The sequence below is a fragment of the Hyalella azteca genome, unplaced genomic scaffold, assembly GCF_000764305.2.
Source record: "Hyalella azteca isolate HAZT.00-mixed unplaced genomic scaffold, Hazt_2.0.2 contig6037, whole genome shotgun sequence".
Classification (NCBI taxonomy): Eukaryota; Metazoa; Arthropoda; class Malacostraca; order Amphipoda; family Hyalellidae; genus Hyalella; species Hyalella azteca.
The window spans coordinates 1-52,316 of NW_025936209.1; the positions used below are offsets into that span (position 1 = coordinate 1).

Sequence of the window (52,316 nt, forward strand, 5' to 3'; positions counted from 1 at the left end):
AGGCTGAGAGCCTATACACGAGTATAGCGTTTTCGGTACACTGCGCCCACGTCAGTGCGACGTTGGGAGTTGTCGAGTAAGGGTGTGCACGGTGGAGGCATGCGAGAGCAAGACAGAAGTGCGCGCTATAGTGGGTGAGAGAGAGAGCGACGCACCTATGCTCTGTATGACGGCCGGGCGGCTACTGAGCGCAATAGACTGCTTCAAAACAACTCTAGTTGCCTTGCCTGCAATGAACCAGCTAGCTGCCTCTGAAGTCTGAACACGTCAAGCATCACAAATTTTTGTAGCCTGGCCTGGTAGACGTAACCAATATACGCAACTAATAGCCACATGTATAAGCACCTATAGCGATGGTAAATCTCGCTGCGTGCAGTCTATTTACGTTCCATCTTCTAGTATAGGCCTCTGGCTTCTCAAATGTATTAAATAAATTAAGTGTTTTTAGGATTTATACTACGGAAATATTTCTGAAATCCATTTAATATATAATAATTGAAAAAATTAAGAAATGCGAAAAATACCATATTTCCAAAGAATGTATCAGTAAAACTTCATATTCGTTAGGAAAATGTAAATAAATAATACATTTTTGAAGATGGGAGCTCTACATGGCAATTTTATTGGTTTTTACATCATAATTGAACAAATACCATTTTTTGAGTAAGAAAATTAATATTGATCCATCTCGGTATTTAAAGCTTGATTATTTCGGGGTTGTATGCTGGGTCGCACGGTGGATGATGCCTTCAGTTGCTGCAGGAATTAGTCATTTTATCATCGCACTCTAGGAAGAAGATATCAGTCGACGCTCGTTCCTGCCACAAAGCTCCGTCTACAAGTCAAGATACCATCGCGGGGATGATAGTTAACTCCCCCACCCCCGATGCAAGACGGTTTATCCCCCCGAGGCATGACAGTTGTGCCCACATCCTACAAGGCTTGTCTATTAGAGGAATCTTTCGAGCCTGAAACAGCTGAATTAACCGCTGCGATATCGCCTATTTTAAATATAATACTTGCGCAGAATTGGATTTTTCTTGGCCTGTCATTGGGTTTATGGCAACATGAACTGAGTATAACTTCAACTACCAGCGACAACTCACAATGACGACCTATTTCAGTTACAAGCCACCCACCTAGCGTTTTTTCTCTTTACATAGAAGCAATAATTGCCTATAAGGCTACAAAATTCACTTTCTACTGCTTGCAACTTTCATTAGATACCAAGATCATTTATGTGACCAGCTCAAAATACTCACTTCTTTGCCGTTCTTTTAGGTTTAAAATTAAAATATCAACATTGAAAGTAGTTCACTTGTCATTTGTTAGATTATTCTGAATTAAAATTTATTATTACACGTTGAATGATAATTAGATGTACGATAAAAAGTCATCTTGTAGAGTTTTGTCTATTTAGCTAGCAGTTGTAATTGTATGGGTAACAAAAGTATAGCTCAGGTGCGGATTTTTCATTCATGTAACCAAACCTCAAATTCAACCTTGATTTATAACAATCATCTCGTGTATTATTAAACGTCTCGAGCATGACGACAACATGATCCTTCAGAGAAATGATGAACGCGAGTTAATTTTCTTACTAATTCTTCGATCGTAATTATCATATTTATCTCCTTAATTATTAATTATCAGTCTGCGTCTGTCACCATTTATTTTACATGAACACACTCTTCAGAAATTTCCATTGTTTCATTCAGATTCAAACAATTATTGATTTCTTCAAGTTCATGATTAGTTATCATGCGCTATCAAGCATCAATATTCAATTCTAGTTTTGAAATTCCTCAATTTTAAGTGGTAAAGGATGTTTACCTTAAAACTATTTTCTACAAATCGTCAGTTTTCCCTCACAGAAAATATGCCCAGGGAGCACTACACAAATTTTGCCCTCACCACTGACATAAGTTCAGAACACCTCTGTCGTTACCCTGTCGTGTAATACAACGATTCATTTCTTATAAGTGATAGTAATGATGACAACTTTTGTTTTAATATTAAACTAAGAACATGAATACAAGTTTAACCACCTGCCCTCGAAGTTGTCTGGCCCCCTCCACGCTCGCGTTAACTTCCTCGGGGGCCCAGCCAGTCACCAACACTTCAGCACCCGCTCTCGACGGCCGACATGATGTCAACATTAGAGTTGCCAGATTTGGCCTTTTCATACATGAAAGTCCATGTATTGCGGCGCAAATATACGGGAATATCATAATCGTTTTAATTTTATTTACTGAAATACCGGAAAATTACATTTTTGCGCAGTAAATCAAATTTATATTTAAATAGGGCTTTTTTCTTTATTAGCTGATAAGGCTGTTTTCTCTTTCTATTAATCGCCTCCCGTGACTTGAAAAATTATTTATTTTGCCTCAGCGACTAAAAAAAATACCCTAGAAGCGCGGCAGTCAACACTACCCACGGCTCCTTGGGTGAACCTTCTTTAAGATTAGGTACATAAATATGAAATGAGAACGTGTAAATTTCGTCCAAAATTCAAACGCATTTCATATACATTTATATATATAAATGTGCAACAAAACGTCAAAAAGGGAAAGTTTGAAATTATAAAACTCACTCAAAACATTCATGTCCTGACAAAATACGAGGCTTTTCAGTAAAATAAGTAACATTTCTCATCAAAAAACTAGTATAATTGCAAAGAAATCTACATTTTTTAAAAGCACAGCCTTTTTTGTATTTTTTTTACATAATTACCGTTGCGTTCTACGCACTTCTGCATTCGAGGCACCCATTTCTTCAAACCAGAGTCAGAGAACTCTGCTGCCTGTCTGTGTAGAAAAATAACAACCGCGTTTTGTACCTCTTCTTTTTTTACCATCTTGCGCAGACCATTGAATAGCCTAAATGTTCAGTCAAAATTTTGTCAATTGTGGTTTNGAGAAATTGTAAATAAATAGCTGAATGAGCATGAAAAAATTTAGATTGATATTTCATTTACGAGCGGAGTTACAATGACTATACGTAGTGATAGATTCCCATAGGGATTCAGCCAAGCCTGCCTGAGAGCTCGCGGCTTTCAAGCACCACCTTAACCGCTGCGATATCGCCTATTTCATATATAATACTTGAGCAGAATTGGAAGTTCTTGGCCTGTCATTGGGTTTATGGCAACATGAACTGAGTGTTACTTCAACTACCAGCGACAACTGACAATGACGACTTATTTCCGTTACAAGCCACCCACCTAGCTAGGTTTTCTCTTTACATAGAAGCAATAATTGCCTATAAGGCTACAAAATTTACTTTCTACTGCTTGTAATTTTCATTAAACACTAAGATCATTTGTGCGACCAGCTCAAAATACTCACTTCTTTGCCGTTCTTTTAGGTTTAAAATGAAAATGTCAATATTGAAAGTAGTTCAATTGTCATTTGTTACATTATTATTAATTAAAATTTATTATAACACGTTGATTAATAATTAGATGTACGATAAGAAGTCATCCTGTAGAGTTTTGTCTATTTAGCTACCAGTTGTGATTGTATGGGTAACAAAAGTATAGCTCAAGTGCGGATTAATCAATCATGTAATCAAACCTCAATTCAACCTTGATTAAAAACAATCTTCTCGTGTATTATTAAACGTCTCGTGCATAACTACAACATGATCCTTCAGAGAAATGATGAACGCGAGTTAATTTTCTTACTAATTATTTGATCGTAATTATCATATTAATCTCTTTAATTATTAATTATCAGTCTGCGTCTGTCACCATTTATTTTATATGAACACACTCTTCAGAAATATCCATTATTTCATTCAGATTCAAAAAATTATTGATTTCTTCAAGTTCATGATTAGTAATAATGCGCTGTCAAGCATTAATATTCAATTCTAGTTTTGAAATTCCTCAATTTTAAGTGGTAAATAATTTTTACCTTAAAACGCTATTTTCTACAAATCGTCAGATTTCCCCTCACAGAAAATATGCTCAGGGAGCACTATACAAATTTTGCCCTCGCCACCGACATAAGTTCAGAACACCTCTGTCGTATAATACAGATTCATTTGTTATAAGTGATAGTAATTATGACAACTTTTGTTTCAATATTGAACTAAGAACATGAATACAAGTTTAGCCTCCTGCCCTCGAAGTTGTCTGGCCCCAGCCACGCTCGCGTTAACTTCCTCGGGGGCCCAGCCAGTCACCAACTCTTAAGACACCCGCTCTCGACGGCCGACATGATGTCAACATTAGAGTGGCCAGATTAGGCCTTTTCATACATGAAAGTCCATGTATTGCGGCACAAATACACGGGAATATCAAAATCGTTTAAATTTTATTTACAGAAATACCGGAAAATTAAAGTTTTGCGCAGTGAATTAAATTTATATTTAAATAGGGCTTTTTTTCTTTATCAGCTGATAAGGCTGTTTTCTCTTTCTATTAATCGCCTTCCGTGACTTAAAAAATTATTTATTTTGCCTCAGCGACTAAAAAAAATACCCTAGAAGCGCGGCAGGCAACACTACCCACGGCTCCTTGGGTGAACCTTCTTTAAGATTAGGTACATAAATATGAAATGAGAATGTGTAAATTTCGTCCAAAATTCAAACGCATTTCATATACATTTATATATATAAATGTGCAACAAAACGTCAAAAAGGGAAAGTTTGAAATTATAAAACTCACTCAAAACATTCATGTCCTGACAAAATACGAGGCTTTTCAGTAAAATAAGTAACATTTCTCATCAAAAAACTAGTATAATTGCAAAGAAATCTACATTTTTTAAAAGCACAGCCTTTTTTGTATTTTTTTTACATAATTACCGTTGCGTTCTACGCACTTCTGCATTCGAGGCACCCATTTCTTCAAACCAGAGTCAGAGAACTCTGCTGCCTGTCTGTGTAGAAAAATAACAACCGCGTTTTGTACCTCTTCTTTTTTTACCATCTTGCGCAGACCATTGAATAGCCTAAATGTTCAGTCAAAATTTTGTCAATTGTGGTTTCGCTGACGTCAGGAATTTTTTCACCCAACGTCGATCTTCAAGCATTACCGCTTCGACTGGCAATTGTTTGCCAGAAAATGGTGGTCGCCCAGCACGGGCGTCGTCATGGATGTCATTTCGGCCATTTTCAAAGTCCCTGACCCATCTGCGCACCATCCCGGAGCTCATACACTCTTCTCCATACACTTGACAAAGTTCTTCGTGTATTTCCTTCGCCGATTTCTTCCTAGCGGCCAGGAAACGAATAACAGACCGCAACTCGCAGCTGGCGGCAGACGCATGAGGAAGCTCCTTCACTGACGCCTGCTGAGGCAAGTTTATATAATAAAAATTATCAAGGAGAAAACATTAAAGAGTGAATCAGTATTGCATCGAAGAAGCGTTCGATTTGTGCAGGAATGAGTGGCAGAATACAATTCACATGCAAGGTGATCTATTTATTTAGAATTGTTCAATTTAATAAAAGCAATAACTACCAATAATAGTAATAAATTTAATAAAAGCAATAACTACCATGTGTTTAAATTGTTTGTTCCGAGTGAAATAAGACGTATTTATGACAGGAAAAAGTGCAAATTGGCGTTTGATGGTAAGGTTAAAAGAGGATGGAAAAGTGAACACACGTCCAGTCCTGACGCACAGTGACTTGAAGTTACATTGGGGTTTCGAAAAGATTGCAAAAAGGAATCCTCAGCATCTGTCTCTTATACACATCTAGATGTGTATAAGAGACAGTGGCTGTGCTGCGTTACTGGGTGTTGGGGGAGGTGTTGTGTTGGCTGTGCTGCGTTACTGGGCGTTGGGGGAGGTGTTGTGTTGGTCGTGTCTGTTGTGGTTGTGCTGCGTTACTGGGTGTTGAGGGAGGTGTTGTGTTGGCTGTGTTGAAAAGCGGAAGCGTTGCCATAAAAGTGTAATAGTTCCAATGTGCAATCACGTGCAGTAGTTTCACAGAACGACAATCAATTTAACACTATGACGAAAAGCAAAAAACGCATTGGTTCAAAATTATCAGAATAAGCTTAAAAACCTGTGTGTTTTTTTCCAAAACTACAAGTGGTGTATCAAAGTTCCTAACATTTTTATTAAACTTTAAAGCTAGTCGCAAACTATCAAGCTATGCAACAATCCGTGGGGCATTGTTTCATTCACTCAATGAAGGTTATTTATCCCTTATTCTGCTGTTTTTATACACTACTATATGGAGCATATTATAGAAAAATATTTCTATCCGCGTTCAAAATCATTTTTCTGGAAGCACGGGGCTATAGAAACGTAAACACTAACGTTTGTATAGCAATGAATCCTAATTCAAGGCTTGTATGGCGTTACAATGTTCTTGAATGTTTTTTTTTATACGCAGCGGAGACGTTTGTCGCATTGCACTCGCTATTTGTTTCTGCAGGGATCGGGTAAAGTAACTTAAATATTTGGTGTGTTTTCCGTGGACTTTAGCAACATGAAGACGTTACACACGTTGACATAAAAAAATTAGTATTTAAATAAATTTTTTTAGTGATACAACATATTCATTAGATTTTCCACAGATAAGAATGCTTATTCCACAAGCGGAAAATATATGTATCTAAGCGATTCCACACAATTGANGAAGTTGAAGTCCTCTAATTCGTCTAACAAGATAGTTAAATAAAGAACTAAAATGACCACAAGATGAGGCTGTTTGACGGGACTGTGTAATTATATTAAGCTCATACGAGCCCAGGTGGCAATTGGGACCACCATTTCATAAACGTCTAAACTCACACCTGTTGAATTTATACAACCAAGGCGCACAAGTGAAATGAATAAATTTCATGGCTTCAGTATAATTTTGTTACGTCCTGAGAATTAATAGCTCAAAATACAAAAAAGGACAGAATTGCCAGCCGTTAAATGTCAGACATTATTTGAAAATAGCGCTGCAGAACAAAAGTTCAGGGCCTATACTTTCAAGAAAAGTTAAGAGATCGTAAGTTCATCAGCCAATCAGTGACGGCATTTCAAGCCAAAGCCACCAATCATAGACAAGAACATATAGCGTAAGTACTTACGTTCACTTAGCCAGTTTTGAAAGTATGACCCCTGGATGTTCAACCTGCAGTCAGAACTGGGTCGTCAGAACTGCCAGTTCCTTGCACTCCTGCGACGGTACAAGTCAACTTATACTGAAGCATAGCGATGGTAAATCTCGCTGCGTGCAGTCTATTTGCGTTCCGTCTTCTAGTATAGACCTCTGGCTTCTCAAATGTATTGAATAAATTAAGTATTTTTAAGATTTATACTACGGAGATATTTTTGAAACCCATTTAATATATGATAATTGAAAAAAAAGTAAAAATTGCGATAAATACCGTATTTCCGAAGAATGTATCAGTAAAACTTTATATTCGTTAGGAAAATGGAAATAAATAATACATTTTTGAAGATGGAAGCTCCACATGACAATTTTTTTTGTTTTTTACATCATAATTGAACAAATACCAATTTTTTTAGTAAGAAATTTAATATTGATCCATCTCGGTATTGACAGCTTGATTATGTCGGGGTTGTATGCTGGGTCGCACGGTGGATGATGCCTTCAGTTGCTGCAGGACAAATTGGCGTTTGATGGTAAGGTTAAAAGAGGATGGAAAAGTGAACACACGTCCAGTCCTGACGCACAGTGACTTGAAGTTACATTGGGGTTTCAAAGATTGCAAAAATCAAAAAGGAAGCCTCAGCATCAGACCATCCTCAGGCTCAGCAAAGATTAAGGGATGAAACATTGCATACTTGAAAGTCAACGTACTGATATGCCAATAGCAAACACTGAGTAACCGGCCACATACACATTTGTGTAGAGGCTGAAAGAAAATGTATCCATTATACCATGTGTTGAAGTTGTCTCTTAATGCCCCATGAGAGGCCCCAAACAAACAATCTTTGAATAATGCAGGCATAGCCTGTTTTCCAGTGATAAAAGATTTACAAGACATATAATGCTGTTTTATATATAAATGATCTAACTTCAAGAGTACTTCACTCCTTATGAAACCTGAAATACCGCGCAGATACGTGACTTATAATAGATAAGTAATAACCAATGCATTTGTTCTTTGAAATCAAATTTTCAGGCGATTCCCACGAAAGCTTCACTGGTCTCTTCTGAAGATAGAACTGAAGGTCTCTTACAGAACTCTCGCCACTAAAGATATGGGGTCATGACCTGTTGCCAATTCTTGTACGTTTCGTGACTTGATTCACAAGGGATCCGGCCTTTTGAACCCGATCTTTCCATAACTGACGATCGTTTGAAATACATAGCTGCTGGAATTAGGTCCGTAGGTGCTAGATATTTTAAGACTGAATTAGCATATGCTCCTGCATTGCTTTGTCTAGTCTATTCTTGAAGGCGTTCATACTCGGGAGTCAACGATGCTATCAGGGAGGCTGTTCGCCTGTTCCACATGTTAAAAAAAACGTTGTTGAATGGATGTGTTACAAGACAGACCATCCTCAAACAGACCATCTGTCCCTTGATTCTGCATAAGCTCACAATTTTCTGTGCATTATTGATTATTGAAAAATTGTAAGTATATATTTTATTACTTCACAAGAGCACTATAACAGAAGTCATATGTCATGAGCTGATAATCATTAGGCCATGTTTAGCAATCATATCATCATACAATACGTTGCTCAGACTCAGTGCATGGAATGCCACAACATCAACAATCAACTTCCTCATCTACTGCAATAAATAATGAGCTGGTGTCTTACTTGACGCTGACACGCGAGAGGCAAACCCGTGACTTAGGCGACTAACAAATGAATCTAAACTGCCCAACTAAAGGCAGTGGAAAGCAAGACGCTGCCCTTGCCTCCTTCACCAGTCAAGGCTGACAGGATGCTCAGTATTAGAAATGTTTATGTAAATATACTCAGTTTGTGAGGAAAGAAATGTAAAATATTTAGAGAACAACATATTTTACTAACCATCATTTATCTGCTCATCCTGCCATACATAGCAAATCCTCTACTGGACCGAAAAATTGATATATGAATTAAAATATGTTTAACCAAATCTTAGTTGTTTTAGCGCTTGTAAATGCAGAAGAAATAATATATCTTCAGTTAATATTAGTAACTTTATCAAATGAGATTTTAATGAAGTTTAATATGTTATCTTCAGAATTAATTAGAAAATTTTACACAATTATAAATATTTTGGACATCATGGCTGTATTATAAAGATTCTTCATCTGCAATTTGGTACTTCAAAATTCAAAATTTAAAAAAGCTACAAAATTAGTATATCTTAAAATTTGACCCATTTGTGTATACTAGCCTTAAAAAACAAAAAAAAAGGAAAACAAACTTATATTACATTGAAATATGATACATAAAAAAATTATTTCAACCATCTTAACATACAATCAGAGATGAAAATTTAATCACCAGTCTGTTGTTAATTTTCAACTTGAGTTAATCTCATCACAAGTTCTTTGTTTGGGACCACAATTGGACTAGACATGAATGAGCTACACACAGCAAACAACTCCATGGCATTCATGAGAATCCATACCTATACCAGGCAATGCTTGGCATGTGTATATCAGGACTAAGGCCCCTATCACACAGAGCGGCAACTACAGCATACATCAAATTCAACGCTGCGTTAAAATCTGTTGTGTGTGTTTAGCGGTGTATATTTTGTATGTCCACCAAGGTTAGCCGGTAAATACAATTGCACTTTTTGAAGCATGAGGTATTTACTGCCCCATGTGAAAAGGTCTAACTTCACTGGCTGGCACAGAACTCATATTGCAATGCACTGCTGATCATCAAATAATAAATAGCTTTTCTATGACAAGATCTTTACTTGCTTGCTGGCAAACAGAATCAGTAATGAACAGAATTACCGTTGACTAATTTAAAACATGCACAATTAATACGTACATAGAAAAAGCAAAAAAATATATTTGCACATGGTATATAATGCAATGCATTAATTCATTGAAGAATATGAACATTTTTATAATTATATTCAATTCTAAAGCTTGAATGTACCAATTCCAGACACTAATTACCAGTTTCAAACTTTATTTGCAGGATAATCTCACACAAATTTGAGGGAAAAAATTCCTCAAGCTTTAGGAGCTAATTTGCCTAAGCAGAGAACCAATTCCCAGGGTACAAAAATTGGTATGTGAATTTGCGCTTGACATTTTATTAACCCTTCATAACTGCCATGTGTTTTACAACTTTTTAATGAAATTTTTATACAGAACCCCAGTAAATTCGGACTGAACATTTTTTTATGGCAAATTATGACTGATTTTTTTTTCACATATTTGTACAAAAAAATTAAATAGGTATATGTTTATGGTGAAAATTCAATGAAAATTCTATGGCACTAGAGAGTCCTGGTAGTGAATGGTTGCAGCTAAAGTGACAAGATTTTGCAACATTGAGCTGCAGTAGCTACACTTCTGTTGCCGTTATTTGCTGAAATGTATCTTTTACATTCAATGCTTGGCCCTACAGGCAAATTTGGAGCTAGAAATCATAGAAATGCATCATTATCACCAGTATATTTATTGTGAAAAATACTAATTTTGTGAGAAAAAATATTAAGCTAATATATATATGTTATAGTTGAATGGTACGTTGGTACCACAAAGTTCCTTTGGCAAACGTGTGCAGTAGCATATAATGCCATATCTATCACAATAAACAGAAGAAAATAATTAGCTTATCACAATAACCAGGTAAAATATATTCTTTCTGAGTTAACAATAGCTACATAAGTAGCAATTTCTTTACTATAATTTATGGTCTTTACGTGATGTACTACAAGCATGCATTACATCCTGTACCGTACACTTCAAATGCTACAAGCATTAGTCCTTATTATCAATACAGAAAGTCTATCACTGATGAAACTCTTTGAAGCAGTTTCTTGCGGAGTTGCAGCAGAGATGCACTTTGCAGTGTTCACATTCTACGGCAGGTCTTGCTTCTTCTCCCTTCTTCGAGCACACTTGGCACCTGCCCCTGGACACATTGAACTGAGGCCAATGTACTCCTACATTGGACAATCTCACTGAAGCTGGAGTCGAGAAGTCACTCTTTCTACGTCTCTTGCAGCTTGTTTTTGGCTTTGTTGAAAATGTCAGGAGTCCAGTGCCTAGTTCTCTTCGGTAATCCAGGAGATCAATCGTTGGGTGTCCAGCATCTCTATACAGTATGAATGAATTGACTATGGCCATGTCAAGCAATCCAAAGAAGATGCAATGCCACCATTTGATGTTTTTCCTCTTGATGCCATACAGTTGACGTAGTTGGTCATGCCTCTCGACCCCTCCCATGTGTTCATTGTAGTCTTTGATGGCAAGAGGACATTTCACAATTATTTTTTGACCATTTTTTAGCTTATGGGAAACTGTCGAGTTTTCAGTTCCATGAAAGTTTGAAATCAGATGAACTGCTTTTGAGTCCATCCACTTGAAAACAGTTATTCCATCAGTCGTAGATCGATAGTCATACTTACCTCTGGTCAATTTTTTATCTGATTCAAGATGTGGAAAATCTTTTCTGTTAGTCCTTATTGTTCCACATGCTTGAATCTTGTTCGCCTTCATTGTCTCCAATAATGGTATTGATGAGAAAAAATTGCCTAAGAATACTTTATGATTCTTGCCATGCAATTTCTCAGTCAACTTTAGGACAACATCAGCTTCAAGTCCCAGTGAAGCTCCTCTGCAGGGAATTTGTGAAGTACTTTTTCCAGCATAAATATCAAAGTCATACACATAGCCCTCATCATCAGCTAAACACCAGACTTTGTAGCCTCTTTTGATTGGCTTTAGTGGATTGTACTGCTTCAGGCTGCTTCTTCCCTTGAACTTTATAATCAATTTGCCAACTGATAGATGTTCTTGTGGGCCTCTCATGACTTCAAACTTCTGCTTCAAGATTTTCAATAATGGCCTTACTTTGTAAAGTTTGTCTGCCTTGCTTCTGTTCATCTTGCTGTTGTCATTGAGATGAAGGTGGTGCAGTATTTTGTAGAACCTGTCTCTTGACATGGCTTCTTTTATGCACTGTACTCCAATGTCATCTCCAGTCATCCAGTAAGAATTAATTGTTGGACATCTGTTGTATCCCATTACTATATTGATGCCAAGGAATGTTTTTATTTCATCAACAGATATATCTGCAGCCTTTCCTGCCTGAGAGCATTTCAGATTGGTTTCATAATTAATTTTATTGAGCAAATCATCATCAAAAAACAATAAAAAAGAATCAAGAGGTGATAAAATGTCCTTGTAATTTTCCTTGTAGTCAATAAACTCAATGTTGCTAGCTTTCTCAGCTTTTTTTCTCCATTTTCTTCTGACATTTCTGCTCAGATTAGGTTCATCTTGTGATGTTGAGATGCAGCTATCAGTGGCATTTTCTTCAGAAGTGATCTGTATCACAAATTGTTCATCATCGTCAGATGAGGCTGCTTGATCATGAGAAAACACTGCACTGTTCTTTGTAGGCTCATGGTCACTCTCAATATCAGTATTAGAGCTGAAATCACTTTCAATTTCTTCCAAGAGTGATGCAATCTCCTCCTTAGTTAGGTACCTCCTTGTCCTATTTACCTGAAAAGAAAACACTCTCAAACCATGAAAAGTTATAAAACTAAACCAAACAAAAATCATCATATAAGATTTATAACTGAAGTGCATATACTGTGTGTTATCATAAAATTTAATTCAAGAAAATTAAATTTTTCTGTGCGAGTACGGTATGTCACTGAAATACATAAACTAACATATCTAGGTCAAGAAATATAAAATGCAAATAAATGAGAAAATTCAGAATATATGTCACTAAAACACATATGCTGACTGTTGTCAATCAAAAAGCAATATAAAATACAACAAAATGAGATGATCGAGTTCATAGCATTGCCTAACGTTGCAACCTCATACCACTGGGACATCTCAGTCCTGCCTCAACCAGAGAGATGTATTAGTCCCACTCACATTAATGTATAATAAATCATTGTAGGTACCTACATTACATTTGATAAAATACACATCTGTCCACTTACTAATACCTCAGCCACAAACATACCAAAAATAGTAACAGTTCATCGTGCAGTTACCTGATAAATACAATGAGCAAAAAAACAAAAAGCAGTGTACCGGTATCCATCAGTCAAGAGTGCAAAATTGTTTCTTATTTTGGTGCATGAGTGTTTCTTATTTTGGTGAAAGTGTTTCTTATTTCAATTCAAGACTGTTTCTTATTTTGGTGCACAAGTGTTTCTTATTTTGATGCATGAGTGTTTCTTATTTTTGTGCAAGTGTTTCTTATTTTGGTGCAAGAACTTTTCTAGTTTTGGTGCTTATCTTATTGCAAGAGTGTTTCTTATTTTGGTGCAAGAACTTTTCTTGTTTTGGTGTTTATCTTATTGCAAAAGTGTTTCTTATTTTGGTGTGCAAGAGTGTTGCTTACTTTGGTGCAAAAGTGTTTCTTATTTTGGTGCAAGAGTGTTTCTTATTTTGGTGCAAGAGTGTTGTTTACTTTGGTGCAAGAGTGTTGCTTTCTTTGGTGCAAGAGTGTTTCTTATTTTGGTACACAAGTATTTCTTATTTTGGTGCTAGAGTGTTTCATATCTTGGTGCACGATTGTTTCTTATTTTGGTGTATAGTATGAGTGTTTCTTATTTTGTTGCAAGAGTGTTTCTTATTTTGGTGCAAGAGTATCTCTTATATGTCTTCGTAGTTAGCAGTGCCTCAAATGTTGTGCTGTATGCAAGTTATATGGTAAAACATTGAGCAGGATGTCAGTCACTAAAGAGTTAATGTAAATGATAAATTACTATCAATTACATTACTATCTATTGGTTCCTCCTTCACAGCTATGTCCTCTTTCCCATCTTCAGGCTCATCCTTGATGTAAACTGCCACCATTTCCAGAGGAGATGAGCCACTGGCCTCTGTTGCTGAATAAATTTACATAGATCAAGATCATGAATAAACTTGAATATGAGACATAAACACAGTTACAGATGACAAACAATGTGTCACTGCTTCCACAAAATTTAAAGCAATATCTTCAAGTTAATAAACTAGGTAACTTTAATTCAATCATCACAAGAATATGATTTTCAATTTTACACAATTGTCAGCAATAGGTGAATCCCTTAAGACTGCAGCTCACCATCAGACTCAACTTTGCAAGATTGAGAAGACATTTGGGAGTTCAGCTCAGCGTGCCAGCTGCTGTTGACTGCATCATCAGAGACATTGTGCACCACAGCACTACATGCCTTCATTTTATTCATTATGATACTCATTAAATTTTTCAGGTGCCAATTTAAACTGAAGCTTATTAGTGATCAAAAATTGTTTAATAGGAAGAAAGTCCAAGTTGTAATTGAAAGCAACTCAAGTGTTGGTGACCAATCTGTGAAGACATTTTTGGATGTTAGAGAAAGAACCAGTTTGTATGCAATACACTGGCATTTTTTAGAGTTAAGGAGTCAGTGTAGCAAACTTTGAGTGCAGCATTGAGTCCTGGGGACAGCATGCACCACTCTAGATTATTCAAGTGTTTGATAGTTTGAGATTATTCTAGATTATACTCTGGATCACCACTCTAGATTATTTAGATATATGATGGTTTGAGATTATTCTATATTATATTCTATATCACCACTCTAGATTATATAGATGTTTGATAGTGATGGTGCATACCTGTATTTAGAAAAATAATTCCATGACTTTTCCATGACTCTCCATGACATCAATATAATTTGCCAAGATTCATAGATGACAGGTTTAGCATGACTAAAAGATTAACCATGCAAATGCCATCATCTCCTACAGTTAAATAGCAAACGCAAAAATGCATAGAGCAGGCTGACACTGAGGAACAAAAATGACACATAGGTACCGGTATCTGAAAATCAAGCCCACACTGGTAATATTATGAATTCAATAGTGTCAAATCACAACAAATACTGCATTGAGAAATTCACACAAGATTGTACATGATAATATCAATACAGTTCAGAACACTCTTCAATGCCACTACCCTAACATTATCACTCGTTTGCTTGAATTGCAAATTCACTAAAAACTTAATAGCAAAGAAAACTCCACAAAAATTCATAGTATTTTTAAAGAAAACGTTTCAGAGTCCAGCTCCATCGTCAGTTCAAAAATTCTAGAGCACAGATAAATCAGTGATTAGTACAGTCAAGAATACAATGAAAATCCTAAGCTGCAAAACCTACCTACAGCAATCCCTTGATTAACGCGGTTAATAAATCCCCGAGTTTTACCGTGTTAAGCAAAACCGCGCTAATCAAACTTAAGAATATATGGGAATAATTATAATGAATCCTAAGTAACTAGCCCTTTACGCACTGAATTATGTTTCAAAAGTGAAAAAAACAATCTGAATTACTTTTCAGATCACGTGCAGTCTTTGTGTTGTACTGGCAGTAGCGGCGCGCCTACTCCATCGAACGTCGTTCGAACGAGTTCACAACATGTGACGCTACCGTCACACTCGCGGTTAGACTCCAAACATGTAATTACTCTCGGTAGAAGCTTTTATTTTCTGTGTGACGAATTCGTCACACCAGGGCTTAAAGGGCTAGAGCACCGGCATGGCGCACTTACCGGCGAATGTGCCGAACTCGATCATTCGAGTTATGAACGAGACAAGGCGCGGTTAAACCGACTTGTCAGCACGAGTGCCTATGGAACGGGACCTTATTTAAAGAATTATTGACTGAAATTCATAAAGTAACAACAGTTGGCGAATTTTTCCAAAAGTTGTAACAAAAGTAACAACATAAGATCTAATAAGCAAAAAGTAACACTTTTGTTACGAACGTAACACCTCTGGCCATAGTGGCAAACCACAGCTTTCTTAGAATCAGTTCATTTTTAATTTCCTCATTTACCCAAGATTTAAATAAATTCCTTATGTATGATACTGCTGGTATCCAGGATACTTTACTGGTCTACTTATAGGACTCACAAATGAACTTAAGGGAGAGTCTAAAAAAATCTCTGCTTTGCCACTATGCCTCTGGCTAGAGGCGGGAAAATGATGCGTTGTGAAAAAAAAGTTGCGCTAATCAAAACTGGCACCGCGTAGATTAAGGGTAGGTCGCAAATTTTTTTTCCGCGGTATTCAAAACCGTGCTAATCAAGGGATTGCTGTATTTACAATTTCAAGCGGGTAAGAGCTAAAAGCTAAATTCAAACTAGGCCTCTGTTTAAAAATGTACAATGATTCTAAAATGTGCAAATCAGAAACACCGGAACTGGAAGCTAAAACTTTGAAGTCACTGTCAGAAACTGGAACATCGCACTGCTCGGCGTGAACCCGCACAGCCAAATGAGGTGGGCGCGACAGTAAGTTACCAGTTCTACAACTCCTGCCCCTATGTTCTGCGACCCTAGAATAAAGATTGCGAGACGTCATCCCGACGTACGCAAATGCACATTGTGCACAACTATATTTATAGACAAGGGACGCTCGCATATCAATATGCACAGGGAGAGTATCTTTGTACCTAAAAAAAGAACCGATTTTAAAATGGTTGACCAATATGACACGAAGATTAACAGTTGCGAAATACTTAGAAAATAAAAGTTTTAGCTCTCTTGACATAGTTTCGGATCATCGGATGCAGGGCCGAAATATGGAAGAGAGCAATAAACAACATCCCTATTGTCGCGCTCGGGAGCAACCTCACGGTACCGCTTGGACATGAATTTCTTTATTTGGGTAAACACCAGATTAGTCGGAAATCCATTAAGCAAAAATATATTGCGTAAAAATTCGAATTCGGCGTGCAGAATATTGTAAGTAGAACAAATACGAAAACCTCGATGTAAAGGTGTTTGAATCCCATTAATCTTAAATCGAAACGAGCAAAAGCTAAAAAAGCTGGTACTGAGGCCTGTGAAAGTTGATTTTCGGAATACAGAAGTTTGAAAACAGCCATTAGATTTAGTAATATTGCAATCGAGGAAGGACAGGCTATTGTTAGATTCCAGTTCCATAGTAAATTTGATGGATTTATGTTGCGAATTTAAGTAATCGAAAAATAGTTTAACGTGAGAAGGATGCTTAAAAAGTAAAAAAGTGTCATCAACGCATCTGTTGTAGAATATTGGCTGAAATTCAAGAGGGCAATTGGACAGCCAGGAAACCTCGTGAAAACACATAAAAATATTCGCAAAGGTTGGGCCGAGCGGAAGACCCATGCCCAAACCGTCAGTCTGTTGGTACAACTTGTTAGTTGTTAGCGAATATGAAAGAAGAGTTTAACCCTAGAACGACCAGCGGGCCTCGTAGGCCCGTTTCAAAGAAATATTAATCTATATTTTAGAAACTTGTAAACTTATTACGCCGAAACTACATGACTTTATTTGCGTAGTACATATGTAAGTTATGTAACCTCTATACAAAAATTGTTGAAAATAATGCAGTATTTTTTTATATTTTTAGCGTTACATCATATTTTACCAAGCGCCGGCAAGCGGACCTCCGAGGCCCCTAAGTGATACAAGCGCTGCGGTCTGCGGAGTCCCGTTGTTGTTGTGAATCCTGACCAGTTGACCACATTTACGAATATTGAAGGAGACTTGATACTCAAAGATAGGTGAAAGCAACTAGATATTGAAGAACTCAAGAAATTTATTGCAACTCTTCTGCTCATTGGAGTTTACAAATCTAAAGGAGAACCAGTTCATCAATTATGGAGTAAGGATGATGGACGTCATTTGACGACCAATCTTCAATGCAATTTTTGCACAAAACAGGTTTCAAGAGATTTTGCGCATGATGAGATTCGATAACGCTTGTGAGAGGAGGCAAAACAGGTCACCAGATAAATTGCAACCAATACGAAAGATATTTGACTTGTGCTTGTGGAACAGCACATTGCAAGATGCCTTTATCCCGGGTGTAAACTTGACTGTTGATGAACAACTACTACCGTTTCGAGGTAGATGTCCTTTCCGTCAATACATCCCATAAAAGCCTGGAAAGTACGGAATCAAATTATGGGTAATTTGCAACAGTGAAACAAGTTATGCATTGAAATTGGACATTTACAAAGGCAAAGAGCCCAGCGAACAAAGAGCTTCAAATTTGGGAACTACTGTTGTACTAAATCTATCTGATTCCGACAAAAACAGTGGTAGAAATATCACCTGTGACAACTTTTTCACTAGTCTACAATTAAGACGAGAATTGCTGGGAAGAAAGCTGACACTAGTTGGAACAATAAGAAAAAATCGAACGGAATTGCCGACTGCTTTTACGGTCACTAAAGGTAGAAAGCTTTTCAGTAGCATGTATGGCTTTCAAAGAGATTCAACAATTGTTTCCTATTGCCTAAAGAAAAATAAAGTTGTCACCTTGCTAAGTACAATGCACAATTACAAAGGTATCGAGTCACCCGGTGAAACCAAACCAGAAATAATTCAGTACTATAATTCTACAAAAGAAGGAGTAGATACCATGGATCAGATGGTTCGATACTATAGTACCAAACGAATGACTCGTAGATGGCCAATGGTTGTCTTCTTCAACATGATAGATATAAGCGCAATGAATGCCATAATTATATGGATCAAACTTCCCGCAATGCAAGAAAGGTGTCCCCCGTGCTCTGCTTATTGCGTTAGCGAAATCACTTGCAGGAGTAACAGCTAATAACAACCCCCCTCTTCAGAAACCTGTTTCATCCAACGAGTGTTGCCTCAGAAAATACGAACAAGAGAAAGAGATGTTACTTGTGCCCTTCGAAAAAGGACAGGAAATCTAAGATATACTGCGAAGACTGTCAACAGAGCATTTGTGGTGAACACAGCGTCAATATATGTCTTCAGTGCAAAAAATAAGATAATAATATAATGCTTTCTTATTCTTTTCATATAGAATGGGTTAATATTTTCATCTATCTCTATTTTGCGTGCATTTCATTAGAATATTGCCAGCAATAGAGAATGCTTTATTGTATGTATTAGTATGTAACACAAAGAAAACGGATACACCATGCTCTAAGTCTTAGAACAAAGGAATATTTTCAATAAAAGGAAGATTTTTTTATTTAGTAATTATCCTAAATGCTTCAAAACATATATTCTCAGTATTTAACACTTAAAAGACCTTTTATATAGAAAACATTAGAGATAAAACAGAGCCCTTGCAAAAAATAGGGATCGGGCCTACACGACCCGGTTGGTCTACAACGCTATATATTTTTGTTGATCTTTCTAGGGTTAAAACAGATAATTCCAAAAGAGATTTAAAAAAAATTACGTTTCAAACCCATAACGAGGTCATTTACATCCTTAAACAAAGAATTCAGGCATATATCTATGGTTTCATGAAGAGGCACATTAGTAAATAAATTTTCCACATCAAAAGAGGCCATAGTTAGGTCCTGAACGTTGGTAAAATCCTTTAAGCGGTCCACAAACGTATAAGAATTGTCTACAGTATACTTATTAGTCGTGAGACAGTTTAAAACAGGTACCAAAAACTTAGCAAGTTTAAAACTAGGCGTATTGTAAGCGGCAAAAATTGGCAGGAATTGAAACTTAGTGGCAAAATCGGATTTATGAATTTTGGGCAAACCATATAAAATACCAGGACATGAACCAGATGTGTAAAGTTTAGAATACGCTTCCGGTGAAAAGGCAGAAGAATCTTTAAGTTTTCGCAAGAAGTTCTTAATTTTGTCTTCAATTTCAAAATTGTTTTAGAAATTGGGTCTGTAATTTCAACGAATTTAGAAGTATCGGTTATAAGTTCAGTGAGGCTACTGTTGTACCGGCTACGATCGACCAATACAACCCCCCTGCCTTTATCAGGTCTACAAATGATCAGGTCTCTATTTTTGGCCAAATCTTTTAATAAAAGAGTGTCACGGGGTTTGAATACAGAAGAAAAAATTTATATGACTTGAATCCATAAAAATGACGGTAGGCTAAGCTTTGCAGCTCCCCAAGAAATTCAGGTCGGTTGGGGATTGAAACATTCTTTATGCTCAAAGCAAGTCTTTCAAAGGCTAAAAAAAATTTATAATAGTCTAACTTAAAAATGGGCAGACAAAAAACAAGGCCAAAAGCTAACAAAAATTTGGCGCGGGGTCCCAGGCTGAAGGAACTATAGTTAAAAACGACCTTATCTGGGTTGACAGGATGAATTTCGTTGTGGATTCCGAGGTTGTGAAGTTTCTGTTCACAACCTTTTATGTTTATATTTATGTTTCTGTTCGCAACATAAATCCATCAAATTTACTATGGAACTGGAATCTAACAATAGCCTGTCCTTCCTCGATTGCAATATTACTAAATCTAATGGCCGTTTTCAAACACTGTGTTCTAGAATTTTCGAACTGACGATGGAGCTGGACTCCGAAACGTTTTCTTTAAAAATACTATGAATTTTTGTGGAGTTTTCTTTGCTATTAAGTTTTTACCCTAACATTCAACTGGCAGCTATTTCATCAACTTCTTCTTTAATGTTCAGTTCAAGAGTGTCTAGCTTTGTTTTTAAAGATTGCTTCACGATGTTGAACGTGGCGATAATTTTCAAATCCCCATTTCTCTCCATTGATTCTGCATAATCATCTGTTGCTGGCTCTAGCACCTTAATGTCCTCCTCCATACCCCTTTTCTTCTTCTTTAGTTCATCTAGCTCATCCAACAGAGCCTTCCTCTTCAGGGTTTTCTGGGACTTTGCATTCTGCTCTTTCTCTTCTGCCAAATAATTATTTTAGGCTGTTTTGGTACTGGGAGCTGCAAGCAGCATCTTCTTGGTGATGGTCATCTTGTACAGGCCACCCACATGCTGCAACATGATCAATCACAGCACACAGGGCAACCACCATATAGTCTTAGAATGGGCATAATTTTATCTAGATATTGAGCTAAAAGATGTGCGTTTTGGCAAAATTTTTGTGTCATAAGTATTAAAATCAAAAATACATAGTCAATTTAATTTAAAATGGCTTTATGTTTTGTAAATTTTGAGCTAAAAACCTGTGCGTTTTACCTAAATTTGCGTGTTAAAAATATTAAAATCAAGATTAAAAATGAATACTCAATTTACTTAAAAAGGGCATTATTTTCTCTAAATTTTGTGCTAAAATAAAGTGCGTTTTGGCTAAATTTACGAATTAAATATATTAAAGATCAAAATTAAATATACATAGTTGATTTATTTGAGAAGAGCATTATTCTCTGCAAATTTCGAGCTAAAATAATGTGCGTTTTGGCGAATTTGCGAGTCAAAAGAAATATTAGAATTAAATATACATAGTCAATGCACTAAAAAGGGTCATTTTTTTCTCTAACTTTTGAGCTAGAATAATTATCGCTTCGGCTAAATTCTCGTGTTAAAAAATTAAAATCAAAATTTGACATATATTGACCATTTACTTAAAAAGGGCATTATTTTCTCGAAATTTTGAGCAGAGCTTCAGTGCGCAGCGGCGTGCCCCACGGAAGCGTTCACGGACCTGTTTTATTCGTTGCGTTTATAAACGATCTGCCGGAGTTTGTCTAGCGTGTACTCGATATCTACTGACGACACAAAAATCGATAATACAGTGAAGAATACGTCGCAAAAAGTACAGTTGCAAGGTGATCTTGACAGGTTAGTTGACTGGGCTGATACGTGGCAGCTGCGTTATAACTTTGACACCTATAAAGTAATCCACCTTGCAAGAACAATGAACAGCAAGATTACAGTATGAGAAGACACGGTTGCAACGACAGAGTGATGGTGTCGAAGTCGACAATGGAAAAAGATTTGGGAGTTTATGTCGACAATGAGTCGAAATTTCTAATAATATGGAAGCTCAAGTTAATAGTGCCAATAAACGACTTGGACTGATCAGACGCTCCTACGAGTACATAGATGCAAAAGGTCACCGAAACTAGGAAAGGACAACAATTTAGTCGAGAATGTTTAAAGACTTGCAACGAGGATAATTCCGAGATCAAAAGGCAAGTCTTATGAAAAAAGGTAAAAGATTATGGAGCTTACAAGCCTCAGTTATCGACGTCCGTGTGGTGACCTCATTGAAGTATACAAGTATACTCATAGTTTATACAAGGTCCCAGAAGGCGATTACTAGAATTTGAAACACTAACCAACACCAGGGACCACGGCTATAAACTAAGAAAAATGCGTTAAAATATATCCACGCGACAACATTTCTTCTCACTTGGGGTCACCGACATGTGGAACAGCCTCACTGATAGCATCGTTGACGCTCCGAGTAAGAACGCCTACATGAACAGACTATACGAAGCTATGCAGGAGCATATGTTCAGTCTTAAAATGCCTAGCACCTTACGGGCTTTGCAATAAGTCCAGGAGTTTTCTCAAACTATCGTCAGCTATGGAAATGTCGGGTTCCTAAGGCCTGATCCCTTATTGTGGAATTAAGTCACAAAAAGTACATGAATTGGCAACAGGCCATGGGCCTATTTATTCAGTGCCGACACTTCTATTGCATAATATTTTAACACCGTAAACTAAGCAAGCCTGTGACTGAACGGCGCTGTTGTGGTGGGCGCTTTGTGTCAAAAGCCGTGAAGATGCCCGGCTGCGTTACGCTCGGGAAGGTATATGAATCGCACTGTGAACTTGGGCTATGCTGACCTCTAGCTATCCACCCGGCCAGGGGAGCGCAGCCGTGGATAACAAAATTGACTTGTAAACAGGCCCTGGGCCCAACGCCAACCATCAGCATGCAATATCTACCAGTTCGCTGGTGATCTCGGAGTCGTGTTCATTCTGCGCATCTTTGGATACTGGCGTAAAATGTCCTTATTCCGTAATGCCAACTCTACAATAATATTATACAGGGTGTCCCAAAAAAACGATACTCAACTTTGAATAGCTGTAACTCGAAAATTAATAGAGTTAAAATTTTTTAAAAGTTCAGGATTTGTTCCCTATGTTTTTCTCCATCTCTCCACCAAAAATCAGACAGGCCGTTGTAGCCATAAGCGTTTGATAGAACTTTCAGTGACATGTGCTAAAATCGTGCTTGCACAAAGTTTTAGTAAGATCATTTTGCATAATCATTCCGTTGTCTTGACATGTTTATTTTTGTTGTTTTATTTTTGTATCTTTGGTGAGACAAAAACATGGCAATCTTTGGTGAGAGATAATTGTGGCAATCTTTGGTGAGAGACAATCATGACAATCTTTGGTGAGAGGCAATCTTTGGTTTGAAATTCCCTCTTACCAAAGATTACCATGATTGTCTCTCACCAGAGATTGCCATATTTTCGTCTCACCAAAGATTTTCATGATTGTCTCTCACCAAAGATTGCCATGATTGTCTCTCACCAAAGATCGCCATGATTGTCGCTCACAAAGATTGCCATGATTGTCTCTCACCAAAGATTGCCATGATTGCCGCACACCAAAGATTGCCATGATTGTCTCTCACCAAAGATTGCCATGTTTTTGTCTCACCAAAGATTGTCATGATTGTCTCTTACCAAAGATTGCCATGATTGTCTCTCACCAAAGATTGTCATGATTGGTTTTCACCAAAGATTGCCATGTTTTTGTCTCACCAAACATTGTCATGATTGTCTCTCACCAAAGATTGCCATGACTGTCTCTTACCAAAGATTGCCATGACTGTCTCTCACCAAATATTGCCATGATTATCTCTCACCAAAGATTGCAACGTCTTTTGTCTCACCAAAGATACAAAAAATAAAACAGCGAAAAGAAAACATATCAAGACATTAATGATTATGCAAAATGATCTTACCAAAACTTTGCGCAAGCACGATTTTAGCATATGTCACTGAAAGTTCTATCAAACGCTTCTGGCTACATCGATCTGTCTGATTTTGGTGGAGAGATGCAGAAAAACATAGGAAACAAATCCTGACCTTCCAAATTATTTTAACTCTATTACTTTTCGAGTTACAGCCATTCAAAGTTGAGTATCGTTTTTTTTGACACCCCTGTATATCGTATGTGATTGTTGAGTACCAAATTCAAGCAAGTACTAATTACTCGTAAATTATTTGTAGTGTGATAACGATTGATAAGAAAGGTTATTCCACCATTTAGATGAATATTATTTTTAAATTATAAAACGGAAAAACGTCCGTGACGTGGTTTGCTAAGATAAATTATATATTCAGAAACAAAGACAAACTCCACACAGAACCAAATCATTGTCAAGAAGCCAGCGCTTTTCTTTTGAGTTCGAATAAAAATGCTACGATACCGTGCAAATTATTTAAAATTAAAAAAAAACACAATTCTCTGAGAATTGTGTCCGAGGGCCGTTCTTCAGTATAGGCAGATGATTCATCAAGAGAATCGAACTATGTTTAATTGAATTTTTTTACATAAATAGTGACTATCGTATATCAAGCAATGTCAGATAGGTAATATGTTTTTATTATTAATTATATTTCATTATTGTTAATCATTGTTCGTTTGTTTTTATACGGATTGCGGACTAAGCAATCCAGCTGATAAATGAGGAACTGTTAGGTGTCTCTACGTGGCCTGCTCAATTAACTAATAATTCATCACATCAGATAAATGTCATTTAAGTTGTATTTTTATATCAAAGTTTTGCAATATTTCGGCTTAGGTCTCCTTTTATCTCAATCCAAGAAGCGCCTGAAAAAAATTGAACATAAAATAATATTGCCTTTTAGAAGCTCCAGCGTGTTTCTTTGAAGCAGACCGTCGTTCAGGTTCAGTCCCATCTAAGCTCTAACACGTGGAAGACATGGCCGCTCCTATCCCGAATGTGTCAGAATCCTTTAAAGGAATTGTCAAGCAGGTTAGTCATTTGTCAGGCATGTAACAATCCAGATGGGCATAAAATATTCGTATATTAATCAACATTATTAAATATGGCTTCAGAGTTAGAGGTTTGTTTTGTTATATCTGAGCGTTTTCGAAAGTACAGAGTACTTGATGTTCAACGTACACGAGTTGGTTCGGCGTGTCCCGAACGCGATTAGCTAGACTAGGATATGTAAATGTTGTTTAATTGCTAGCTATGTGATTTGTTGATTTGAAATTTTCCTATGAGTAACCATTTTCTCTATTTTTTACATTGCAAAAAGTCCATCACTGTCTATGATCTTTATTCTGGAAATAGTATTTTCCAGTCAGACCAGTCCTCGGGAGTCAGACTCTTATCGGATTGTGATTTTTTTTTCAAATTAGCCTACCTAGTTAAAATATCAATATGCAATGAGCTGGCTAATGATAGATGTGGACTGGAAAGTCATTTATTTTTAGTTACTCTATGTTTATGCTGGGACAGGATTGGAATTTTTCTATTTGTTTCTGAAATCTCGCGGCTTCAACATGATGAATTTTCAATACATTTGGAATCTCGCGGCTCGATCGTGCACTTTTGTTAACATTTGGATAGGGTTAATTCATCGGACGGAAATCTCGCGGTTTCAGAAATGGCGGGAAACCTCTAGTTGCGGCCCTAAAGGCAGATGTTTTCCATGCTTGTGCTGGGTCAGCTGAGATGAACTGATGGAGCTGTTTTAGCAGTAGTATGAAACTCTTTAAACTTTGAATGGCAGGCTGCAGGCAATCAATAGGTAATTTGATTCTTAATTTTTGAAAAGGTCCAATTATTATCGATATGGAACAGTTAAAAGAAACAGGAAACCTGGCAGGAGCTAGCTACGGTATTATTGCAGATTAACTACATCCAAAAAAAAGGGTGTTTTTTTTTTTAATTATATGTTTTTTGGGGTGTAGATTACGAATCTGAAATCCATTTTTGGCGGTCGGCATCGGAAAACCGATTTTTTTATGGTAGGTTTCCATTCTAAAGGCTTTTTAATAAATATGGCAACATTTTGTGACGTTTCATTGTTGCTGACGCGTAGTGAAGTGTTTTGAGAGTCATGTGAAGGCAACAGAACTTACGTAACGCATACGGTTATTTTTATAGTTTTTCATTTCTCGATGCGTCCTTAATGTGCCGGAATATACCGCGTTTACCCTATAATAGGGATCATTAATTTTTGCATTATATTTCTGAAAATCATGTATTGCATTTCTTTGCAATTCTGAAGATCAAGTATTGCATTTCTTTACAATTAAAAACATTCTTTTACATCAAAAACAAAAATTTTTTCTTATAGCTTCTAAGCTTCTATGATGATTGATGACCTCACTCATATAACTATTGTAAATTTAACAATTTTGTCATTTTGAAGACAAATGACAATTGACTACAGAACTTTAATTTTCACAAGTGTATTCAAGAATAACTCTGAAATAGACATTTCTATTACCAATTATAAATGAGATTTGCAAAATACTTACCAAATCATATCCTTGTGATTTAAATTAGGATGTATGGATGACAATTTTACCTTTGTTCCTTTGATGTTTATTCCTACCTGCAGCAACTGTAGAAATACGTGCCAAGGCCACTCAAACCAACACAAGTAGCTATTGGGTCGCTGCAGAAGTTTTGCATTGTTCTGCCACTGACTTGTCAATATAACCTCAGTCCTAACTCCGAAGCAAGCTTTGAGCATTAATTAAAATCATAAATACTGTAAAATGGGGTAACTTAGATTACTTTTTTTTTAAATAATGCCATTTTTTTTACTAGCTAAATTAAACTTACTAAATGCTCTTTGATTTATAAAAATAAAATTATTACTGCTCCTAAACAACCAGCATTTTTTAAAAGACATGAGAAATTAAAAAATTGGGGACCCTTAATTGAGGTAATTGTGAGCCCTTTTTTTTGCTTCTGGCACCTAACGAATAGCATTTAGAATTTTTTTAGAGATGCCATACAACTGCCCTCACAAAGACCTTTGAAATGAGCCTAAACTTGTTTATGAAAGGTTTCTTGGTAAGAAGTTATCAATGATAAAACTTGTCCCTTAATACCCTGTTGTAGTATATTGACTGCTTCACTCATTCCAGCCACTTGACTGCTAGCCTTCAGTGATGACTGTTTTAGTAACCTTTACTAAAAGAAAACAGGAAATGTGAAGCTATAATATTCAAAAGCTAAATATATATCCATTAAATCTCATTAAAAAAATTGGGTTATTTTCCAGGATCTATGATTTTGTATGCTTCACTTTGAGAATTGATACAATGTAAATTATTTACATAGAAGTTGAAAATGTTTGACATACCGTCAACCAGGGCTACTCGGGACGGGCGGGGTAACTCGGGACATTCCTCCGACACGGCATAAAACTGCTTTAGTAGCAAAACTAATTGGAATATTGCAAAACTAAATATAGTGGTGTAAATGTCAACATTTTTCCTATCAATGTAGTATAAAGGATGTTCAAAAATACTACATTTACTAGCTTTGAAAAATTCCTGAAAAAAATGGTGAAAAACAATATTTTGAAAAGTTACTTCTGCTAAGGTCTGTAGTAAAAAAATATTTGCCGTATTAAAAAATTTTTCTTAGAAAAAAGTGGCAGACAAGTGTCAGCATGAAAACTTTATTTGCAGAATTTACATACCTCAATCAAAAGAAATGGTGGCCATTTCCGGACAGCGGGGCTACTTGGGACACCCCCCAGGGCTATTTGTGACACCCCAAAAAAAAAACGCATTTACAGTAGAACCTCAGTTAGCAAAGGCTCCAGTTAACAAAAAAATTGATTAAAAACAAAGAATATTGATTACATTTACCTTGATCAGTGAAAAAAATTTCACTTGTCGAAAAATTAGTGCATCATTGGTCATAACAAAATTGTGCATAGAATGTCATATATTGAATTGTGCACCAGGCATCATAGAATGAAAAGTAATTGACCTAAACTATGATTTATTTTTCCAAAACATATGATGAATGTCACTAAAACATTCCTTTCTGTTTCAGGTATGTTTTTCACGATTTCTTTTTTTTACAGTAAATTCACTTAACCCAATGAAAATGGTGTGAAATTACAAGCTGTCCTGTAAGCTTACAGATACAGAAAAAATGCTATAAGGCTGCTGATATGAAGCTTGCAGTGGACAAGGTTGTTGTAAATGCTCAATGGCATGTTCTTGGATACGGTAATATTGCATCAATAATACGGTAATTAATGTTTATAGTAATATCATATCAATAAAGGAAAAACAAGTAAAAATCACAGAAATTGTCATATTTCTACCTCTACGTCATCTACAATGAAAGAGGAGGACTTCAGAGTTCTGTTAGTAATGAATGAGTACACTCTGCATGCTTCAAATGTTTTAAACTGAAGTTTTATTCCAAGTGTCCCGAGTAGCCCTATTCGACGGGGCTACTTGGGACCCCCTTTTTTTGCTTCTGGCACCTTATGAATAGCATATGGAATTTTTTTTAAGAAGCCATGTGATAGCTCTTGCAAAGAGCTTTGAAATGAGCCTAAACTTGTTTATGAAATGTTTCATGGTAAGAAGTTATGAATGAAAAATATTCAAAATCATCCCGTGTAGCCCTGGTTGACGGTAGAGCTTATGTTAGGCTGACATCAAATAGTTACTTATTGCCTTTAGAAAGTTTATTTATTTATTGTATTCGTTTTTATTTATTATAAAAGAGGACCAAAGAATCCCCAAATATGTTTGAAAACTCCCAAAAATCAAAAAATGCCCTCAGATATGAAAGAGATTGTCTGGTAGTCAGTTTTCTTATTTCATATTGTGATGCATCTTTAAAGACTACAGAACAAGTTAGAGAACCTAGTCATCATTAATTATTATTAATGGCATTATTTTTAATTATTAATGGCATTAACTATATTTGGCGGGTTTCTGTTGACAAAATTTTTCATGACTTTTTCAGATGCTTGCATTATAAATGTGTCATTTTGCGGTAATTTTTGTGTGTGGCATGTTGACAAATACACATGCAATTGTGCAAATGTTCAATTAATGCTGGCTTGATGCACGTATTTTAATCAACTAATTTTGTCTATTTCTTAGTGTTAGTGATGCTTTGAAATCCAAGTTTCAATAGTAAATTATGATTTATTTCAGGTGCTGTCTGGAGATTCTGTTATTGTGAGAGGACAGCCTAAGGGTGGACCTCCACCTGAGCGCCAAATTAACTTCTCCAATGTTTCTGCACCAAGATTGGCTCGGAGGGGAACAACAAAGTGAGTTCAATATGAATAGTAATTTCAGAGTGAAGTTATATTTTTATTGTAAGGATTTACACAGTCAAGTTTGAATTACAAGTTTATTTAATTAACAAACTCAGAATAGGAAAAATTGACAGGAAGCATCAATGGCACATCTGAAAATAACTAGGATGCTTTGTAAGGTTTCATTTACTGAGAAATTCATTTAAAATGCTTCAAACTGCCTTACTTCTGGTAAAAGATGCTCTGAAGTAAAATTGGTTTCCAATAAGCATCTTGTTCCGAGAGCAGCTAAGTTTAACCCTTTACCGCCAAATTGGACTTTCAAGTTGCCTTTAAAAAACATCAGTTGTCTAAGAATTTCACATTTTCTTTCATTTTTTTTAATAATTCACACGAACAAAAAAAGTCTTTGATTTATTTTTTACATATGTGTACCAAGTTTCAAAGTTATCTGTCTGTAAATAACTGAAATAAAATTTCCATTTTCCAGAGGAAATTTAATTTTGGTTATTTACAGACGGATCACTTGGAAACGTGGTACACATGTGTAAAAAATATATCTAAGACTTTTTTGTTTGTGTGAATTTTTTGAAAATAATGAAAGAAAACATGAAATTCTTAGAAAACCAAAACGGGGGTACTACTGTGGAAATCTATCTCCTCCTAGGATTTTCAAGCTACAACATCGAGATGCATATCATTCGATGCGTAAGAACCATATCTATCGATTGGTCCTTGCTGTTTTTCAAAATTCTAATTTTTGTGCATGGGGTGGGCATTTAAAAAAAAAATTGTGATTACACCCCCCCACCCTTTTGAATTCCCCCCCTTTTTCAAAATATTTTCCAAATCATAATGAAATTGAAAAAAAGATACAAACAATCTTTAGATCTTTTATTTTCGAATCAAACGGTATATCTCTCATTACTGTAGCTTAAAAACTCTAGGAGGAGATAGGTTTGCGGTGACAATAAGTGTGAATGTTCAGTAGAGCGCAACAAAGTCCCGAGCGCCTTGAAATAGGCATTCAAGGTGGCATGGATACCAGACTAGACGTTACTGGAGCTGAAATTCAGTCAAGGATGGTGGGAACGACTGCATGAGCACCATCCCACACGACAGTAACCGGGTAACTAAAGATCAGCGTCTTCAGACCGTCTATTTATGTGCCCGGCCGGTAATTTTCGCCTATCTTAAAATGCATAAGAACTCCCCCACCCCTAGCCTTTGAGCGATCTGTCGTCAAGGCATAAATCAACGTACAGAGATGATTTTGGTACCGTTGGATAGGTCAGAATGTCAGCTTTAAGGTGAGTTTAAAAATCGGAAAAGTGAAATTTACGATTTTTGACCCAGAAAATCAGGCGGTAAAGGGTTAATTAAGGGCTCCAGGTCTTGTCTCCTAAGCACTGTCATGTGGTCATGGTACAGGAACACGTAGTGGTAACATGTAAGAATTGAGGTCCCAATGATGGCTAAAAAGCACTCTGACATTAAGACCTGAAACTTGATACTAGCAAGAAAGTATAACTTCTGTCAGGCTCATACAGGATTTAACTGTCAAGATGAATAAGCAGAAATTTCCAAAAAAATATCAAACCAATTTAAAATCTCTACAACTAGCCTGAGGTTTTTAATGCCCAATGTAATGAATATATCAAGTTAACTGCATATTTAAAGAAGACTAAAGATTTATATTAGGAAGGGAAAACCTGTAACAGTTTAACAAACTGCTGAGGCAAATTGCACAATGCCTATTTCTGGCAAATAGATTTATTTTATAAAGATCTAATAAAATTGGTTAAAGTTTTGAAACAATGTATCAAGATTTTCTATAATTTGATATAAATGTATTCAACCACTTTGATATAGATTGTATAGCTTTTGATATGATGTATATTTGATATAAATTTAACAAGCTTAAATTTGTAATTGAAATATAGTAGATATAAATTTGATAGAAATTCTATATAAATTTGCTTAAGATGGTACAATCTTAAAACTGTGTCCAACTTCCTGCAGGAGCGAAATAAGCACAGTTATTGCAAACCAAACAAAACAAAAATGACACGGCATTTGCACAAAATAAGGAATAGTAAACCAGGTTCATAGGAAGTTTGAGAATGATTGAGGAGTATGAAGATTCTGAAGGCCCAGATTAGCAGGTAGTTTAACTGTGTCACCGAGAGAGCTGGCTGCTGCTCGGAGCTGCTTGTAATGGAATCTTTAGAGTTTAGAGCTTCTCTGTCCAGTGCTGAACATTGACTTGTACTCACAGCTGTGCAGAGAGCAGCCTCACTGCTGCCCAGAAAAAAAAAAAATCGTTTGATATTCCCTGCATTTTCATGGAAGATTTAGCTGTGAAAAATAAGAAATTATTGCGGGAGAAATTTAGAATTTCTAACTTTTTCATGCAACTCTTCACAATATATAGTGAGGAAGAGCAAACTGAAGGGATATCTATGTATATTACATGAAAGGATTCAGTGCAGTAACTTCATGATTATGGGACTGAATACAGCAACAAATGTATGAAAGAATTATTTGGTAGGATGAATTGTATGATATAAATATGGTTAATTTGGATGTGGCCATTGTTTTAATAGTTTCCCCAGCTGTGTCATGATAGGCGTGGCTAGAGTTTTAGAGAATGTGCATTACCTGATAAATAAATTATTAGGTACCACTAACGTGGTATTGGATGAAGATAAAGGTTTCTTACTTTGATTAGGAACCTGTCATTCAACTTTGTCATTCATTGTATGATTGCTCTATTAAACGAGTTTGCTCTATGAAGATAGATTCAAAGCTGCCTTAAAAACTTCCTTGAGCATTCAGAATCCCCTCGCCTTAAATCATGGTTCCTAACTTTACTTTAATTGTGAGCAGCAACCCTGAGACAGCAGACGAGCCATATGCCTGGGAGGCGCGAGAGTTCTTACGCAAGAAGGTCATTGGAAAAGAAGTCATCTTCACTATTGACCCCAAGAGCAAGACATTGCCCAGAGAGTATGGCTGCATTTATCTTGGCAAAGGCAAGTTCTAAGTCAACTCATTACCTTTTACTTGCTAATAAGAACATATAGATTGGCTTTCAAGTTGACTCTAGGTCCTTGAAATGTATTGGTAATCCATATTTATCCATTGAATTTAATAATCTTCCTGAGATATGGCAGGTGTAGTATTTTATTTTAGAAGATGCCTAGAACAGCCGTTCACGCCAAATTAAAGCAATTTAGCTGTTTACTGAAACTTCTAATTGATGAATTGTTTAAAAACTACAAAAATGACATTAAATTTATTGTAATTTTATTGAAAATGTTCTGGAAACAGGGCCATCATCAGATCGAAAACTTCAAAAATACGAGCAAAATTAGTGGGCTGACTATCTTATATTTATACAGAGGAGATTAAAACTGACATTGTGTTGTATATAAATGACTGACATTGTGGTGTATATAAATGACTGACATTGTGGTGTATATAAATGACTGACATTGTGGTGTATATATATGACTGGCATCGTGGTGTACCTATATATATGACTGACATCGTCTCTTAATTTTTTGGCACATCAAAGTAGGCTAGCACCATTGGAGTGAGAACCACTTTATACTTGGCTGCAGCTTGCATTATGCCTGTATGTTGATGTTGTTGGATTTAATTCAGCTTCAATCTTACGTTGTTCTGCATGCCACGAAATGTTCCATTTTCTAAGTCGGCTTTTTGCCTGTAAACTTTGCCATGGATTCCCCTTTCCTCATCATTGTGAATGCTGATCGAAGTACCAAGAAGGGAGTTCTGCACTCGGTTGGTTTTGGGTGAAGTCTTCAATAATTTTAGATATGTAGTTCCTTTCGTGTGGTACCTTGGTTGTATCAGAAATGAGGTTTGAATGAACATTAAATTTAATTGAGGGGTGACTTTCTAGGTCTAACGACCTGTTGGTTCATGTAATTCTGGTATAAGAACATGATAAGTAAGCTGAGCATTAGTTAATGAATATTTATTTGCTGCAGACGTGGCCACAGGGGAGAACATCACAGAGCTCATGGTGGCAGAAGGCTGGCTAGCTGTGCGCCGGGAGAGCATCCGAGGAGAGAGCAATCTCGCCAACCTTGAAGATCTGGCAAAAAGTCAAGCTAAGGTCGGTATTATTTCAGCATGGATATCTTCTTCAAAGCTATGGCAAGGATCTGACGTTTACAATTTATTTGCCTATTTCATCAATAAAATTGCTTCATGCAATAGGTTTTACATCTCCTTTCCTCTTCAATAACAACGTTCTATCTTCAATAACGTTTTAGAACATTTTCTCATTTATGGAAAAATTGCTATTGTGCTCATGTCTGTCCGCCCGTCTACCTGTCTGTCCGTCTTTCTGTCGGTGTGTCTGTCCGTGACCACGTTTTCGTCAATGAGAAAATGCGCTGTCTGTCGCTCACTGAAGTGAGTACTGAGTTAAATATATATATGTATTTTCTATTAGTGATGGAAATGACTTCTTAATTTCACTTATATTTACTGTGATGTTGTGTTGTGCAGGGCCGGTGGGCAGGCAACGACTCAGAGCACGTACGCAACATCAAGTGGACAGTTGACAACACGCGCGCCCTGGTTGACAAGTTCAACAACAAGCCCGTGCCTGCCATCATAGAGCACGTCAGGGATGGTTCTACAGTCAGAGCCTTCCTCCTGCCTGACTTCTACCACGTCACTCTCATGATCTCCGGCATCAGGGTGTGTTGAACTGACACCAGGTCTTTGTATGTTGTATTGATATTTTTTATTGTCTATATCTATAAATCAGAGGTTCCAAAACCGTGGTGTGTGTAACAGTTAGGAATGGTAAGACACAGCTGGCGTGCCAGGTGGTAAGGAAACACTCAGAGCCGTGGCCTATGTAATTAGTTATTATTAACTTCACATGAATGTGTACTGCCTGACGTAAGATATTTTGGCAACGAGTAGCATCTGTTGCCACCCACCAGGTCTCAGCTACCAATCATTTTATCCAGACACAGAATATGTTGGATAAAATTCTGCAGAGCAATGGGGTTACTCTCACACCCATAGAGTTATAGACTGAGAAGATACTAATTGAGGCGAGCATTGCGCAATTGTGGTGTCTGTGGCTGAGGTTAAGAGAGCAAAAATATGTATGGAAAGTAAGGTGCTTCGTGCAGTGGAGGCTGTGAAAGAGACGGAAGCAGGATGCTTCCTTAATAACTAGTAAATATCTCCTAACTAATTACTATGCATCAGCTCGTGTAAAAGAAGGAATTTTACTTCTTCTTCAATTGTAACCTTTGATTGTAGGAAATATGTTCTTAATTGAGTAGGTACCTTCTAGCCTCCTTGGAGGTTTGCTGGCTACTGATTAGATTTGTATACTATGAGCTGCATGGCTAACTGATGCCCTGGTGTAGCCCTTGTCATAGAGTTGACAGCGTAGAGTTCTTGTCAACTCTACGTTGACAAGAACCAAGACTGCACATATGGTGGCAGTGACAGAACAAATGGCTAGCATTTCATTGGACAAACTTGTACAATTTCATTTATGATGAAAACTGTGTATTACCAACTGTAATTTGCTCCCATGGTTGCTACATGCTTCCTAAATGTTAGCTTTCCTCTGCAATTATGAAATTCATTACCTCCTGTTTCAATGTTGTAGGTACCAAGTGTCACATTCACCTTTACGATCTTCAAAATAATGAATTTCAAACCTTTATTGTTGAAGATTTTGGATTGATTGATTGCATCAATTGAATTTTTAGGGAAAAATAATGCTAATATTTTAAAAAAATAGTCTCAATCTGAACTTTTCCTAATGACAACTAGTAAAAACGGCTAGATTTTCTAAAAAAGTTTAGTTGAAAAATCTTCTTGTAAATAATTCTGAACTTTTAGAGCCTTGTTGATACTTAATGGGCAAATGTTTTGTTGATAGCGGGTTACTGCTAAATAGGTTGGTATTTTTCTTGCGTTGCCATTTTGCAGATAAGAATCTCCTTGATTAGCAGGCCATGCATCTCCTTTCTGATTTTTAGACCATGATTCTCCTATTTGATTTTAGGACCATGTATCTCCCTCTTGATTATCAGACCAAACATCTCCCTCTTGATTATCAGACCATGCATCTACCTCTTGATTTTCAGACCATGCATCTACCTCTTGATTTCAGACCATGCATCTACCTCTTGATTTCAGACCATGCATCTACCTCTTGATTTCAGACCATGCATCTCCTTCTCCCCGATTTTCAGACGATGTCATCTAGGGAATTTGGCAGTTTTATTTATTCAAAAATTGTGGTCTACTTCCTGTTGCATTTCATGCTTGCATTGCAGTTGCGCAACATAAGGACTAGGGCTGAGGCTCCGATCCTAGTCATACTCGTGTTAAGTTGTAATTTTTGTTTATTCAAGTTTGTAAAATAATTTAGCGTTTCATTCATTGCAGTGTCCAAACGTTCGCTCGGATGGCGCTCGGCCAGGCGCCGGCAGCGCTGAAGCGTATGGCGAAGAGGCAAAATATTTTGTTGAGAGCCGCCTGCTGCAGCGCGACATCAAGATTGTGCTCGAGACGGCCAATAACAATAATGTTGTTGGCTCCATCATTCATCCGGTGCGTCGAAAACAGGGTTTCTTGCTTTGTCAAATACTGTGCTCATGATGGTTTGATATATACCTATATAAATATAACGGATAGTCAAAATGTGTAGTGAATATGTCTATAATTATTAAATTATGTGCAGTCCGGGAACATTGCTGAAGCGCTCTTAAAGGAAGGGTTCGCCAAATGCGTGGACTGGTCCATGACGACCGTGACGGGCGGACCTGAGAAGCTGAGGGCAGCCGAGAGAATAGCCAAGCAGAAGAAGCTGAGGCTTTGGGTTGACTACAAACCCGCGGGTGGCCAAGTGGCTGACAAGGACAGAGAGTTCACTGGACGCGTCATCGAAATCATCAATGGCGATGCGCTTGTCATTCTTAAGAACGACAACACCACAAAGAAGATATTTCTGTCCAGCATTAGACCGCCGAGGCTCGAAGAAAAAGAACAAAAGGCTCAGTCTGGAAAAGTTTTCCGTCCATTGTTTGACATTCCGTGGCTATATGAAGCCCGCGAATTCCTTCGCACGAAACTCATAGGACAAAAAGTCACTGTAATTGTTGACTACATCCAGCCTGCACAGAACAACTACCCTGAAAAGACTTGCTGCACGGTCAAAATCAACGATATTAACGTTGCAGAAGCCATGGTGAGCAAAGGTCTTGCTACAGTTGTACGGTATAGACAAGACGACGATCAACGCGCCACTTGCTACGACGACCTCCTTGCTGCCGAGGCTAAGGCCATCAAGGGCAGCAAAGGCCTGCATGACAAGAAGGAGAACGCACCATCACACAGATTCAACGACGTCTCAGACCCCACCAAGGCCAAAACTTACTTGACTTCCTTGAAGCGCGTGGGACGCATCGATGCTGTGCCTGAGTTCGTAGCCTCGGGCTCTCGCCTTCGTGTTTACATTCCGCGTCAGACGTGCCTCGTGACGCTGCTTCTGGCAGGCATCACGTGCCCCAGAGCTGCGAGGATGGCTCCCGGTGGCGTCGGAGGGAACTTGGAAGCCGAGCCTTTCGGCAAGGAGGCTCTTGATTTCACAAGGGGCCTCGTATTACAGCGCGAGGTGGAGGTTGAAATTGAATCGATGGATAAAGGTGGTAATTTCATAGGTTGGCTCTTCTTCGAAGGCAAGAACCTGTCGGTTGAGCTCGTTGAACGCGGTTATAGCTCTATGCACGTCACAGCCGAAGCTTCCATGTATTACAGTCAGCTGGTCGCTGCCGAGGTCAAGGCGAAACAGGCTAAACTAAACATTTGGCGGAACTACAAACCTGAGGAACACATACAGGAACACGTGAGTATGCTTGCACGTCTCTGCATTCATCCTGTTACTGCACGTAGACAAAAGTTTATTGAATCCCTATTAGCAATTCATCTATTTTCTTGATTCCGTTCCCATTAGATTTGAAATGCTTGAACTCTTCTCTTTTTAGCGTTAATATTTGTACATGTGTTGCTAATTCTGACGCACTTTCAAATTAATTGGCTATTTTTTCTTTGGTAAAATATATATAGTTAGGTATGCATCCAAAACAAGATGCAAATGTTTTATGCATTTGTTTGAGTTGAAAGGTTAGCTTAATTGGCTATTAAGATAATTTTATTCACACAGCACGAAGAAGATGATAAAGGCGAACGCAAGATCGATTTTCGCCCAATGGTAATCACGGAAATCACAAACGAAGGCAAGATCTATGGACAAAAACTTTCAGATGGACCCTCACTGGACAAACTTTCTGAGGCTCTTCAACAAGCCTTCGCTTCAAACCCACCTGTCACTGGAGCCTATAATCCCAAAAGAGGTGCGTTATGTTCGAATTTCTTCCTCCCTTGATAGACTTTTACACTCCAAAATTGACGCGAACTCATTTTATAATAAAGTTTTGAGACAGTTAAGAAACCCTGAATTTTGTCAGTCTAGTTTGTTCTCTTCTGTGTTTCAAACTTGAATTATCTACGCGGCTTGATTATATTATAAAAGAGAATTATTCGTCCGTAGATCAGCATGGCTGAAAGCATGTGGAAATGATATTACGAAATGCTCGCGTTGACCATGTTTGATGTACCGCGGTTAAACAAAATAAAGAGAACCAGTGAGAAATTCACAAAATATATTTTAGTATAGTGTATGTCCACCTTTTTGCGGCAATTACAGCCTGAATTCTCCGAGGTATTAATTCATACAAATTATTAATTGTATGAACGGAATTGTAACCCATTCGCCAGTTAAAACTCCCTTCAGCTCTTTTAAAGTAGATGGCGGCGGGAATCGACTTATGACTTGTATCTCTAAAATCGACCATGAATGCTCGATAATATTCAGGTGTGGCGATAGTGGTGGCCAAATGAGATGCTCAACTTCATTAGAATGTTCCTCGTGCCATTTTTTAGCGATTGATCGGGGCATTATCATCGTGAAAGATGGCGTTTCCCTCCGGAAATAGTGCTTGAATCATAGTATGAACTTAGTCTTGCAGTAATTTTAACATCCGTGGTCTTTCGATTGTTCCTCACAATTCGATTTAGGTACCGACGGTCTCTCTCAGACAACTTCAACTTTCGGCCAGACCTGTGCTCTGCTGAGGACGTTTTTCTTTCTCTTTCAAAAGCAGTCATTACTTTTGAGAGAGTACCTCTAGAAACGTAAGGCACTGCATTCTGGAAATTTCTGTCACACTAGCACCTGTCATACGGGCGCCAACAATTTGGCCTCTTTGAATGTCAGAGAGGTTTGCCATTTTTAGGTTAGGTTATAGACATGAATTGCATGCGCCGTGCCACCCATTGACCGCTTCGTGCCAATAAGCGCTCCGGGAAATTTGCTGAATATATCTGTGCGATGATGAAATAATAATTAGCAGCAACAATAAACGATTAAACATAAGAATATGTCACTTTTTCATCTTTTATAACATGTTCAAAAATTACGATACCAAAATGTCAGTCGTTTCCCTTATTTTGTCCACCGTTGTATATGTTCGATGGGCTAGAAGACACTGAGTGTTGTGTTGCTACAGGTGACCTGTGCGCAGCGAAGTTCGTGGACAACATGTGGTACCGAGCGAAGGTTGAGAAGGTCGCCGGCGGCAAGGTGCACGTTTACTACGTAGACTACGGCAACCGGCAGGTGACAACGCCCACTCGCTGCACGCAGCTCCCTCACGGTCTGGAGAAACAGCCCTACTATGCCAAGGAGATGCAGCTCGCTCTCATCAAACTCTACGAAGAGGTGAAGTATTGAGCAATTTGCTTGGCTGTGGCTTGTCTTCAAACTGATCATAAGGTTGTGTAGTTTTCACTTTCGTCGCAAGGTTTATGCACAATTAAGTATGAAGTTGTAACTGATGTTGTAGCCTTGCCCGTCTCTGGCCAATATTTATGCAATCACCAGGTGAAAACAGATTGTGAGTGAACGTGAGGTGAATATTATTATAGAATATATGTTTAACTTCAAACTATAAATGATGCCAATTTAGCGACTTTCTGCAGGAGGATTATGTGTCAGCAGCTCTGGACCAGTTGAGGCTGGAGACGGAGGACCAGGTGCTGGTCAACTGTGAGTACCGAAAGTCTGGCTGCGAGTACGTGACGATGCAGCGAACTGACAAGACGGATATTGCCAAGAAGCTCCTCGCTGCAGGCGTCGTCGTTCTCGAGAAGCGCTCCGTGAGGAAACTCGAGAAACTCTACGCCGAGTACGCGGCAGCTCAGGACGAGGCTAAGAAGAAGCATCTGTGCATCTGGCAGTACGGCGATGTGACTGATGACGATGCTCATGAGTTCGGCGCGTAGACGATGCTCATGAGTTCGGCGCGTAGACGATACTCATGAGTTCGGCGCGTAGCTTTGCATGAGCTACAACACAACTGACGTCCTGACACTTGTTGCTGTCACGTGCTGAGTGCTGACGTGGCTCACTGCGCGCTTGCTTGTCTGGCTGATACTTCTTATGAGTAACGTGGTAATGTTTTTGTTCATGAGAACACGACGCGATTTTCTATCCCAGTATCAAAGTAATTTTTGCCAATTGTGTCGTTTATGTACGAGTGGACGCCACACTAGGCTCGGCAAATTATGTTCAAAATTTCAAAGATTTATGAGATAAAGAAGTATCAATTCTTGCTGGTGAGCAGTGTGATGAGTGCAGGACTGGTAATCCATGGTTATTACGGGAGCTGGATTGAGGAATATGAAATGGGCAGACGTCGCGACACATGACGCGACATTGTGACTCTTGACGTAATATTTTGTGAGGTTACGCGTTTACAGTAAAAAAATAGTGAATAATTTACAGGGGATAATTCAGTTGTCAGTGCGTAAATATGTTGCTAGGTGACAGGTTTACGAGTCTCGGTTATTGTCCAGATTTAACAGAATCGCATCCAGGTATTGTTGGTTTTTTTAACGTGTTTTTGTACTCGCAATTTTTCATCATAAGTTATACATTGATATTCATTCAGTAATTTAATGTGTTGTGAGATACTATACAGTGGAGCAGCCCGTGTTCTTGTACCAATTATTACTAATATGCGTACGTGTGTTTGTTTTTATATATTTAAGAGTCGGTTCTTACTGCGGCCGCCATGTTTACCATGTTAGGCACCAGATAGAAGTGTTGATGACGCAGCCGATATTCCAGCAAGAACACGAGACTCGAAGGTTAATTTATTGCTTCCTTCTACCATAACGAAAGTATGGGAGGCGACATGCTGGTGCCCGCTAGACGGCTGCACTTATTGAACTTGCTGAAGTATGAGCATGAAAACCTTTATTGTATGGGCGTCCTATGACCGACGGCTTAGAATTATGTTGCCATTTGAAATGCCTCTTCAGTAAAGTCAGCATGACGTCTACATGACACTTTCTTACCCTTCACCAGTCAACAGGTACACTTTGAATCATGTCAACGTACAAAGGGGAATGTTATAAATTAATTTCTCTACTTGGTTCCAACCTTCAGAAAATCTAAGTATTTTTGACTGTGGAAAATAGTACTGTCTCTGTGAATTTCACGTTGGTTAAAAAATGGCGGCGATAGAAAGCTCGTATATTTGGAAACCAGGTATATTTGAACATTATAATATTAATAGCAGTCCTAGTTCAGCAATTTTTCACCATCATCACAGTGCCTCTTGAGATTGGTAGAGGTAAACTACCCACAGAAGTTGGCATAGCAATGTCAAACAACATAGATAATTTGTCCTGAATTTCTGTGACCGGTGCAACAAGATCGCAACAGGTCCACCTGGAGACCTCACCACCAGAGCTCTTAATGCATCTAATAATTGTATTGCCGGCGCGGTATACCTCGTGTTATGTCGAGGGGAGCGCGTGCGTTTCCATTACATTTGAACAAACTCCTGCTTACGATATGGTGGGACTTAGTGCGGCGGCTCAAGCTTAAGGCTTTAGACAAGATTTATCGTGGGAAATCAGTGTTCGCCATTGGCCTGTCCAAATTAGTGGTCAGTAATGAGGTCTTTCTTGGAAACGAACAAATATAATTGGGGGATTTCGAGACACATCTTTAATGTTAGAACTAAAACATATACTATTCCCCGATTGGAATGAAATAACAATTTAGGAAATTGATAAACCAAACATTTGCAAAATGCATAATTCTGGATCATGCCCCAAGTTGGGGATGATCAACTGAACTTTTGAATTATAAGTCCGGGGCAGGACTGGAGTGCGTGTAACCGAGTATCCACTGCAAAGCCAGTGACCGAGAATATCAGAATATGAATAGCGCTGTAGTGACGGCAGCCATCAGAATATGAATAGCGCTGTAGTGACGCTGTCTCTTATACACATCTAGATGTGTATAAGAGACAGCACAAGTCTTAAGCAGTAGTCAGCAGTCGTCAGCACAACTAGACTCCAACCTTCTGCATGAGGGCGACCAGGTCTTCAAAGCGCTTGGCTTTGACTTCATCAGAGTCGCTCTCGCTCTCTGACTCGAACAGGTCAACGATCTGTGGGACAACGGAACATACATATATCATTCCATATAGGTACGTATATCAATTCAAATATAACATTCATTTATGAAAAAATATCAATATCATATCAATTCATATATAAAAAATATCATTCCAAATATCAATTGCTCTCACTGTTATATGTTCACATTAAATAACACTACTTTATTTAATCTTGAAAATCAGCGCTAGCCATCAATAAGTACACTATATTTTGGAATAAATATTATTGCTTATCAACCATCGGCAAATTACGATCGAATAAATAGAAAATTGTTCTGAATACGAAGGTAAATAAGTGAATGTAAGCCCGGCACAAACACACAGCACAAACCCTGCCTCATGACGTCACCAGCACACAGCACAAACCTGCCTCATGACGTCACCAACTAACAGCACAAACCTCCCTCATGACGACACCAACACACGGCACAAACCTCCCGCATGACGTCACCAACACACAGCACAAACCTCCCTCATGACGTCATACTGTCTGCTGTAGCGATCAAAGTCTGCTGCTGCTACACGGCTCCTGTTGTCGGCCAGCCAGTCAGGATACTGCAATTAACACAATTGTTAATTGCAACAGCAAACAGACGAGTAGTTAACACTAGTGGTATCTTTGCTTGTAAACTAGCAGCATCAAGTTATTTAGGTGGCAAATGACTAAAGAAAGAAGACTTTTAGCAGAGGTTAGTGCCAAGTTGAAAACGTGGCAGAAAATATAGAACATTGTATTGACATGGCAACTCTACTTATGATGTCCATTAAGATTTACTGACTTCAGTTATATAATAAGATTGATTCAGTAGGAGATACAGAACGCTGTTTTGACATGGAAACTCTACTTATGATATCCATCAAGATTTATTGACTTCAATTAAAAATTAAGTTTGATTCGAGACAAAAACATTTAAGTGCACTGATGACGTTGCATCTCCATAAAATAACACGTTCATGGTGATTGCAGAACACCTAAGTTATTTTCTCTGTGGTCATAATGCATGGAATGACTTAACAGGAAGTAGTATGGCACCTTGACGACAATTTCCTTAATAGGAGGATAAATGATCTCTTTGGAGAGGACGTTCTCAAGCATGGACTGCATGAGGCCCATGAGGCCACCAGCGGCCTCCGTGTCCTGATCCTCTCCGCCCCCCACACCGAGGCTGGCCATCATCTGGCTCAGCTCATCCGCTGATGGCATCGACTGCCAACAAAACCTTCTTTTTAATTACGATGATTACAGAAATTTTGTATTGATCACTAACATCAATTGTTAACAAAGCAGAGCTAAACTGGATTTATGTACTGCCACAAAAAATACATATATAATGAGAAAAATCTGATGCAATATGCAATTAATATAGGAACCTTTAAGAAACAAATAATTAAACAATGACAGATTACTAAATATTTCTCCAAATGAAAAGGATTGTTAGATAAAATTCACAATTAAATACAGAAGTTCACACTTGACATTGCTATCTCTATTTTTCTTCAACTCAAAAATATCATTACTTCATCACTAAAAAATTATCACCTTAGAAAATCATTTCACTACACCAATGTATAAGAGTTTTCAAGGACTAGTACTAATTAATATTCATTTTCCTTTGATGCTGGTTTTAGAGAATAATCTTCACTCTGTAGAACTAAAGTGTAGAGAGGTACCAAACAAAGATCTTGTACCTGGAAAGCCTCCTCGTTTTGAGCCATTTGCTGCATAGCTTCAGCGAGCATTAAGGATTATAAATCTTTGATGCCTGCACATCAAGGATTATAAAGTAACAGAGACCAAACAAAGATCTCGTACCTGGAAAGCCTCCTTGTTTTGAGCCATTTGCTGCATAGCTTCAGCGAGCAGGTTCTGGAAGTCAGGAACTTCCTCTTGGGTTTGTGGAGTTGCGTCCTGAGCAGCAGGAGTGGTGGAGTTGGCTGCACTACCGGGGGTGGCTGTAGCACTATTATTAACATCACTTGGAGCATTTGTGTTGACAACATTTGGAATATTTGTGTTGTTTGCCACTTTTGTTGCACTTTGAGCAAACTGTGCAAACTGTGAAGTGAGTGATTGCAAGTCCAATTTTACTGACATGGCTCCTGGTTCATTAGGATTGTTGATACCTGCAATGACAGAAAAGAATAATGGTGAAATTCACCTGATAACATTTAAATTCTTATGGACAACAAACATTGAATTTTGGTAATACATATTTTTTTCTCGCTCAATGCAATAGACTAAGATGACATAACACATTGTTTACCTTGCAGCTGCTGCATTAATAATTAATATCAATCAGTTAGGAATGTTTCCACAAAATCAAAGATATTAATAACATTTGAATTCTTATGGACAACAAACATTGAATTTTGGTAATACAGATTTTCTTCTTGCTCAACGCAATAGACTAAGATGATGTAAGACATTGTTCACCTTGCAGCTGCTGAACCTGGTCTACCTTCTGCTGCTGCAGCATAATGGCTCGCATGCTTGCCTCAAAACTTTGCGTTGCTTCTTTAATTAATTCTTCTGTGAGCTGCGTGCCCCCGGCTGCAGGGCTGGGGGTCGCTGCAAGCATGGGGCACTACAATACAATTGGGCTTCAAGGGAGAAATATCATAATCAATTATTAATTAAGTATATCACCATTAATCACTATAAGCTGCTGTGCTGGGGGTTGCTGCAAGCATGGGGCACTACAATACAATTGGGCTTCAAGGGAGAAATATCATAATCAATTATTAATAAAGTATATCACCATTAATCACTATAAGCAATTCAGCAAGGGATTATGGTCCTGAACGTTGCTACTAGAATACCATGACTGATATTACACACTTTTCAGGCATACCAGTGCTGTCTGAAGGAAGGACAAGAGCACTAAATTTTTTTGAGTCTTTCCAGCTCTAACAATTGTTGTATTACTGCTATTTGCATATGATTATTCATGTGATATTTGATAAACTAGGTGATACACTTCATCTGTTAGAGACACACAAGACATGCTAGGTGATACACTTCATCTCTTAGAGACACACAAGACACGCTAGGTGATACACTTCATCTCTTAGAGACACACAAGACACAATAGGTGATACACTTCATCTCTTAGAGACACGCAAGACATGCTAGGTGATACACTTCATCTCTTAGAGACACGCAAGACAAGCACAAAATGCGACACACAAACGTCGCACAAAATTAAAGTCTTGTTCTTGTGCTCCCAGTAAACTAGACCAAGAACAACACGCAAGAGGCGCACAAAAACACCACATTAGAGGCCAGTGTCGCACCACTAAGGCCTCTCTAGCCTCCCGGTTGTGAGGCTGCAGCTGCAGGAGGCTCTTGTAGTCCTGTAGGGCGTCATCCAGGTCCTCGGAGGCCTCGTGCTCCGCCGCCCGTCGTGCGAGGGCCTTCTCGTAGCGCGGGTCGTGGGCCAGCGCCTGCGTCAGGGAGTGAACCGCCAGCTTATGCTCACCCTGCGACAGGAGGAGCTTAGCTGACATGGTGGTGGTGCGTGGATATATTGTGGCGTCATCGTGCCACACCACCTCGTCACACGCTGCACCACCTCGCCACACGCCACCTCGTCACACACCACCTCACCACACGCCACCTCCCGCCACACACCACCTCGCCACACACCACCTCGCCACACACCACCTCACCACACACCACNACCTGCAGCGTTATACAATAATTAGCAGCGTTAGTGATTATTAGCGTTGCCTGCTCGCTTCTGCTCCAACGCCTCATCCAGCGCCGCCTGCAGTGTTATACAATAATTAGCAGCGTTAGTGATTATTAGCGTTGCCTGCTCGCTTCTGCTCCAACGCCTCATCCAGCGCCACCTGCAGCGTTATACAATAATTAGCAGCGTTAGTGATTATTAGCGTTGCCTGCTCGCTTCTGCTCCAACGCCTCATCCAGCGCCGCCTGCAGTGTTATACAATAATTAGCAGCGTTAGTGATTATTAGCGTTGCCTGCTCGCTTCTGCTCCAACGCCTCATCCAGCGCCACCTGCAGCGTTATACAATAATTAGCAGCGTTAGTGATTATTAGCGTTGCCTGCTCGCTTCTGCTCCAACGCCTCCTCCAGCGCCACCTGCAGCGTTATACAATAATTAGCAGCGTTAGTGATTATTAGCGTTGGCAGCACGCTTCTGCTCTAACGCCTCCTCCAGCGCCACCTGTAGCGTTACACAATAATTAGCAGCGTTAGTGATTATTAGCGTTGCCCGCACGCTTCTGCTCCAACGCCTCATCCAGCGCCGCCTGCAGCGTTACATAATAATTAGCTGCCTTAGTAATTATTAATCTCATAACGCCTGGTAATCAATAATTTATTATCACCTTTCGCACAACGCGTGGTAATCACGCTCAATAATTTATTATCCTTTTTAACAGGGCAACTTAATTATAAGGGATGGATGTTGAGGCTAATACAATAAATAGAGTTTTTATAACAGGTTTACTTGGCGTATAGGAGTTAATTGTACATGATGACTGGTAGGTAAGACTTAGCTAAACATTTTGTGGCCAGTGCGTCTTCTTAACCCTCTACCGCCTGACATGAGTAACCGGAGCAATATTGTCACACAAGCCTACCNTCAGGTTGCTACACTCAATAGTTTACGTATAATTTGCCGCCACGTACAACTTTAAAATGTTCTCTGTTGCGTTCAAACGTCCTCAGGTTGCTACACTCAATAGTTTACGTATAATTTAAGTTGAAAGTTATGTTCCCGGAAAGTGGCACACAGCGGTAGAGGGTTAAGATGAGGACACGTGCAAGATTTACTTCATATTCTAAACAAGAAGACACAGACACGGTGCAATTAACACGTTGACTGCCGCGGCATCTTTAAAATTTGCACGCATACGCACGACCTGTCGCTCCTCAGAACTGTAGAGCCTAAGTCAGCAGGAGGTCGTGAATTGATTTGGAATTGAGTAACAAGCAAATCTAAGGGAATCGGAATTTTAATGGATTGTTGTCGAGTGTGGCGACGACATAGCGCCTATGGACCACCGTAGAATTCAGGAGATAGTGACCCCATGAAGAAGTCACTGAAAATCAAGTTAATCTCGACACTGACGATATAGGTTCCATAGCAACATCAAATGCGAATGACAATTTGTGAACAGAATTTGGAAAATAACAAAGTTTTCGAAAATCCCCAAATCACAATTACGAGTAATATTGTAATTCTCCAAACGACAGTCATTATTTCTAAGTACTTATTCTGAATCGTAATTTGTATAGGTTAACATCAGAGAACTCACCTTCATGTCTTCAACTGAAATGTCAACTTGCTTGTCTTTCAGCTTCAGTTCGAGCTCTTCGTCCCTGGCTTTAACGGACACTAAACAACAAATGTCGAACTCTTCATCGTCGTCGTGATGCTCGTCGTCAGCGGGACAGTTGACCACACCGTCAGGTCCAACATCGTCCCGAGTATCGTCATCTAAATTAGCATGAGAATTGTCCCCTGGTGGGTTTTCTTCTGAATGAATTTTGTTACGCGCGGGAGATGAGCTTCTTCCAGGACCAATCTCTTGTGTACAGGGCACTGAGTTGGCATCACTGGAGTCGCATTTCGGGGGCGAAAGATCGCTGCTGTTCAAGTTGCTCACTGGAGTTTCTTGAACATTTCGTGAAAGTTCATGTTTATTTTCTGTTAATAATTTAGGAGAATTGGAGCAGCTCTCATTAACTAAGCACTGGTCCAAGGAAACGTTTTGAAGTTCTTCAGTAAAGGAATGATAAGACTCGTCACTGTCACTTTCAGCACTTATATGCGAGTCACAAAAATCATCTTTCTTAGGATTTTCCATTTTCAAACTACGAAAAAAAACAATGCATTATTTGGATAAGATTTTGGCGGCACAGTTCTCTTTGAACTTGTTATTCTAATAGGCTTCAGAAATGGTCTTGAAGTGACAGCAAGTGAATCGGAGAATACAGTGAACTGTGGGTGCACGGCATAAAGGGCTTGCAACACGTGGGACTAAAAACAGTCCTAAACTGAGTTCAGTTTAGGACACGCGCAAGACTGTGAACGTGACTTAGAACCCTTGACGTGACTTAGAACCGCGCTGAGTTCAGTTTAGCCCCTGTAGTACCGAGCTCCAAGTATGTACTGACTGCTGGTTCTGTCAGGGCATCTCAGGACTCGAGTCATTGTAATGGTCCTCAGCTACACGGTTTTCGAGGACGCCATAGTAATGTTACTGTGAACACAATTTGTTCCTCACAAATGCGGGAAGTAAATGGAAAATAAAGTTTTGGACACAAATATAGTAGCTTTGACTTGCATACTCAGCGCAAGTTAGTGAATAACTCTATTTGCCCGAACATGAAGTAACGACGGCTCCGGGGTAGTAGCAACCATAACTAGTGGAACAGCCCTACTACCATCACTATTGCAGTTACTTTTTTCAGGCATAATGGCAACCATAACTAGTGGAATAGCCTTACTAACATCACTATGGCAGTTACTTTCTTCAGGCAAAGTAGCAACCATAAGCAACTAGTAGAACTACTACCAACACTCGGGGTACCGTGGGGGTGTGCACTTCCCCATAGGGAGCACCTTCACCATTGTTATCATAAGCAGGCTAGACAATATTGTTTTTGCAAGAACTATGTGCCCCGACAATAAACAATTTCAGGGCACAATAGCCCCGCCTCAAAACTCAGTGTATCAAAGATCAAATTATTACACAATATACACTTTATCGATGAAGCATCGTTTCAATACAAATGCTCCCATCCCTGCGGTCAGCGCCATTTATTAGAGTTACTTGAGACAACTGAAAAATACTAATTGACGTACTAATGTTAAGAACTAACCTCGTACCAGTTCCATTGCTAGCAGGCATTCGAGTGCATTAACTATTGGATAAGGTGTACAATAAAACAAGCTTCCTGTACGATAGATTTTTGACCAGCCCATACATCGTACCTCCACGATACATTATACAAATATGTACAGATCCTTCGTAATATTTCTGATTATAAGTTATACCGAAGACTGAAATATAAACTATAATAACAATGAGAAGCTCCGGAGACTCAAACTAGAGTTCAAAATTGGCAGACGCGGCAACCGACACCCGCTAACTGAACGTTCCCAAGCGTCCAGAGATCACGTATCGAAGAATAATACAGATATAATACCTAAAATATAAAGCACGAGACCAAAAGAGGTATTATAAATTTCACGCGTTGACAGGCTTGACACCCGACACCCACTGCCGGCGCGTTGACAGGCTTGACACCTGTCAACTAACTGAACGTTCCCAAGCGTCCAGAGATCACGTCTCGAAGAATAATACAGATATAATACCTAAAATATAGAACACGAGACCAAGAGAGGTATTATAAATTTCTAGAAAATAACCCTAAGAAGAATTGCACAATTAATTATTCAGTTGACGGTCACAAGCATAACACGATGACATGAAATGAAGCATGCCGCAGTCATGAAATAAAGCGATGTATTGCCGCCGCTTCAACTGGGAACTTACCAAATGCCCATTCGCTTAAACAAATGCCCTCTAACTCGATGTGGTACTTGATATACCAAAATATTTGCTATACCAAAATATTCACCATAAAAACGATTATTCGTAGGCCCTGAACGTCCCGCAAGGTAACATGAAGTAAGGAAAGTACGCCTTGATGCAATAATAAGACTGAAAAATAATTTAAAAAAATATAACTCAGTACTCACTGCAGTGAGTGACAGAGAGCGCATTTTCTCGTCGACGAAAACTTGAGGTCACGGACGGGCGGACGGACAGATGGAGAGACAGACAGACGGACATTGCGAGCACAATAGTGCATTTTTTCCATAAATGAGAAAATGCGCTATAGAGACTATTCGTAAGCCCTGAACGTCCCGTAAAGTAACGTGAGGCAAAGAAACTTCGCCTTGATGGAACAATAAAACCAGAACATATCAAAAAATAAACCATACGAGTTGTTTAGAGATCCCCTACCTCAATACGCAGCAGCTTGCTTCGAGTGTAACCAGGCTTGGTCATTTCCAGGTAACCGAATAAAATATCATCGCTTCAGTTGGCCTTCAAGTTCAGGATGAAGGTACGTCTGAGGATCTACAACAGAGCTGATGATGAGTGCAACAGAAGAAGTCTTAACGCGAGAGCGCAGGAAACGTTCGAGTTATTTCAATGTTGGCCTGGTTTAATATGGAAGTGTTGTAATTCAGTGTTGGTCTGGTTTAATATGGAAGTGTTGTGATTCAGTGTTGGTCTGGTTTAATATGGAAGTGTTGTATTTCAGTGTTGGTCTGGTTTAATATGGAAGTGTTGTAATTCAGTGTTGGCCTGGTTTAATATGGAAGTGTTGTATTTCAGTGTTGGCCTGGTTTAATATGGAAGTGTTGTAATTCAGTGTTGGTCTGGTTTATTATGGAAGTGTTGTAATTCAGTGTTGGTCTGGTTTAATATTGCATGCAGGGAAGGAACGTCTCAAGCACCGATGGCAGCAGAAACGCGATGGCTGCCGCGGTAAAACTGCCAGTGAAACTAATTAAAATACAGAGCATTGTTGCCTAGTGGCCAAAACGCATGCAATAATTGCCCTTCATATCATAATTGTGGCCAAATTATCATGACAAGGTTTATGCGTATAGCGTTTCTCATGTTCATACATAATAAAATGTGACGGTATACGAAGACAGAACCTCGTGAATGTAACAAAGGAATTAGGTTCAGGATTACAGACAGCCAAGGCGCGGGCATTGCAGGACAGAAGATGTGCCAAGTATTGTGCTACGAAGCAAATATAATTCAAGTAGAGCCAAACTACCTGCATCGTTAATAGTGTACAGTACAAAGAGCGCAAGATGCAAACCATTGACAATCTTGAGGCAATTAATGCCAGATGCCATCGTCAATAGCGTACAGTACAAAGAGCGCAAGATGCAAACCATTGACAATCTTNATGAATAGCGCTGTAGTGACGGCAGCCATCAGAACATGAAGGGCACTTCATTAAATTTCTTCTAAAGTAATTATCTTTGCCAATTCTTAAGTTAACGGACTAGCGGGAAGTTCATGGATTCTGTTTGAACTGAATGTTGTAACCTCCGCTCTTTGGGTCCTGCTGTAGCTGGAAATTATCCGTGGACATGCCAAAAGGTCTCAGGATCATGTTGCCCAAGTCCTTCAGCTTCCCTGTTAACAAAAAGGATGTTGTGGAGCTCAAGGGAATGACATGAATTTCTGCCAAGCTCATAGAGTGCAATTCGTTGACTTGGAAAATCATTTGTTAAATCGGTGTACAGGATGAGAACTTGCATTTTAAACCTATATTTAACTTACATTTTAAACGCATGTAAAACTTACATTTTAAACCCATCCGCAACACACAATTATTATTTGCAGAAATTATGTAGTGCACGACAACATGACATCACTGAGAAACACGTGGGCGCTACATAAAAGAAGTCTCTCTTACAGATCAAACATGAACAGCAGTAAGCTTCAACTGTCGGAACTCACCCATCATCTCTGTTTTGAGCTTCTCGTTTCTTTCTTCAATTTTCGGTGGGAGTCTCTGGAAAACAATGCGGAATTAGAGGTAATCGTCATATCAATAACGTAAAGGTCTATCAGTGATAGCTAAAGATATGGCGAAGCACCGAGCAAGGAAGGGCCTGCTTAACACGTTGACTACGATTGCTTCATCTTGTACTGTTTTTAAACCGGGTTGCCGGACGGTCATTTTTTCCGGACAAATTCCGTGCATTAGTTTTTCTCAGTTGCGTTGGCCGGCTAAAATTTATAATATGGGTACTTCCTAATTAAATTTTAAATACTGCAAAAATAAAATGAAGGGAATTTTTTAGCGGAACCTACAAATAAACTAGTATATATTGAGTTATCGCTTTTTTTTTTGGACTCTGATTTGGCCGATTTTAGGCAACCTGAACTATGTACCACTACGTCCTGGAGAAATACATTTCGTGGTACGCATATGTACCACTTCGGAGTCAAGGTGACTATGAAACGGATTGTTCCACTCAATATTTCTCATATACAACTTCCGAAGCATTGCTGATCTCCATCAGCACTTGACGGTAATATTGAAGCAGTCGTCAGCACAAGTCTTGAGCAGTCGTCAGCACAAGCATCAAGTCGTCAGCACAAGTCTCAAGTCGTCAGCACCAGTCGTAGACTCCAACCTTCTGCATGAGGGCGACCAGGTCTTCAAAGCGCTTGGCTTTGACTTCATCAGAGTCGCTCTCGCTCTCTGACTCGAACAAGTCTACGATCTGCGGGACAACGGAACATATAAATCACATTCCATATCTTGCTCTTACTGTTATATCTGCACATTTAATAATATTACTTTATTTATCTTGAAAATCAGCGCCAGCCATCGATAAGCACACTACATATTGGAATAAATACTATTACTTATCAAACATCGGCAGAATTACAATTGTGTAAATAGAAAATTGTTCTGAATACGAAGGTAAATAAGTGAATGTAAGCCCGGCACAAACACAC

The 52,316-nt window shown here is 38.5% G+C and overlaps 3 protein-coding genes across 6 annotated transcripts; 1 reads left to right on the top strand and 2 right to left on the bottom strand.

Moving 5' to 3' along the window:
- Positions 1 to 10,331: 10,331 nt before the first annotated feature.
- On the bottom strand, positions 10,332 to 14,799 carry LOC108670455 (piggyBac transposable element-derived protein 4-like). Of its 3 annotated transcripts, none has more exons than XM_018157933.2 (4): positions 14,735 to 14,799; positions 14,199 to 14,444; positions 13,868 to 13,974; positions 10,332 to 12,628 (listed from the first exon to the last, which is right to left on the bottom strand). In XM_018157933.2, the coding sequence occupies exons 2-4, from the start codon at positions 14,332 to 14,334 to the stop codon at positions 10,907 to 10,909; spliced, it is 1,965 nt and encodes a 654-aa protein (XP_018013422.1). In that variant the 5' UTR covers positions 14,335 to 14,444; positions 14,735 to 14,799; the 3' UTR covers positions 10,332 to 10,906. The 3 variants fall into 3 exon arrangements, with proteins under 3 accessions (XP_018013422.1, XP_018013421.1, XP_018013423.1); XM_018157932.2 differs by having other exon boundaries at positions 13,868 to 13,980; XM_018157934.2 differs by lacking the exons at positions 14,199 to 14,444; positions 14,735 to 14,799 and having other exon boundaries at positions 10,332 to 12,620; positions 13,868 to 13,930.
- Positions 14,800 to 24,597: 9,798 nt separating this feature from the next.
- LOC108670454 (staphylococcal nuclease domain-containing protein 1) lies at positions 24,598 to 40,636 on the top strand. Of its 2 annotated transcripts, XM_047880721.1 has the most exons (11): positions 24,598 to 24,861; positions 29,049 to 29,167; positions 32,045 to 32,190; positions 33,175 to 33,302; positions 33,701 to 33,895; positions 35,621 to 35,785; positions 35,916 to 37,079; positions 37,398 to 37,587; positions 38,803 to 39,014; positions 39,275 to 39,565; positions 39,618 to 40,636. In XM_047880721.1, the coding sequence occupies exons 1-11, from the start codon at positions 24,808 to 24,810 to the stop codon at positions 39,627 to 39,629; spliced, it is 2,676 nt and encodes an 891-aa protein (XP_047736677.1). In that variant the 5' UTR covers positions 24,598 to 24,807; the 3' UTR covers positions 39,630 to 40,636. The 2 variants fall into 2 exon arrangements, with proteins under 2 accessions (XP_047736677.1, XP_018013420.1); XM_018157931.2 differs by having other exon boundaries at positions 24,599 to 24,861; positions 39,275 to 40,636.
- A 1,022-nt stretch (positions 40,637 to 41,658) lies between these two features.
- On the bottom strand, positions 41,659 to 44,338 carry LOC108670453 (peroxisomal biogenesis factor 19; the record flags this gene model as incomplete). Its single annotated transcript, XM_018157930.1, is given in 5 exon segments — positions 41,659 to 41,760; positions 42,238 to 42,324; positions 42,803 to 42,976; positions 43,583 to 43,893; positions 44,204 to 44,338. Coding segments are annotated over 5 exon segments (809 nt in total), but the record flags the coding sequence as incomplete, so codon positions are not given.
- Positions 44,339 to 52,316: the final 7,978 nt, after the last annotated feature.

Bases quoted from the DNA above. Each gene is read 5' to 3' on its own strand.
- LOC108670454 (XM_047880721.1), top strand. From the start codon at position 24,808: ATGGCCGCTCCTATCCCGAATGTGTCAGAATCCTTTAAAGGAATTGTC. The intron at 33,303-33,700 runs GTCGGTATTATT...TGTGTTGTGCAG, and splicing joins TGGCAAAAAGTCAAGCTAAG to GGCCGGTGGGCAGGCAACGA. The intron at 37,080-37,397 runs GTGAGTATGCTT...TTATTCACACAG, and splicing joins AGGAACACATACAGGAACAC to CACGAAGAAGATGATAAAGG.
- LOC108670455 (XM_018157932.2), bottom strand. From the start codon at position 14,334: ATGAGTATCATAATGAATAAAATGAAGGCATGTAGTGCTGTGGTGCAC. The intron at 13,981-14,198 runs GTGAGCTGCAGT...AAATTTATTCAG, and splicing joins TTGCAAAGTTGAGTCTGATG to CAACAGAGGCCAGTGGCTCA. The intron at 12,629-13,867 runs GTAATTGATAGT...TTTTCTTTTCAG, and splicing joins AGGAACCAATAGATAGTAAT to GTAAATAGGACAAGGAGGTA.